Source organism: Ixodes scapularis, unplaced genomic scaffold, assembly GCF_016920785.2.
Source record: "Ixodes scapularis isolate PalLabHiFi unplaced genomic scaffold, ASM1692078v2 PGA_scaffold10__122_contigs__length_95168666, whole genome shotgun sequence".
NCBI lineage: Eukaryota > Metazoa > Arthropoda > Arachnida > Ixodida > Ixodidae > Ixodes > Ixodes scapularis.
This window is the reverse complement of record NW_024609836.1, coordinates 86,931,814-87,003,902: the sequence shown is the minus strand read 5'-3', so window position 1 is coordinate 87,003,902 and position 72,089 is coordinate 86,931,814. Positions and strand designations below refer to the sequence as shown.

The following is a 72,089-nucleotide window of genomic DNA, read 5'->3' as shown; positions in this document are numbered from 1 at the left end:
TTTGCTAAGAGACACGTCCAAGTCTGTTGGCGAAACACTAACTATCATTCAGAAGCTTCCAGAAGACTGATGGACATATTGAGGGTGATTAATGACCGACAAAAAATGTTAGCATGCATGAACGTTTTTCTTAGCCAACTGTTAGTGGATTAAGAAAAGTTGGAATCAAAGCGGAGGAGCAAGGAGAGTACAATGTCTTCGATAGAGGAACAATGTTTATTTTGATAATAGAATTAATTATAATAATGATGCTATAAATAGCATTCACGTACGCCGAAAACACTTATGGACGTGATGAAAGTTCAGAGCCTTACATGGTCTTTTGATATTGTTCATCGTCTTCCAGGCGCCAAATAAGTTGGAAGTATTAAACGTATATAGCGTATCAATTTTCATAATGTTTCTTGTACAGCTTGTCGAGCGTCGTGATAGTTTATTATTCAGACAGTAAATGTTCTGTTGATCGTAATACGTCCCAACCAATGCAGTCCTAAGGCTCCGCTGCCAGTGCGATAAAGGAATCGGGAGGATGTGCCACACCTATTTCGTTGACCGAGGCAGAAATGCCTTCTGTTGCCTTGAATGGCCTGACGGTAGTCGGAAAGTATAGTTGAAAATTCAGGTCGTGAAGTCGGGCGCGATGGTAGTGGCGTCTGACCAGCAGTGGCATGAAAGTGATCTTCAACAATCGTGAACCAGAACATTAGTACCTGTCATTAAGTGCAGTATGGCAATTACTTTCTTCAGTGGATTTCGCCGCAGTCCCAGAAGGAGGTTTCTTGGCAAATTTGTTCAACTAAGCGAAACAAAAACGCCTTTATTGAAAGCGCTACTTTAGACGTCGCTTACACTCCAGTGCACTCTAGAAAACGTCAAGTTTAAGGTCAAATAAAGAACCGACCACAGCAACCTGCTCAAAATGCTTGGCTCCCGGAGAAACCGAAAAGAAAACATTTGCACACAAAATTCTCATGCAAGCTCGAGCATGATGTCAACATACAAAATCTCCTACCAACGTTATAAGATCAACTCATTTGTCGAACTCCCCCTCAAGCCCGCCACCCGTCCTTTCAAAGGCCATCTATACTCGTGTTCACCTCAAGAGCCGTAGTTAAAAAAAAAAAGTCCGGCTTTTCGCGGTATTCCTGATTTACTACTTTAGGTATTGAATCAAGATATATGCGGGTAAATTTTAGCTTTGCTTACAGACTTTACACTTATTTTATCAAAGCGTACACGTTTCCTAAGTCAAAAACACTGTTTCTTCCTTCTACAACGAAATCTCGAAATAACTACTTAATGAATATCATGAATAATAAGCAAACCTTTTTCTTTTTTTCTTGATGTCACAACGAGTAGAGAGGCTGCATTTCAAAAACTCTACACTTCAGAGACTCTATAGAAAAAGCGCCATCTAGAGGCTATCCTTCAAAACATGTGTAACTCTAGTTACCACTGCAGCCGTCCTTCTCCGAAACGGTGGCACGTCGAACGAGGAGAGCAGAATCCCGAAGGAGTACAGGCGGTTACAGCTCGTGAAAGCGGCGTCTATGGCAGTTTCGTAACTTAACTGATCTAATAACGTTCTGTCCTAACTGTTTAATTGCTTATATAACACCCCGATTAATGTTTTTTTTTTGTTTTTTTTTTCGAGCTTCTTTCGTAAATTGCGATGATTGGTTTTTTTTTAATATTAGTAGTAGTAATCACCGCGTTTAACGAAGTACCCTCTAACTCAGCTAATTTTCACGCTTTCAGATTAGGTAAGCGATTACGCCTGCCGGATAAAATTAATGGCAATCAGTTCCGAGCAAACTACATCAGCGCAGGATGTATTGACCCACTTCGCGAGTAATCTGATTATTGGCGAAGCAGAAGCGCTGAAATCCTGCGCTATGTGCGAGGTTTAGGTCATTAGTGACGCGTTCGATGAACCGCGTTGGTTACATGTTCTGCTTTGTCGCGTCGACACGTCGAGTTTCTGGCAGAAGCAAACAACTAGCGACGTGGCGCCGCACGGGCGAAGCCAGCTGATGCCGTTCGCCGCGTTTACCTAATCAATACACAAAGTACGCAAGTATGCAGCACCTCTCAACCAGGGTCTGTAGAATGTAGCCCTTCGACCACGAAATCCCCGAATGGCGGAAGCTTCGTGAGGACCTGGGGGGCTATGTTGCACGTTTTGGACTCCCAGGAGACTAGGGAGAAGGAAGTGACGTCAACAACGCTCTTTGGATGTTGATTGGTGGAGTCGCTGATGACGCGTTGCGTGGTGCTGCTAAGATACGTTCGTTCACAGCTACGTCACTTCCTTCTTTTTTGTCTCCTGGGAGTCCAAAACGTGCAGCATAGCCTCCCTGGCCCGACCAAACGAACTCGGCTTCAAAGTAGTGCCTTCCACGAGGAAATTACTCAGAGCGACACAGGTGGAGGAAGTGCGACTGTTTTTCTTTTCTCTCTTCCAAATGCAAGCCGATCAATTAGGCTACTGCAGTCACAGACAGTTAAAGCATAGCAGGCCCTTCAAGGTAATCTATCCGTAGCCATGGAAACGTGATCCGATGAGAAAGTCCAATCGCGAAGCAAGAAGCGTGACCATCAAAAGCGTTCCTCGTGCTGTCGACGATCACTCCGTAAGAAACGCTCAGTTTTTGACTCTTCCAAGTCTGAGGGGATCATTTCCAGTCGTCTGGGACATCGAAAAATGTATTCTGGGCTGTCGGTGGCCCTTCATAGGCATAGGCTTCTCTCAAAGCATTCTCCCCACAGAAGTCAGACGCGTAAAAAACTCGCGCTATTTCGACATTACGTTAACCGGAGTAGTTGTCCGCTCACGATATAGGAGCACGTCAGCGGGTCCGCCCGTCCCAAATGAGCTTCGAATGCGCGCGCAGATTGCGCCGATAATTAAGTCCCGCTTCGCTTTCTTTGAATTCTCGTAGTTGTCGCTCTGTCAGCAGGAATTCAGTCGAAACAGCGAACAAAAAAAAAGGACGCGATGATGGACTTTCATGGGAGGCAGTACGTATCTTCGTGGCGGTACAGACCAGAAGAACAAAAAGCGAGCTCATAAGCTCTCCCCGCGGATGAGGAAACAGTGTCCTATGCGATTACGTGCGAGTAATTATTGCGCTCTAAAAAGTGTATTTATTTTTTATTTTGTTTTTCTTAACCGGGAAATATATAATTTATCTACCGCTACAAACGTTACCCACCTAGTGTAATCAAATATTCATTAAGGATGAGTCTGCGTCGTTAGTACAAATGTAGAAAGAATGTTTATCGTGGTCTACACTCGTTGCGTTATATTTTTTTTTTTTTTTGCAAGTACGAGGCGTTTAGTTTTGACGTTTTGAAATACACTGTATTGGTTAAATTTTTAGCACTATTCGTCTTGAAATTAAAGTTCTGACTGTCTCTTACCCTGAAATTGGAGTAAAAAGCAAATAAAATAATTTGAGGTTTCAATATTGTCCCTATTTTTGTTTGAGAAAGCTTAGATGTTTTTTTTTTTTTTTTTTTTGGTTAGGACAAGAATAACAATACTTAGAGTTCTTAGGGTTCTGTACATCGCCTATTATTGAACTTACGTTCGTCGACATACTGGGACAGACAATTGTGGTCACAAAGGTGCTTTTTAAAAAGAGGTAAGGAAACATTGGGAAATTGTAAACGCGTACCTATCGAATTTTCCTTTAATAAGACAACTGTTTATCTCGAGTGTTCCACGAAAGAGAGCAAGTAGTAGAGCACACCACTGTTGACATATATATATCGGCTTATATTATTCATTCTTTTCTTCTTCTTTTTCTTTTTTTTTTTACTTCAGAGAAACAAGAACTGCTTTGTATTCCTATTTTGTTTTTATCTCTTAATAGTGTGTTTCCAAGTTTTGGCTCTCTATCCAAACCGCTTTATTTTGACCGATTCAGAGCATTGTGCAATTCGTGGGTTATCTTGGGGTCGTAAAAACTCTGTTCTTTTCTTTTTTATTTTTTTTTATCCTTACTATTTTTTTTTATTTTTTTAAAGTAAGCAACAGATACACTGAAGGTAAGCGAACTACCGACCAAAACGAGGAACTGTACACATATTCTGATCTTGCACAACCGCTTCTTTTGAGCGCCTCGTGTCGGTGAAAGATCGGACGATACGTAAATTCCAGCTCGATTTGAATAAAAATAAAGTTGGATAACCTCGAAAGGTATAAATGTATCTAACTGAATATAAATGAATATAACTGAATATTATCATCCAAAAGTAATTCCCCTTGGTACAACACCAGACTTAAACGACTTTCAAATAAAAAGAAACGCCTCTTTCGTGTAGCCAAACTTTCAAAACAAGAGAGTCATTTTAACGCCTATCATTACGCCGAGCAGGAATATAAACGTGCAGTATTAGAAGTAAAACGCAATTTTTTTACTAATACGTTGCCCACAATTTTATCTACAAATGTTCGCCACTTTTGGAACTTAATCAAACCTAATGATAACCACGGTGACCTGAAGCTTACAAACACAGATGGGGAACCAGTAGGCCATGATGAGTGTGCATCATTGCTAAACGATATATTTATTCAATCTTTTTCTTGCACCGATGTTTCTGTGTACCCCAACTTTAATTGCCCTGACTTTTTTCCAATGAATCCAATATTAATATCATACGACGGTATAGCTGCAATAATTAATAACCTGAAGCTCTCCTCTTCATCCGGTATTGACAATATTAACTCTAAATTCTTAAAGAACACGAAATCGTATTCATCAGCTATACTATCAATGATCTTTAAGCAATCATTGGAGGAAGGCTGCCTTCCCGAAGACTGGAAAGTTGGAAAGGTGACTCCAATTCATAGAAGTGGCAACCACTCCTCACCGAATAACTTCCGGCCAATTTCTCTAACATCCATTCCTTGTAAGATACTCGAACATATCATATATTCTAACCTCGCATGTTTCCTAGAATCGAATTCTTTTTTTCACCCTACTCAACACGGCTTCCGCAAATCATTTTCCTGCGAAACACAGCTTCTACTTTTCACTAATAAGCTTCATTCTGTCCTTGACCGTGGCTCCCAGATAGACTGCGTTTTCCTTGATTTCTCTAAGGCCTTCGATAAAGTTTCTCACCGGCTACTCCTATTAAAACTTAGCAACCTCAATATTGATCCGAACGTGCTACGCTGGATAGAATCGTTTTTAACCAACCGTTCTCAATTTGTGCATGCCAATGGTACTAACTCTTCACTGACTCCCGTAGGATCTGGAGTTCCCCAGGGTTCTGTTTTAGGACCGCTACTTTTCCTCATCTACATTAATGATCTCTCTGAATGTGTCTCCTCTAATATTAGTTTATTTGCTGACGATTGTGTACTATATAGAGAAATAACAAATAACTCTGACACCTCTGTTCTCCAATCTGATCTTAACTCTGTATCTGACTGGTGCGACAAGTGGTTGATGCAACTCAATCTTAATAAATGTAAATCCATGAGAGTTTCCCGTCATACTAACATATGCTCGAATTACTACATTGACGACACTCCGCTGCAGTCTGTGTCCTCTTACAAATACTTAGGTGTTTACATAACTTCTGATCTTTCCTGGGTAACTCACACTAACTACGTAACTAACAACGCCAATCGCATGCTTGGATATCTCAAACGAAATTTTTCACAGTCACCAGTGTCACTAAAACTCCTTTTATATACTACTTTAGTACGTACTAAACTTGAATATGCATGTTCTATCTGGGACCCCGGTCATAATACTATCATTGAAACATTGGAATCGGTTCAAAATCGTGCAGCACGTTTCATACTCTGTAATTACCATCGTACATCCAGTGTTACTTCAATGAAAAATACCCTTGGTTTACCCACACTAATGAACCGTAGACGCATTTTTCGCCTCACTTTATTTCACAAGATTTACCATAATAACCCTTTCATGCGCCATGAACTTCTAACGCCACCTACTTATGTTTCATCCCGCGTAGATCACCAGTACAAAGTCGGTATCCCCAATTACAAAACTAACACTTATTATAACTCCTTCGTTCCTCGTACTAGCTCCGATTGGAATCGCCTTTCCACTGACATAGCCTCCATAACCAATATTATTGATTTTAAAAATGCCTTGTTTGTTAGTTTTCATTAACCATTTTCTAGTTGTTATTACTGTTATAACATTGTGTAAATATTTTTGAAGTGTCTAAGCAAGCGTGCATTAATTACTGTATCATATTTCATGTATCAACAACTGTACCCTGTCACCTAATCCCCCCCCCCCCCCCCACTCCCCTCTGTAATGCCCTTCGGGGCCTTGAGGGTAAATAAATAAATAAATTGTTCGCCGCGCCGAGTCTTTATTTATTATTTTCCTATTGAAGCGCGCAGCAAATATTCTCGGGGAGTCGCCGAGCGTTACATTTAAGCCGCTTATGTTGCGCTATAGCATTTATCTCGAAGCGTGAATCCATTTGGGACAGTATAGCCATTAGGAGGCGGCTGTGCTCGCTTCAGTCAGCTCGCAAGTCGGGCAGACCCGTCTATGTTTTTTTTTTTTTTTTTTTTTTGTTTTTTTTATGCTTGACAGCGGTTAGCCGCAAATTGGTAAAAAACGGAACCGTAATCAGAAGGGACTTCGGAGAAGCTTATATTGAAATCGGGGCATGCTCGCACTATTCTCTCACTCTGCTGAAATCCATGTACTGGGTGATATCCAAGGAGCGGCCAGGCTCTTCAAATCGACCGCGAAATTCGGTTTCTTAACCTCTCGCGTTGCGATTTTGTACAGCGTTGGCCACAGGTGGTGCATTTTTTCTATTAAATTCACAAAGAGCGAGCTTACCCGAAAAAAAAAGTAAAAAGAGAAAAAGGCTTAACTCCTATGGAAAACGCAGCGAAGCCACCGGTCTTCAAACCATTGGGCGCCATATAGTTTGAAGACCGCTGGCTTCGCTACGTTTCCATAGGAGTTAAGCTTTTTCTTTTTTTTTTTTTTTTTTTTTTTTTTTTTTTTATGCTTGACAGCGGTTAGCCGCAAATTGGTAAAAAACGGAACCGTAATCAGAAGGGACTTCGGAGAAGCTTATATTGAAATCGGGGCATGCTCGCACTATTCTCTCACTCTGCTGAAATCCATGTACTGGGTGATATCCAAGGAGCGGCCAGGCTCTTCAAATCGACCGCGAAATTCGGTTTCTTAACCTCTCGCGTTGCGATTTTGTACAGCGTTGGCCACAGGTGGTGCATTTTTTCTATTAAATTCACAAAGAGCGAGCTTACCCGAAAAAAAAAGTAAAAAGAGAAAAAGGCTTAACTCCTATGGAAAACGCAGCGAAGCCACCGGTCTTCAAACCATTGGGCGCCATATAGTTTGAAGACCGCTGGCTTCGCTACGTTTCCATAGGAGTTAAGCTTTTTCTTTTTTTTTTTTTTTTTTTTTTGTTTTTTTTATGCTTGACAGCGGTTAGCCGCAAATTGGTAAAAAACGGAACCGTAATCAGAAGGGACTTCGGAGAAGCTTATATTGAAATCGGGGCATGCTCGCACTATTCTCTCACTCTGCTGAAATCCATGTACTGGGTGATATCCAAGGAGCGGCCAGGCTCTTCAAATCGACCGCGAAATTCGGTTTCTTAACCTCTCGCGTTGCGATTTTGTACAGCGTTGGCCACAGGTGGTGCATTTTTTCTATTAAATTCACAAAGAGCGAGCTTACCCGAAAAAAAAAGTAAAAAGAGAAAAAGGCTTAACTCCTATGGAAAACGCAGCGAAGCCACCGGTCTTCAAACCATTGGGCGCCATATAGTTTGAAGACCGCTGGCTTCGCTACGTTTCCATAGGAGTTAAGCTTTTTCTTTTTTTTTTTTTTTTTTTTTTTGTTTTTTTTATGCTTGACAGCGGTTAGCCGCAAATTGGTAAAAAACGGAACCGTAATCAGAAGGGACTTCGGAGAAGCTTATATTGAAATCGGGGCATGCTCGCACTATTCTCTCACTCTGCTGAAATCCATGTACTGGGTGATATCCAAGGAGCGGCCAGGCTCTTCAAATCGACCGCGAAATTCGGTTTCTTAACCTCTCGCGTTGCGATTTTGTACAGCGTTGGCCACAGGTGGTGCATTTTTTCTATTAAATTCACAAAGAGCGAGCTTACCCGAAAAAAAAAGTAAAAAGAGAAAAAGGCTTAACTCCTATGGAAAACGCAGCGAAGCCACCGGTCTTCAAACCATTGGGCGCCATATAGTTTGAAGACCGCTGGCTTCGCTACGTTTCCATAGGAGTTAAGCTTTTTCTTTTCTTTTTTTTTTTTTTTTTTGTTTTTTTTATGCTTGACAGCGGTTAGCCGCAAATTGGTAAAAAACGGAACCGTAATCAGAAGGGACTTCGGAGAAGCTTATATTGAAATCGGGGCATGCTCGCACTATTCTCTCACTCTGCTGAAATCCATGTACTGGGTGATATCCAAGGAGCGGCCAGGCTCTTCAAATCGACCGCGAAATTCGGTTTCTTAACCTCTCGCGTTGCGATTTTGTACAGCGTTGGCCACAGGTGGTGCATTTTTTCTATTAAATTCACAAAGAGCGAGCTTACCCGAAAAAAAAAGTAAAAAGAGAAAAAGGCTTAACTCCTATGGAAAACGCAGCGAAGCCACCGGTCTTCAAACCATTGGGCGCCATATAGTTTGAAGACCGCTGGCTTCGCTACGTTTCCATAGGAGTTAAGCTTTTTCTTTTTTTTTTTTTTTTTTTTTTGTTTTTTTTATGCTTGACAGCGGTTAGCCGCAAATTGGTAAAAAACGGAACCGTAATCAGAAGGGACTTCGGAGAAGCTTATATTGAAATCGGGGCATGCTCGCACTATTCTCTCACTCTGCTGAAATCCATGTACTGGGTGATATCCAAGGAGCGGCCAGGCTCTTCAAATCGACCGCGAAATTCGGTTTCTTAACCTCTCGCGTTGCGATTTTGTACAGCGTTGGCCACAGGTGGTGCATTTTTTCTATTAAATTCACAAAGAGCGAGCTTACCCGAAAAAAAAAGTAAAAAGAGAAAAAGGCTTAACTCCTATGGAAAACGCAGCGAAGCCACCGGTCTTCAAACCATTGGGCGCCATATAGTTTGAAGACCGCTGGCTTCGCTACGTTTCCATAGGAGTTAAGCTTTTTCTTTTTTTTTTTTTTTTTTTTTTTTTTTTTTATGCTTGACAGCGGTTAGCCGCAAATTGGTAAAAAACGGAACCGTAATCAGAAGGGACTTCGGAGAAGCTTATATTGAAATCGGGGCATGCTCGCACTATTCTCTCACTCTGCTGAAATCCATGTACTGGGTGATATCCAAGGAGCGGCCAGGCTCTTCAAATCGACCGCGAAATTCGGTTTCTTAACCTCTCGCGTTGCGATTTTGTACAGCGTTGGCCACAGGTGGTGCATTTTTTCTATTAAATTCACAAAGAGCGAGCTTACCCGAAAAAAAAAGTAAAAAGAGAAAAAGGCTTAACTCCTATGGAAAACGCAGCGAAGCCACCGGTCTTCAAACCATTGGGCGCCATATAGTTTGAAGACCGCTGGCTTCGCTACGTTTCCATAGGAGTTAAGCTTTTTCTTTTTTTTTTTTTTTTTTTTTTTTTTTTTTTTATGCTTGACAGCGGTTAGCCGCAAATTGGTAAAAAACGGAACCGTAATCAGAAGGGACTTCGGAGAAGCTTATATTGAAATCGGGGCATGCTCGCACTATTCTCTCACTCTGCTGAAATCCATGTACTGGGTGATATCCAAGGAGCGGCCAGGCTCTTCAAATCGACCGCGAAATTCGGTTTCTTAACCTCTCGCGTTGCGATTTTGTACAGCGTTGGCCACAGGTGGTGCATTTTTTCTATTAAATTCACAAAGAGCGAGCTTACCCGAAAAAAAAAGTAAAAAGAGAAAAAGGCTTAACTCCTATGGAAAACGCAGCGAAGCCACCGGTCTTCAAACCATTGGGCGCCATATAGTTTGAAGACCGCTGGCTTCGCTACGTTTCCATAGGAGTTAAGCTTTTTCTTTTTTTTTTTTTTTTTTTTTTTTTTTTTATGCTTGACAGCGGTTAGCCGCAAATTGGTAAAAAACGGAACCGTAATCAGAAGGGACTTCGGAGAAGCTTATATTGAAATCGGGGCATGCTCGCACTATTCTCTCACTCTGCTGAAATCCATGTACTGGGTGATATCCAAGGAGCGGCCAGGCTCTTCAAATCGACCGCGAAATTCGGTTTCTTAACCTCTCGCGTTGCGATTTTGTACAGCGTTGGCCACAGGTGGTGCATTTTTTCTATTAAATTCACAAAGAGCGAGCTTACCCGAAAAAAAAAGTAAAAAGAGAAAAAGGCTTAACTCCTATGGAAAACGCAGCGAAGCCACCGGTCTTCAAACCATTGGGCGCCATATAGTTTGAAGACCGCTGGCTTCGCTACGTTTCCATAGGAGTTAAGCTTTTTCTTTTTTTTTTTTTTTTTTTTTTGTTTTTTTTATGCTTGACAGCGGTTAGCCGCAAATTGGTAAAAAACGGAACCGTAATCAGAAGGGACTTCGGAGAAGCTTATATTGAAATCGGGGCATGCTCGCACTATTCTCTCACTCTGCTGAAATCCATGTACTGGGTGATATCCAAGGAGCGGCCAGGCTCTTCAAATCGACCGCGAAATTCGGTTTCTTAACCTCTCGCGTTGCGATTTTGTACAGCGTTGGCCACAGGTGGTGCATTTTTTCTATTAAATTCACAAAGAGCGAGCTTACCCGAAAAAAAAAGTAAAAAGAGAAAAAGGCTTAACTCCTATGGAAAACGCAGCGAAGCCACCGGTCTTCAAACCATTGGGCGCCATATAGTTTGAAGACCGCTGGCTTCGCTACGTTTCCATAGGAGTTAAGCTTTTTCTTTTCTTTTTTTTTTTTTTTTACTTTTTCCTCAGGTAAGCTCGCTCTTAGCGAATTTTATAAAATAATTTAATAACAGCCAACGCTGTACAAAATCGCAACGCGATATGTTAAGAAACAGAATTTTGCGGTCGGTTTGAAGAGCCTGGCCGCTCCTTGGATCACCCGATATATTTCGCTAGGCCTTATACTCGTATCGTTACTCTCCGGCTGTCATGTTGTTTTATGAGGTACAGTCACGTTCGACTACCGGTTGCTTGACCACCTCCGGCCGAGAGGTGTTTACACGCGTGACGACGCTTGACCGGCCCAAAAGTTGTACCCCATACGACGACCTTTTTTCTTAGGCTGTACCTTCTAATCAAAACAGACTCTCAACAAACAGCTGTAGGGAGGCCACGACGAGACGCGGACGTTTAAGGGGGTGATTTGTGCGGGAGTAAATTGTTTTCTCTCTATCTCCATTATATCTGGACAAATATTGGTTCGACAAAAGCAAACAATTGGGGTCCAACGACGAGTGAGGTTGTTTACATAGGATACCCGACTACTTCTCAATAACATCGTCCTCCAGAAAGAAAGCGAATTCAGCGAAGGAAGGAGTTCCGTCCACAAACACGACCAATGTATTTCACATACGTATTTTTCCGGGAAAGACAACGAGGAGATGAACCACTTTGGACGCGGGATAAAACTTAGTGTCCAGTCGCGCCGCCCATCTGAATTTCAGGGAGACACTGTTTAAACCAGCGTCTACTTTTCTACGAGGCGAACCGGCTTCCCACTGCCTAAATATGTTTTAATCTTTTTTTATTTAAATGTTTTCGGGAGGACGAGCGGGACAGGCGAACTGGCTCCGCCTCTTCCGCCCGCCCGAAACATCAAAGGGGGCGTTCAACCACCATCTTTTACACAATGCAAATCATCATCACGATCATCGTTATCGCCTTCTCCTTCGTTATAGTCCACGCAGCCGTTCTTTGAGCTTGCGAGTGAAAAGACAGTGCACGGCATGGGCTCAGAATTAGCCTTTGTGGCAAGCGCCCCTCTTCTGTGGGCTTTAAACGAGCCTCGTTAGCGGAAATACCCCAATTTGGAGGTCTTTTATTCTGAAGTGGCTTTTGCAGCTTGACGTCGCCCAGTGGCTATTTAACCCGAAAAAGATATGAAAAGCTTCGCTTGTACGGAACAGTGTCGGGTTTCTTTGCAGGGTCGGTCACGGGTAACTCACGTCGTGAAACTTTTGAGCGAGTGAAGAGTATAACGATACTTAGTAACATTTTAGTAACCACTACATATCTGTGTACCGGAAGAAGCGTCATAGGTTTGGCGCACGGATCTTCTTAACGCTTAGAACAACTTTACATTTCTCCTACGTAAGTTTAATGATGCGTTTCTTAATACAAACCAGGATCTCATTTACGTCGATCTGAATGAAGAAATAATACAGCGTATTTAAAAATGAAAGTACGAACAGTGCACACAGAATCGACACTCATTTTTCAACCTTTTGGAGGTTGCAAAATGAAGGGGGGAACTTTGTCTCTCATAAACAAAGCTTCCGTCGCGTACGAAAGGCATTTTAACGAGGTATTCAGAAACAAAGTGACGTCGGGAAGCTTTTGAGCTTACTGCGTGGGTTTTTACAAATTTTTAAGGGAGTCTTTTGAATTTGTTGGCGTGGCACATAATTAGGAAAGCCAAACTTGGGTTTTCGAAGTGCCATTTTCCGCACCAAAACAATAAATTTTTTTTTGTTATTTTCATTACTTGTTTGGGCTTTAGTTTTTGTAAAGTTGGTAGTAAAGATTCGCTGGTTCTGCGATGTATACCTTTATTTAATGATGCAATACGCGGTAAAGTTTCAATGAGTAAAACTATTCTTAACAAAATACGGCGATATATAGTTTTTCATTGCCCGCCAGAACTCGCGATCGTTATTTTTCAATTACGACAAGTTTCTTTGCTCGTTGAAGCGCCAATGAAACGTGATTGCAAGTACAAGATATAAAACAAATTAACAGCTTAATGTTTGTTTTGGCGCGCTTTCTAAACTACAGAAATTCCGAAGGTCCCCTTGCAGAACAGTGCCATGGAATCCACGCACTGGGCATCTTGCATCGAGCTTTTTGTTTTAAATATTTCTTCATTTTCTGCCTCATTTTCCTTCCTCTATTTCGCTCTTCTCGCGTTTTATTTTTTATCGTTATGTGCCTGATCCGCTATAATGCACTCTCCTGTTTTTAAGGCGAGCTAATGCGATGGCGCTGGTACAACAAGCTCATATCTGCATATGCTCTTCCCGAAACAAATTGCAATGGAGGAAGAGGACGAGGAGAGGAGGGGAGCAGGAGAAGGGGAGGGGAGGAGAGAGTACGGAGGAGGGGCATACCCTCCCCTCCGTACCCTCGCCTCCTCCTCCTCAAGAGCTGCGCTCTAATTTCGCGTTAGAGATTTGTAAACGTCTTTCATTTTTAACGACTTTCATTCCACGCCTGAGGTCACGTTTCACGTGAGCGTTGTGGGTTGTTTGAAATTCCCGCGCGAGATCATGGGCCTGTGACGTCATGACCTATCGACCAATCAGGATTTTCCCGTCACGCCACCGACGCCGGCTTTTCTGCCACGCCACCGAAGCCGGCTTTTCTGCTACACGAGCTCCTTAACGCTATCCCGATAAAAATTAAAGTTTACAGTATCTTTGGCAAAATTACTAGTTTACAAACGTCAGAAAACTCGAGGCCGCTTCTCTAGGGAATCTCTGTTGTGCCACAGGGACACTCAACTTTTTTTTTACATAGCTGATTTCTAAACACCCCCCCCCCCCCCCCTTCACGACCTGACTCTATGATGGTCCCCGGCCTTTGCGGCGTGGGCTATCTGGCTCCAAAGTTGTAATGAGTTTGAGAACCTCGGTATACTGTATATGTGTGTGACCACGGCTTTAGTGCGAAGCAAACACAAGTTTGGGTGAGAACCAAGTTGGCATCCTGCACTTTTCTCCCAAAACAAAAGCTAAACTCTCTCACTCATTATTCGGCTCAAATATAACGAAAACACGTCACTTGCTGCCCTTAGTAAAGTGAGAACAATAGGGGGAGGGGGATCTATTTCCTTCCATTCTTAAAAGAGTTTGAGACCCCTGGTATACAGTGTGTTTTACCGCGGCTAGAGTGTAAAGCAAGCACGATCTCCTTTGAATCAGTACCGTTTTACGTGATTTATACACCCGAATTTATTATTCGATTATACGGAGCCCTTGAATGACAAATCTGTCCTGCTTTGCTTTTTTTTTATCTTTTCTTTAATAATAGTGTTTATTTTTGCCGACATAGGAGCGGGAGTGATGCATACAAACCAATATCCTGTGGCGTTCCTCCGGCTGTGGCGTGGTATAAAAATCTAAAAATACGGGGCCCTTCAGAACGTCAGGCGATAAGCTATTCGAAGCGGATATAGACTAGAAAAAAAAAATAAGGACGAGAATATATTGTGTTTGCGCTAAGATGAAAGCGGATCTTTTATAGAAATATCCGGCAGACTTGGGAGAGGAAAGACATGATACGATAATATTGTCTCTTACTTCTTTTTCTGGCATGTGACGTCGTCATACCTGCCTCAGTACAATAACGTGTGGCGTTCATATGTCAAAAAACACATGCCACAAATATTCGGGATTTATTTCAAGAATTTAAATATGCAACGTAAAGTGTATGTATCACAAAATGTGCTTCTATGTTTTAGCAGATGAGGGTCAAAGACTCCTTTCATTAATAAACTGATCCACAGTGGCCACGATTCATGGATGGATGAATGGTAATGGCCTTGTAACCCTTTGTAACGGGCGGCATCTTGCGCCACCTAGCCTAACATTTCGTCATCCCTTCTATTTTAGAATTTTTATAAAATATGTTCTAACACAAGCCTCCCCGCCCCCTTTTAAAGCGTTTCCATTCCTTATTTCTATGTGTATTTTTACCCCTCTCTAGAGCTTTTCCATCAATCTTCCAATCTCCTCTTCGTTGCCGCAATTCTTTCCCTATCCATTCGTCCATCCATGTCTGTAAATCCCAGTGCTCCCTCCAAATCCCTAGTCATTCCCCCAAGAAGGTGGGACGAAGCCCCCTGCACCTCAAAAATTACGTGTTCTATAGTTTCCCTTTCGAGTTTGCATATGTCGCATAGAGTGTCAATTTCCTGGAATTTAGCCCTCTATGTTTTCGTTCTGAGCACCCCCGTTCTAACTTACAACAGCCATGAGCTCCCCAATGAATTACCATGCAAGTGTTCCTTCTTTATTCTTTTTTGTGCCTTGTATATAGTTAAAGCTGATTTCTCCTGCATTCTCTTTTCCCACAATTTCCTCTCTGTTTCCTTTACTCCCTTTCCTACTGATATGCTCTGATCGGCCCCATCTCGTTGAATGTATTTAGATCTCAGCCTGCGGGTTCGGTTTGTCCACTTGCTGTTTAGACCTTTCATATATAAACACTTGTACACTTATCTAGATACGTGAACATATAGACCTCACGGACAGCGTTGCCAAGTTTCGTGGACATTCCACTCAGGGTCAGGTACTATGATGGCCCAGGTACTGACACAATGACAATTTCTAACCTCACGCGTAAGCTGCCATGTTCACGAAGAATGGACAATGTAGACAGGAAAGGGAGCGATCGATACAGGCATGGCGTGCCGCCACCGCATGCATTCAACGAATATATAACGGTCGCTCACACACCAGTCCGGACATTGCGTGCCCCGATCGACTCTGGCGAGTGTTCATTCCGGGGAAACGCATTTCAGGGGACCTAAACTTGTCAAATACAAAGTTGGAGCAGAAAGTTCGCGGAGCACGCCGACTGGACGTCGGCGAAAAAAGCGCGAAGTCGTGATAGGCCAATCGGTGCGCTTCGTCAACTTGGGCGCCAACTTTGTCTTTGACGAGTTTAGAGGCCCAGACCTCTTGATTTTGACGACGATTCCCTCGACGGGAAGCGTCTGGACATGCGCCGATGCCATGGCGCAACCGCCGAGGCGCGTCGTCAGAACCGCGCAGCCGTATATAGCTCGGACTCCGTCAGAAGGAAGCACTCTTTGGATGGGATGACGACAAAAGCTCCAAAACCTACCTGAGGGCGCGTCAGAGATCCTTGATGGTCCATGGGACATTTTCGATGATACATCCGGATGACTGTTCCAGGCTGACGGACCATGAAATTATTCCAATAGTTCTCTTCGGTGGAACACACTTACCCGAGTACAAAGTTATCGCCATGCATTGGCAGCCAGCTTAAGAACGAACGAGCATAGCGATTCCCGGACATCTCATTTCAGTTTATAATTAGGGCTGGGCGTCGATTAAAAGTTTTAACCCGATTAATCGCCACCCTTTAATCGATTAATTAATCGATTAATCGGTTGTGTTAATTTTTATAAATAATGTATTAAAAAGAATGGCAACAACTCGTCTTGCCTTTGAAGACTTAATTTACTCTCTGTTACAAGGCGCAAACGACATTTAGAATTGAGGATACATATAGTTCAACGATTCAAAGACATATTTTGCTCCAGCTCCGAAGACAAACAAGTTTGTCCACAGTCTCCGACAGCAAGACAAGAAGTCAGAGCTTGGGCGATGCTTTCTTTTTTTTTTTTTTCAGAGAAAGGAACCTCGATGGAGAAGGCGTTGATTCTTGTCTGCGTTTTGGCGGATGGTCCTTGCTGTAGTTACTGGATGCTTCGCTCGTAGGCGATACTGAAGCGAACTTAGGCTTCCACTGTACGAAAACGGCTTTTTGCAGATGATGCAGTAGACTTCCTTCGAGTTAAAAACTTCACCGCTGAAGTTTACTTTAAACCCAAACTTTCCAGCGAAATTGCCTTTCATACTCGTGAACTCGTCCATTTTTACGTGCCGAATACTGGAACAAGTAACCATAGCGTTGTTAGCTTCCCAGCTTGTTTTTCTGCTTGTTTGTCTAGCCTGGGCAGGATGTGTAATAGATCCTCAATAAGTGAAGTTTCGCGATCGCGCGGGGAGTAATTGCGGCCCCGGCTTGTTCGTCCGGCCTCGGCGGAACTGTAGTGTATATCCTCGAACACGCGACGCTTCGCGAGCGCGAGAATTGAACCTTGCTCATGGCACCTGGCTGGGAACGGACTTCTTTTGAGTACCAATTAAAAAACCGATTAACCGGTAAGAAAATTTGATCGCGATTAAAGCCTTAATCGATTAATCGGAAGGTTAATCGATCAATTGCCCAGTCCTATTTATAATGCAATTAAGGCAAGCTCGCTTGCGCCTTTGCATTAATTGTATTGTCACTATAACCTTAAAATGCTGGCCGTTCACCCTTGTAAATGTTAGTCAGGCTGCAGCTGAAGAAACCCGTCTGCTCTACGGAAGTCTAGCTCCTGGTTAGCTCAGTTGGTAGAGAGCTTTACTGGAAATAAAGAGGTCCCTGGTTCGACACCAGGACCTGGCGGATTTTCTCGGTCGCGCATCAGTCACCGAGCTGTGTTTGGAGATTTGTGTTTGTCCTTTGTCCTCCTTGTTCCCCCTTTACTGGGTTTATTATCTTCCTCTTAGTTACGCTGCGAATAAGATTGCAGTCAGAAGAAAAAGCGGCCAAAGGCGCCGCCAAGCAAGACGCACGCCTACATTAAACGCCACGACCTACGTTTCTTTACACGCCGGTGACAATAAACGGGCTTATTGGAGCAGCGAAAGGATTCCATTCGGCAGTAGAGGCAGACAGAGTGTGTCCGTTTTACGTTTCATCTTTTTAGTCGCTGTATCTGCGTTTGCAGAAACAGCAAGTAAAGGGAACATTGAAGGAACATGTCGGCGACATCAACATAACATGTTGATCAATAGTCGGGCAACATATCGGTTGTTGACGCTGTTCCCCAACATACGTGTAACGCTGCATAAACAGCAGCACAACGTAAACGACAGCTAAAATATTGCATCGGTGTTACAGCTTTCGGCAACAAAAACAGCATTAACTTGTGTTTGTCAACGCGCGTTGCCTGGTTCGGTGGATGAGCAAATTTTGGGCCGACAACACGACAATACAAACTGCTTCGAGCGTGAAGCGCCCAATCAGTAACCTGTTTGTTTGCGAGTAATGAACCCATATAAAGGGATGGTAAATACAACTTCTCAATATTCGAGCCTGGTGCGCAGCCGAGATAATCTGAAAAACCAATGGGTAATGACAGAAAATGATGGTCGAAAGGGTCACAGCTATTTTCTTGAGCATTCAAACAGTCAGTTGAGATTTTAACTGCCGGCAGAGATCAGCCCATATATCCTTCAATAATGAAAATAGCACGTTGAAAATATATTAAAAACAAGGACTGAAGTCGATCCTTATAACGGTTCTGTTACGGTGACGGTTACGGTTACATTATTTTCTTATAATCGGTTTCGTGTCGGCTTTTTAGGGGTTCGGTTTTTACCAATTTTGGTTACCACCCCTAAAAATAACTGGCCTAAAACCGTTTCCTTTTTGTTTGTTTTTCTCGGTTTGTTGTATTTTTTAATAATCAAACTTCTCTTTGTCATTTCAGTCTGGTCTCACGTCACCTTCACGAAGGCGCCTTGGAAGAGTTTAATGCTGGAGATCGGGGCTGAATTGTAGGCAGTGGAACCTGGTGCTCTGCCAGTTCAGCCCCTGAATGCTCATGTCCTTCCTAAACGACCAACTCAGTCAAGTTGTTTATTTTAGCACTTTTACCCCAACGTGTCTAAACGCTCGTCTTTCCACCGGGATTTCAATTAAAGGGGTCATGAAGCAATATTGGGTTGGAATGTTCATGGCTTGGCGGAGGCGTACTGGTCCTAGTCTGGCCCAAGTATACACCCGCACAGACCGCAACTGATTCAGATGCTTCCCTGTCGCAGTGAAGTTGCGAGGATAAAAAGGGACTACCTCTTTCAGTCTTGCCTTCGCAAAGCTTGGTGACGTAACTGTGGGATCGAAACCATGCGCCTGACTACAATCGAGCACGGCTCATGGAATGGACACGAGAACTGCGTGAGCACAGGACGGACTTCGGCTCTTAACAATGAATGCCTCGGCGGACACTCGGGTTGTGACTCGTGTGCAACCACTTCGGTAATGAAAATAGGCGAACTCTAACACTGCCTGTTTTCAGTGTTGGGTAAAGTACATCTAAAAGGTACTTCAAGTACAAAACAAATAAGACGTGATGTACTTCAAGTGAAGCAGTAAGTACACTGGGTGCAATGTACTTGAAGTAAAGTATTATACATACAATGTATACTTTCAAAGTAAAGTACAAGTATTTTAACACAATCTTTAATGATGCCCGTTCATTCCCCTAGAGTGATTTTTTAACTGGTATGCACTGTCTATTTTCAAAAACAGCGGCAAATACATGATGAACTGAAGTGGCCACAGAGTAGTTATTTTCAGTAATGGAGCAAAATTCATAAGTCCCCCTTCTGATTTTGGCGCGGCTTGCACTGGATTGTTGCACCCACTGGGGTTAAATGTACTAGGAGAGAGCATGACGTCAGCCCCTTAGCTTCCGCAAGCAATCCTCTCGTTAAAAAATGTCCTCTCCTTAATAAAAAAAAACAACAAAACAAGAAAACAGTGAGTGTGCAAGCGAGCTGGTGATAATTAATCATAATGTGACACCCGAGATTGGGCTGCGAAAAAAAATTAAGGAAGTTTCAAGTCGAAGGAAAAGACAACAGAGAATGTCTCAAAACATTAAAACGTTCTCCTCTGTTGTCCTTTTTTTTTTTTTTTCGACTTGAAAATTTAATTTTTTTACACCACAGTCTCGGGTGCAACAATTATGATTAATTTTGCCCTCCTAATATTTTAAACCTCCTCGCCTGCGCTGACCGATCGATAAGTAGCGAGAGTTTAAAAAGCTACGGGAAAGCCGCTCCCAGAACAAACTGAGCGATGCGTCGTCTGCTCACGTTTCTGGTAAGGAGAATATCCCTCCTAGTATTTCTTCAGGGTTGACAAGGCTTCATTTTGCGATAAAAGTTAAACAAAACCAAATTTGGGGAATGTACTTTGAAGTCGGGAGTTATTGTACTTTCTTCAGAAAGTACCAGAAAAAAATACTTTAAGTAAAGAGCAAGTTCACACTAAGAGAATGTACTTCAAGTACAGAAAAAAATACTTTAAGAGCAAGTACACACTCAGACAATGTACTTCAAGTAAAGTACAAGTTTCTCAAACCTACTTCAAGTAGTACTTTAAGTACAATGTACTTAAAGTGCTTCCCAACACTGTCTATTTTGTCAACCCCACCACGTGGCTATGATCAACGTTGGTAGCGTACGAACGGCACCATGCCACTTGGCCGATTGTTCTGGCTCCAAGTTAAAAACGATGCTCATATTACTGGATTCTTTTTTCTTTTTTTTTTGGGGGGGGGGGGGGGGAGGGGGGGGGGGCGACTGGCATTGGTTAGATAGAAAAACCGAGGCAATTTAACTCGGTTATTACCCTTAGGGAGTGATTTTAAGTAGTATTTAGCGAAAGTAGAAGAATCGTTTCATGGCCCTTTTAATCTATTCTATTCGCGAGCAGACTACGTAAGTCTCTCATGCCTAAAATAAATATTTTTCAACGTTGAAACATGTGGTAGTTTCATTAAATAAAGTTTATAAAAACGTTCATTCGCCACAGATCATACAACCAAAAATTTATTACATTTTAAGATATAGAATTAAGGCAACCGTTTAAACTGAGTTCATTGAAATGAACTATTGCTACCTGGCCGACCGGGCGGCCGCATTCGCACAAATGACCACCGTCTTTCAATAAAACATTGTGGACGAGATTTCGCTCGCTAAAGCGCCATTCACTGAAGTGAGTGCCTCCCCACCAAAATATCCGGACTTTCCAGATGATCGTGTATTCTCTCGCATTGAAATATTTCGGGTAAAGAAGGGGCACATATACCATCTAAGAGATGAATTTCACCCGCCAGATGAGCAGACGACAGAAACGAACTCTGGCGCCCATCGACATTCGGCAGGCATTATGTTAGCTCTCCGTTGTTGACATCCAAACGGTGTCATCAACATCGATTGGCCCCCAAAAGTCATGAGTGGGAAGCAGTTTCTCTTGTTGTGTTGAAATCATCGCGGTCAAAGAGGCCTCTTACAACATCCAGCTATCCTCATGCCTCCTCCACCATAAAAAAAAAAAGCAAACCCAAACATTACACTGGAACCACACCGAAAAACGTGCACCCTGACAAAAACTCCGAGAGGCGAAAGCCCTGCGGGAAAGCCTCAAGAAACGAATACAATAGCTGCAGGAGACGGAACACAATACGTAAGCTGCTTTACGGACGCCAGCCACCAAGTCACGCGCCTCAAAATCGCCCTCGTCAACAAACTCACCAAAAAGACACATCAGTTTGAAACCTCACAGAACCCCTGACGATTGATATTTTGGAGGGATACGCCATAGCCAAAGATATGGAGCATGCAACCCAACGCCCTGACCCACATCCCACGTTCATATGAACTGATTCGCAGCGTAACCTACAAAATGCTACCAACAATACCTTGAACCCTGTCACGCCTATAGTCCATCAAGTAAATGTCTGCAACCCACACAAGAAATTGAGCCTTGAAAAGACACCAGGCCACCAAGGCTCGAAGAGAAATGAAACAAACCTTTGTTTCACCAGCGAAAACTCCCAGCACCCTGCCATGTCATGGCCAGCCGTCTACTCGGCAGGGACGGCAAGAAACACTGCGGAAGTTGAGACTGAAATAATAGCCACAAGAGCGGACTATGTATACCCGCACCTCCTAAAGTCCATGTGAATAAAGGAAGCCTCCCTCGTCAGGCGGGCCCAGGCTATAGACAGCCTCAAGTAAGAATGTGTTCAAGTGCTCGCCCCGGGTTACCTGTTTATGGGCGCTATGAAACTGCAAAAATGTGCTGCGTGTCTATGGGGTGACGGGTGGTTTTTCTGCGTAACTCTGGTTATAAACCGCCCTGAAGATGATTGAATATTTTACGCGAAGAATAAAATAACACTTTTCTTCAGACACCATTTTTGTTTCGACAGGATAAGTATTTTTTAAACCCGAAAAGTGGTATAATTTGTCATCTTGGACGTTGCTACGTCTCTGGCAACACTGACTTCTGCTCGTTTGCAATTTTCAGAACTGAAACGGAGGCTGAGGGGGTGGCGAAAAAGGCGGAGAAGTGTGGCACAGAGGTCTCTTCTCCTTACCACGCGGCACGAAAGCCCCAACCCACGGGTATCCAAAATTCACAGGGAAGTATTTTATTTTTATTTATTATTTTGTATCCTCCTTCTCTAACGCCGCCATTAAATTGCAAACGCTCTCATAGGCTTGAGTTGAAAACACTGTTACTTGTAGCTCTCTAGCCCAGACCAATAAGTTTCCGTCACACCACAACTTCCACCACATTTAGAAGCGTCCCGATTTCCCTACCTGCCTCAAATGCGGAGATTACCCATCCATCCCTCACAGTCTCTCCTACTGGTCCTGCATCCCACCGAGCCTTCCCCCATTCCTCTTTCACGTCCTCTCCTGGGACGAATGACTGGCCCCACCTCCGGGCACCGGCGCACCCAGCGCACACCAGGCACTCGTCCACCACCCAGTCCCCTCGCGAAATCCATCCATGGGACCTGGACCGGACTTTCTTTCATGTCCTTCTAAAAGAAAAGTTTGTTCTCTCTTTTTGGCCATAGCAGAGCTCTCACCTTGTGTTCGGCAAACGTCTACATGTATGGTTCTCTGAAAGCCAGTGTAACATCAGAGAGAAATATGTGACGGCGCTCCCGTCTACATGTATGGTTCTCTGAAAGCCAATGTAACATCGAAAAGAAATATGTGACGGCGCTCCGCTCAAGTTTCTAATCCCGTGGCACGTTGTCACGTTCCTCGCTCAGGCTGTCTTATTGGCCCGCCAGCCCTGTGGGGTCTGGCGTTTTCCAGGTATAGCGGAAATAAAGTGTTGCAAAGAAAGCAAGCTGTCGGCGCCTCCGTCCACAGCGGCGACGTCCCTGCCGTGCCGCAGTCTGGAACATGGGCCCGCCGCCAGATCCGCGCGCCTACGCTTTCGTGTTCGCTTTCCCGCTCCTTTCCCTGGATGCCTTTGCGAAGAAGGTATGCAAAGTGCAGACAGTGCGCTGACAGTAAATGCCAGTGGAATTCCAAGATGATCATCGTTAATGTTTCGCTGTATTAATGTTTGCAAAAAAAAAAAAAAAAAAGTTGAACCCGAATATTAGGGACTCTTAGCAAACCGTTCCTGTGTTCCGCGTACCGTACTAGCGCAGCCTTTAAAGCGTGCTTTTAAGCGCGCACCCCGTGGTCGCGGCATTACTCGGGCGCGCGCTTAAAAAGCATGCTTCAAAGGCTGCGGCGGTACGCAGCACATGCACGGCAACGGTTTGCTAAAAGTCCCCAATATATTGCTTACCGTTTAAGACATTGCGCTTACGGTTAACATCGAATTAAAATATCGGTTTCGTTCTGGTTATTAGTGAGTTTTAGTAGATCGTTCCAATACCACCGATAACGATACCCAATACTCCGCCACGGCCTCCCTTGCGCTTGCATAGTATCGTTATCGGGACCATCGGAGGTATCAGAACGATCTACTAAAACTCTCTATTAGTGAGTTTTAGTAGATCGTTCCAATACCACCGATAACGATACCCGATACTCCGCCACGGCCTCCCTTGAGCATGCATAGTATCGTTATCGGGGCTATCGGAGGTATCGGAACGATCTACTAAAACACTCTATTGAAAAGATAGAGTTTTACGGAACCGTTTTTGCACACCCGATTCCGTAGATGGGACCACAGAAGGCTCACAGTTCGTAACGGAGGTCTCATCATACCGTATCGAACGTGCAAAGGACGTTCCCTAAAACTCTCTAATAATGGGGAGTTTTAGTAGACAGTTTCCGCAGCCCGCTAAGCACCCGCATAGCGCTCCGTAATCTGCAACAAGACCATCAACTATGCAGACTAGGCTGGCGGCGCGCATGCGCAGCTGCGGCGTTTCCTTTCCGGATACCGTAGCGGAGGAGAAAAACGATCTACTACAACTCCTTATCGATCCTAAACGGTTTCCGGTTCGGATTACGGTTGCGGTTTCAGTCCCTGGTTAAAACTCCTCCACGAGAACGAGCGATACAAAAATCGGAGCTGGGAACGACCTCTGCCGAAAGTGATCGTTGACAATAGAGAGTTTTAGTAAATCGTTCCGATACCTCCGATAGCCCCGATAACGATACTATGCATGCGCAACGGAGGCGGTGGCGCAGTATCGGATATCGTTATCGGAGTCATGGGAACGATCTACTAAAACTCTCTATTTTGAGCTTGAAAACGGCAGCTGAAGACACGTGACATTGTTTTAAATCCCCGGGCAACAAAAACATGTTTCCGAACTGCTGATGTTCTCTCAATGGGACAGGGTCGCCGGACACGTGTTTCTCTCTTGCTGACGGTCGAAGTTGTCCCACTCCTTCCTCAATGTGACAGCGCCTAAGAGACAGACGTCCAGCAGTGAAGCCGAACTAATCTCGTCCCTGTCTTGATTTCTGCGTTTATTTCATTCATGATTATTTTTCCCGTGAGAAAGCAGAAAGCGGACGCGTTCTGTCCGTTTCTGGCCACGCGCTTTTTACTAAGGTTGACTTCTCCAAAGTGACGTTAAGACATTTATCTCTTTTTAAGCCGCTCGAAAAGCGTGTTGAGGCGTGTTTTCCGTCTGCGAACAAAACTTGAAAGATTCTGTTTCAGCGATTCGGATCTCTAACAGAAATCAGTGACCTTTAGATTAAACGACAGATTGACAGAGTGACACAAAAACAAGACCCGAGTAGCAATAAAAACGAAATCCCGGTAAACAACACCATCCAACGTCGTACGAAGAGATGTCATACGACCGCAGTATACTGCAGACAAGAAAGCTCTAAACTGAAATTGAGCAGCTTAAAAAATGTAAATGAAAAGAAAAGACTCCTCGTTGAAACCAACGTAAGAAATACAGACCCCCCCGGGCGGAAGACTGAAGATCAAGGACGAAACGTACGTCTCCATTTCGGAAAACAAAAACATAGCGGAAAGTCCGAAAAAAAAAAAAAAGGATGACAGCGGAGTTGTAAGAAATAGAGAACATAAAGCTGAAGAAAGACACGTCGTGCGTCAAATAAAGGCGGGCAGCGAAGGTCGGTGTGGCCAGGAAGGCGTGAAATGACTCCAGGAAGCGATGGTACGGCACAGTGCATCATGTCCGCCACAAAAGCCACGGGTGACAGCTCCCCCTGTCTCCGAAGACGACTGGTCAGACTGTGGACAGTCCGTGGAGCCGTTTTTCGGGAGAAGATGAGAGGAAGCTCCATCCGTTCCTTGGGAGGAGACGCGAAGTATCACTAAATTGGAAACAGACACCGTTACGCGCCTTGTGAGTTTGACACGTTAAACATTTCCAGTTCCAGGAAGGTCTACTGCTTCCTTAGCCTGCACAATCGAATATTTGCAACTAAAACGGTGGAACGCACAATTAATGTGTAGAAGTGAAAGGAAGGAAATTAATCATTACCATATTTATTTATGTGTTTGATTTTGCACATCGTAAAAGCTAATACCTTTTAATACATTTTTTTTTGCTTCAAAACATTTCTGGCGATCGATACTGTTTCATATGATATGACCAGATCAAAACTGGACGTCATTAAATGTTTCGTGATTGTACTTTGACCCCCTTGTTCCCCTTCTCCAGGGATTATTTTCGTCATTCTTGTCCAGCTCGCTTGCACCTTTGCATTTAATTGCTTTATCCTTATAAGGTATTGAAATTGCGGGTCTGGAAGAGAAAGAAATACGTGAAAAGTGGTGCCATTCTGGTTTCATCACTGCGAAATGTAATCAGCGTTCTTTCGAGTCGCCGTGCTGGAACGTCTTTCCGACTACTTTCACCCGCCATATTGAAACCAGAAGCGGCCCGTATATGAGGTGGAAGCTATGACTACCCCGTATCAACGAGCGTCCCCGGATCGCAGAATTAAAATGGTGGAAGCAACGCTGTCACGTCGGGAAGCAGCGACGATTAATTTCCGACATCATAGACGTTTTCCAAAATTTAGTCTGCCAACTCTGCTCATTCTCCTCATCACAGTGTATGGCGTCTGCGCCGAAAACAATGGCGGCCGTCTTGAGGCTGATGAAGGAAGAAGTTGAAGATACTACTAAGCGGAGAATACATGAGGACTGTGCGTTCGAAACATGGCTACAACACGACGCGCGAATGAGTTGCAACGGCTGCGTGAGAGTTTATTTCGAAGTGTGGTTCATTCCATCTCTTGGCACAATTTTGGCTCTAAAGCTTTATGATGTCGGGAATTTAATCGAGGCGCATATGGTCTGCCAATTTGTTCTGGTAAGTTCTTACGTTCACACCATCGAAACTGAAACAAATCGGGAAATAATTATGATGTCTTCGAAGAAATAATTCTCATCTGCGATCGACGTGAAAAAGCAACCGTGCCCGAAGAAATACAGTTTCATGACCGCAATTAGTTTGTCAAACATGAATGCTTTTTGGGCCACGAGATGAAAATGAATTTTGAAAGGATTTATTCACTGGCAGCTCAAATTTTCCGTCAATATACATTTAGAAACGTTTTCTTTTCTTTTTTTTTCTCTTTTTTTCCTGCCGTCTTTAACAAGGTCAACATCAGCCAATCAAAAGACTCGAGTTTCTCGTTTTTAGAGTGCAAGCCGATGCAATGGAATAGTGCACACCAGTAGTACTCCGGGGCTTTAGAATTGCTGCAGCGACGATGTATTATGGCCTCGAAATCGAATTAGAATACGTCGCAATAATCTCTTAGGATAAAGTGCTGAATCATGACTGGATACTCCGACTTACCCAAGTACCGCCATCCTGACGCTGGTACTCCTATCATATGCCGTCGACACTTCGCAATTTTTGCTTCTGCATCGCAAGCGCGAATTCGCGCGTGCCCTTAACGGTCTGTCCCGGCTGCCGGCGACGCGGCGCCATTTTGTGAGAGCGCTCTTTTTGGTCACCGCAAATGCTACGCACCTGATTATCTGCAACGCTCCGCCATGTTTTGCTCGAGCCAATTCCATCATGCTCCACCTTGGCGGTATACTCAATGGTACACTCATCCAGCAATTTATTGGGAATTGTCGTCCTTAATCCTGGTAGCTTCAGAAAGTGCTCGAAGCAAAGACGAGCTGACGCTGGGCGTCGTTGTCGTCACGGCGTCCCATTTACTTGAAGAGTCCCCGCACATGTCAACCTATTGGTCAGCGCAAATTCTAGACCTTCCGTCGACTGGCTGCCTGCATCTGCTGCAGAGCGAGCTACAGTTGTATGGGCGGCTGTCGTATCCACCTTTGTTTGGAAACGCTGTGTTTCCGTTTTCTTTAATAAGTTCCCCATCTCGGGTTCTTCATTCCACCTACGGTGCTGTGTCATCGCCAGGATTGCAGTAAACAGCCGGTATAATACAGTTCTCAATTTCCAAATCTCAAAATCAAGGCGATCAAATGTGGGCGTCGTCAACACGTCACTGGGAGATAGAACAGCGTACCGAAGCGAGCGATTCGGTCAATGGGTGGATTATTCCAGTAGGAAGGAGGAGGGCGAAAGAAAGGAAGAAAGCGAGAAAAAAAAAAAGACAGAAAAACAAATAAAGTAAGTTTTATCCATGTAAAGACTAAGGTTGAGTGTTAGTTTTAAAAACGAAGAAAAGATAAATTCTCGCTTTCTGAAGACCTTTCAACAGTGCCAAAAACATTCAGGCATATCCCACTCTTCGCACTGAACAAATTAGGGTAAACAAATGCTCAAATACACTCTACTGTATTTACACAGCAGCTTTACAAACAGTGATTTGTACCGTAGCTCAACAACTGCATGGTTTCTAGTTTTCTACAGTTCATAATAAAAATGTGTTAATGATTGATTGTTTTCTTTTTTCCTGTTTTATCTCTTCTTTGTTTCCCTTTCTGCCGTCTGTTTAGCCATTGCAGGGAAGCGCGTCAAACTGTTCCTTTCAGCTTTTTTCTCCTGCCTCCTCTCAATCACTTTGATGAGAAACAAACTTCATTACAGTAAAAATAATAATAACGATCGAAGGTATTGACGTGCATTGCTGTTTAAACCGAAGCAGAGGCAGAAGGATTTCAGCTGGTGTTTCCTCGGCGATGAGCCCCGTGTGCATCTGACCTATAGGCTGAAAGTTCTCTCTCCGATCTCTTGTAGGTGCAATATGCTGGATTTCTCCGAACATGACTGTACCGCCACCGCGAAAACTCTTCTTCATAGGGACTTGAAGGAGTTGCGGAGAGCAAATCGTTTGCTTTTTGCGCAGAAGTTTTGGAGACGCTAGAGCGATGCCGAGCACTCATAAGAAACGGGAAAATGGCGGGACGCCTTACCGCGGCCGTCAGCCTTGTGCCTGCTCCACGAGTAACTTTAGTGTAACTTTAGTACTACTGTAACTAGGGTAACTTTAGTCCACGTGGTAACTTTAGTGCACTACTACGCTTCTCATACGCTGAAAGTCTTTGGGAAAACAACTGATAAAGGGATTTTTAATGACGCTCAGCAACTTTCTATTTGGCACCATACATCTATTTAGACCCACTAAATAGTCCTTTAGTCATTTTTAATTAACTATAAAACTAATACGTAAGTTTCGCGAATTTTCCGACGTCAGCCACCACGAGTAATGCCGTTCCGAGAATGTTATCATTTTACCTCGAATGCCCTAATTTTAGAAATGTTTGCCACTCCTACGTGAAACACTCTGTATACAAAACGTTTCGGTACAGTGCATCTACCTATCTTTCGTCAATCATTTGGTATCGCGCAGTGGGCAATCGTTGCAGGGGATACCACAGCTTCGCTGGCCAGCCACCTTCAATGCGTGGATTGCAGCCCCAAATTTTGTTTTCCTTATTTCCTATGCCTGGGACCTTTAATCGGGCACTTGTTCACTGGTATTTCCCTATTTTCATAGATTTTGAGCGTGCGAATGATATTTTGAGCGCAGAACTGGCGTTTAAGCAAATATTCGTGAGCAGAAAGAATAAAGTGGTACTTATTTATTGCGAATCGAACTTCAATGTATTTTTGTCGCTTACATGCACAGGGAGTTACTCATCCAGTGTATACGCGTAGTTTTTTCCATCTCTCATGGTTTCCCAGATGTCGTACGTTCGTTTGGCACGCATGTCACCCATGGTGAAAAGCGCCGACGCCGTGTTCGTGCTAACAGTGTCCGACAGTGCACATAAATACATGTATGAAGCGGTTTTAGGACTGTGTTTAGCCCCATGAATTCTAAAGAGAAACGCCGTAATTGACCAATGGTTTCATAAGTATGACTGAGAAATGTTCCAAGTTATCTAGTACGTACGAATTATTCGTAAGATTTGCTTTGCTTTTATAATCAAGTGCATTGAGAAAATGCACTCACTTTTTCCCAAATAAAGGCATTACCGGAAGTAAACTTTCGACTGATTTTTGTCCAGAGGCGGATCCAAAAGGGGGGGGGGGGAAGCGGCCGCCGCCCCCCCCCCCCTTCCCCATACAAAGTCCACCGCCCCCCCCCCCCCCCCCCCGTCCTTCTCGGAGGACCCCTCCCGAAATAAACCGACTACCGGCCTGCCAGGTGGTAGAAGGCTCGGTACTCAAGGACGAGGGTTAAAAATAGGGTAGGTCGTACCCTAGCAGGCACACTTGTACTCTGAACTTGAAGAACCACTCCGTCGCTTCAACCGAGACTGGAGTCCGCGGCGGCGGTTTCAAAGCACGGCTTGGAGCCAATAAGACGGCGCAGCGGCGCACATGTAGGGGCCGTCGGTGCAGCGTGGTTCTGCGGCGGCTAAAAAAAAAAAAAGGCGCAACCGGAGTCCTGTTTATGACACTTCAGATTTCCCCCCCCCCCCCCCCTAAAAAAAAGAAAAAAGAAAACAGAGTTCTGGATACGCCCCTTTTGCTGTCTGCTTCAATTTGCAACAGCACACTAGCGCCAGTTGAACCTCTAGCGTAGATTATAATACCTCGATAGAGACGCCTTTTTCGGAGGTCGATACGGGGCAGAGCAAAAAGGCACAGTAGTATTTTTGCGTCCGTGACGTCATGTTCGGTTTTCGTGACATCTTCACCCCTTTACCTTTTTTCCCTCACCCTTTACTTCGCGCACTCCTCCGGAGTACTATGCTCCCAGTCCCAGCTCGTTCCTCCGAAGTCAACCCAACTGTCATAGTTGGAAAAGACGGCCGTGCCAGTCGTTTGCAAAGCCAGCAAGGCGACGTAGATGGAAACAAATCGCCGCGGCGTTTTTCGCGGCCTCGGAGATGCAGGAGCGAGCCTACGTTAAAAAAGATACGTTTCAACTACGAGTGTCAGCAAGAGCCACGTAAATACCTGTGCACACTCGGAGCGGACGCGCGCGTTTGATCGAAGTGTTTCGGGACCGATCTTTTACGATTACGATCACCACTCGATTATGAGGTGACACTCGGCAAACAAAGGTGGGACCGGCATTGCGTAGCTCCCACGAACTGTTATAGCGCGACAGTGACGTACCGTCGTGTCAGAATAAAACTGGCATACTAATAACAAAGTGTAATAGTACATACCGTGTTGCGAAGGTAATCCATACGGCGTTTGTTTGAGCTCCATATCACACAAAACAAGAAGATATAATCGATGAGAGTCCCTTTTCGACGACAGCGTTCGTCACCGCTGCCTTGGAAAACAAGGAGATGACAAGGGGAAGAGATTGACCTCTTAATCTAAAATTGAGGTCAATGATCAAACTATAATACGGGAAGGGTCCACAAGGGTCGCGCGGGCGGGTATTCCATCCAGCAAGCCAGCCGCTCGTGGGCACACTGTCGTGGGCCCAGGACCGTCGGAGCAACGCTGCGCCGAGTCGGAGTGCCTGCTAGGCCCAAATTCTGCCGAGCTCGCTCGATCGGTGTCATGGTTGCCGTTGTCGCTTTTCCCGGGAGTTTGTGGATCCAGCGTTCGTGTTCGTCGTGGCCACTTTCGAGTACTTCCTTCTTGTTTCTTGCTGCTTAAAATCTGGACCCGCCAGAAGTGCACGTTGAAAAATAAATGTCCGTTGGTCGTCGCGACCAAGTAAGTGAGCGACGTCGTCGGTCATGTTGACTTGATCGTAGAAAGACTGCTCCCGGAGCTGTTGTCATACGTACATTTTTGGCGTAAGATCGTTTCGTGAATCTGGCATCGGTTCTTTAGCGCATGGTACTGCAACAATAGAGAGTTTTAGCTTACCGCGTACCGGGCGACCGCCGGGGTTACCGCGACCGCGACCATCGAGCCGGTACCGGACCGAGAGCGTAGCGGGTAAAGAACGTTTTAGCATACCGTAACCGCGCCTGACCGCGCCTATGGAAGTTTCTTCTTTCTCCAACGGCTGGAAAAAGTCATGATGATGATAGTGAATACCGGCGTGGTTCGTTTTTAAAGCGGTACATTTATTTGAACAAATGCCGCATAAAAAGCCACTTCTAAAAAATTTTTTCCTCATTACGAGTAGTTATAGTGGTACTTCCTTGGTATACGACCAAGTAACTTAATTTGTCAGCTAAGCTGTTGGATACTGGTCGCGCCTCAAGCCAAACGCATCGAAACAGATCGAACCGGGCAGGGACGGGGATTTGAACCCAGTGCTCTGAGTTCTGCAGCGCGAGCTTTCGCTACACGTGCTCCGAGCTGTGGTGCGTTATACTTCGTTTCAGCTTCGGTCCAGACGCAGCCGATGCTACAAGCGCGAGCATGTGGCCCAGAACAGTGCTTGCACTGCACGAGCGCGCGTGCTTGGCAGGGATGCTGAAAGCCCGGCGCTCGCGCTTGTAGCTTTGGCTGCGTCTGGACCGAAGCTGAAACGAAGTATAGCCCACTCGGCCACCGTTCTCCCACGAATGCAAGCAAACAGCATCATCCTGTACGCTGCTTGTTTGCATTCGCAGCTCCATTGCCATCAGCACCAGTCTCTAATGTCGGCTAGGTGGCTCAGGTTGCCGCCCGAAACAAGGGGCATAGCAGTTACCATCCATCTATTCAACCGGCCTGTCCGGCGGCCATGGAAGCCCGGATTTTTGCTATGGACCTCGGGTAGGCGAAAGCCTTTATAGGCCAACCGGAGCCGCTTCACTTGCCCTTTCTCATGTTATGTGGTGTGACGATTGTTTCTAGACGCCTCCCCCGCCATTCCAAAACAGTAAGTGATTAGTCTACGCCGGCCGTCGGAGCCGATGCCCGGCAGTCGCCATTAGAGAGTTTTAGCTTACCGCGTACCGGGCGACCGCCGGGGTTACCGCGACCGCGACCATCGAGCCGGTACCGGACCGAGAGCGTAGCGGGTAAAGAACGTTTTAGCATACCGTAACCGCGCCTGACCGCGCCTATGGAAGTTTCTTCTTTCTCCAACGGCTGGAAAAAGTCATGATGATGATAGTGAATACCGGCGTGGTTCGTTTTTAAAGCGGTACATTTATTTGAACAAATGCCGCATAAAAAGCCACTTCTAAAAAATTTTTTCCTCATTACGAGTAGTTATAGTGGTACTTCCTTGGTATACGACCAAGTAACTTAATTTGTCAGCTAAGCTGTTGGATACTGGTCGCGCCTCAAGCCAAACGCATCGAAACAGATCGAACCGGGCAGGGACGAGGATTTGAACCCAGTGCTCTGAGTTCTGCAGCGCGAGCTTTCGCTACACGTGCTCCGAGCTGTGGTGCGTTAGCCCACTCGGCCACCGTTCTCCCACGAATGCAAGCAAACAGCATCATCCTGTACGCTGCTTGTTTGCATTCGCAGCTCCATTGCCATCAGCACCAGTCTCTAATGTCGGCTAGGTGGCTCAGGTTGCCGCCCGAAACAAGGGGCATAGCAGTTACCATCCATCTATTCAACCGGCCTGTCCGGCGGCCATGGAAGCCCGGATTTTTGCTATGGACCTCGGGTAGGCGAAAGCCTTTATAGGCCAACCGGAGCCGCTTCACTTGCCCTTTCTCATGTTATGTGGTGTGACGATTGTTTCTAGACGCCTCCCCCGCCATTCCAAAACAGTAAGTGATTAGTCTACGCCGGCCGTCGGAGCCGATGCCCGGCAGTCGCCATTAGAGAGTTTTAGCTTACCGCGTACCGGGCGACCGCCGGGGTTACCGCGACCGCGACCATCGAGCCGGTACCGGACCGAGAGCGTAGCGGGTAAAGAACGTTTTAGCATACCGTAACCGCGCCTGACCGCGCCTATGGAAGTTTCTTCTTTCTCCAACGGCTGGAAAAAGTCATGATGATGATAGTGAATACCGGCGTGGTTCGTTTTTAAAGCGGTACATTTATTTGAACAAATGCCGCATAAAAAGCCACTTCTAAAAAATTTTTTCCTCATTACGAGTAGTTATAGTGGTACTTCCTTGGTATACGACCAAGTAACTTAATTTGTCAGCTAAGCTGTTGGATACTGGTCGCGCCTCAAGCCAAACGCATCGAAACAGATCGAACCGGGCAGGGACGAGGATTTGAACCCAGTGCTCTGAGTTCTGCAGCGCGAGCTTTCGCTACACGTGCTCCGAGCTGTGGTGCGTTAGCCCACTCGGCCACCGTTCTCCCACGAATGCAAGCAAACAGCATCATCCTGTACGCTGCTTGTTTGCATTCGCAGCTCCATTGCCATCAGCACCAGTCTCTAATGTCGGCTAGGTGGCTCAGGTTGCCGCCCGAAACAAGGGGCATAGCAGTTACCATCCATCTATTCAACCGGCCTGTCCGGCGGCCATGGAAGCCCGGATTTTTGCTATGGACCTCGGGTAGGCGAAAGCCTTTATAGGCCAACCGGAGCCGCTTCACTTGCCCTTTCTCATGTTATGTGGTGTGACGATTGTTTCTAGACGCCTCCCCCGCCATTCCAAAACAGTAAGTGATTAGTCTACGCCGGCCGTCGGAGCCGATGCCCGGCAGTCGCCATTAGAGAGTTTTAGCTTACCGCGTACCGGGCGACCGCCGGGGTTACCGCGACCGCGACCATCGAGCCGGTACCGGACCGAGAGCGTAGCGGGTAAAGAACGTTTTAGCATACCGTAACCGCGCCTGACCGCGCCTATGGAAGTTTCTTCTTTCTCCAACGGCTGGAAAAAGTCATGATGATGATAGTGAATACCGGCGTGGTTCGTTTTTAAAGCGGTACATTTATTTGAACAAATGCCGCATAAAAAGCCACTTCTAAAAAATTTTTTCCTCATTACGAGTAGTTATAGTGGTACTTCCTTGGTATACGACCAAGTAACTTAATTTGTCAGCTAAGCTGTTGGATACTGGTCGCGCCTCAAGCCAAACGCATCGAAACAGATCGAACCGGGCAGGGACGAGGATTTGAACCCAGTGCTCTGAGTTCTGCAGCGCGAGCTTTCGCTACACGTGCTCCGAGCTGTGGTGCGTTAGCCCACTCGGCCACCGTTCTCTTTTTTTTTTTTTTTGGAAATTGTTTATTTACATATTTATATACACGAAAACAGTATAATACACTATGTACAAATCATCGAAGCGAAAAAAATCATCACGTAAAATATGCCTTCACATTCTTCGCTCGCCGGACGTTTGTAGTAAACTTCTTTAGAGAGCAAATATTGCAGCTCAGTACGAATTGTGCAAGATTTTAGCAGAAACTACATCTATCTTTCTCGACGCGGTTCTGTCATTAAGTCCATGACAGCGTATACAACTCTTTGTATTTCCATAAAAAAATTATATGATGTTTGGTGAACGACTGATACTTGCTACAATTTCTTTCCATTCATCGTCCTCGGAGCGTGCCAACAAGCTCTGACCAACAAATATAGAGATATTCTTGAAGTTTACCCAGGAAGGTTTGGCGACACCCCCATCCGTGTCCACTTTCCGTGTTTTCCATAGGCTATATAAGGCAAGTACCACAAGTGTGTCAAGGACCGTATCTAGACGGTCTCCAAAATGCAGGTAACGTAAGTTACTCTCCTCAACTTCAAATTCCTTTTTGACTGTTCTTTTGAAAACGTCCCAAAAAAATACAGCATCAACACATAGTACGAATGCATGAGTGAATGATTCAGTGGTGTTACACAATCTGCATTTAGTGCTCCAAAATACATCGAATCCCCGGGATTCACGCCACTCTTTCACCGGTATCGTTCGGGAGTGAAAGCGGAAAAAGAACGACTTGCACTTTGGTGGTATAGGCATACGTTTCACTCTTTTTAAAACATCCGTAATACAATTTAAAGGAGCATTGAAAGGACTCAAGCGATATAGTGGATCAGGGAATAGAGACACAAGTAGACATTTCTGCAATTTCTTTTTGGAGCACGACTCCAAGAAAGCGCTTGTGAAACGTGCTCCCAAAAATTCAATGGTGTCTGCGACCTCTTTATAAAACCCACGTAAACGGATTGCGTCATTCGATGGAATTCCAGATATTTGTGCCTGCGTATACTTTGGTAAAAAATAATCTTTGCACGCTTCTAGGAACGGGTGTTGGGGAGTTTTAAAAAATTTCCATCTCGCGATTAGCTGTCTCACAAAGATGTGACCGAGGCCTAGACCACCATCTTCCGTTCGTCGAAAAAGGTTAGATCTGCGCATAGGCTCGTACGACGAATTCCAAATAAATGTCGCGAAAACTCTATTGAACTCATTAACTGTAATTCTAGAACAATGCATAACCTGTAAAAGGTATGTTAGCCTTGACAAAAGGAAGATATTGCATACGGCAACCTTCCCAAATGTAGAAAGGTATCGTTGGCTCCACATGCGTACAGCTGACTTCACCTTTGTGCCTACAGAATCCCACATAGACTTTGGATTGTCCATCGCACTGAGTGGCACCCCTAAAAGCTGCGGTTTGTTTCTAGACCATTCAATGTCAACGAACTTGGCTGGTGTTGATCCCCACTCCCCGCACCACGATCCACTACTTTTAGCCTTATTCACAGAAGCACCAGACACATGGCAGTAGTCTTCGACATGTGACATAGCTGTCTCTATGCTTGGTTTGTTGGAGCAAATGAGGGCCAGGTCGTCTGCGTACGCCAGGAGTTTTACTTCGCTGGCATGAAGTTGAAAACCTTGTATCTTTGTGTCGTTGATGATGACCCTGCAGAGTGGCTCTAAGTAGATATTAAAAAGTAGCGGGGACATTGGGCAGCCTTGGCGTACTGAGCGTAAAACGGGGATAGATTTTGAAAGAGACCCATTTATAATTAACTTAGTCGATATGCTATTGTAGCAAAGTGTGATGCCCTTTTCAAGAGTTTCGCCGACCCGTATGTGCTTCAACAGGGCAAAAAGAAATGAGTGGTCAACTCTGTCGAAAGCTTTTTCGAGATCAAGCTGTAAAATAGCAGCTGCTTCTTGTGTGCGTTGGCATATTTCTAGCATTGATCGAACAATGTGGAGGTTTGTCTGTATATTTCTTCCTCTTATTGAACATGTTTGGTGTTCTCCGATGACTTGGGTTATGACAGTTTGAAGTCTCCCTGCGATTAACCGAGCCAGGATTTTGTAGTCAGTATTGAGGAGGCTGATAGGTCTATAGCCTTCAATTTTTTTAAGCTTGTTAGGGTCTTTCGATTTAGGAATTAGTATTGTATGAGCCTTACGAAATGACAGCGGTAAGTAACCCGTGGTGTAAGATTCTTCAAAAACGTTGCAAAGTATGGGGGCTAATTTTTCTTTCCACTTCTTGAAGAAGCTAGCAGGCAATCCATCCGGACCAGGAGCTTTGTGACTTTTCATTTCAGAGATGTTTTGCATAATTTCTTGTACATCCAGGGGTGAGTTAAGTTTTTCCGTTGTGTCGTTTTCTAAGCAGGGTAGTGTTGATAATATCTCTCGCAAACGTGGATGAGGTGCCTTAGTGCCTGTTGCAAAAAGATTGGTGTAATGCGAGACAAAAGCCTGGTGAATATCACTTTCATTCTTCAGTTCCTGGCCGTTCAGTATTAGCAATGACACCGACTTTTTCTTCACATACTCTCGTTCGGCATGTAGGTACCTCTTCGTAGGCTGCTCTCCTTCAATTAATTGTAGAGTGCGTGTCCTCACAGCTGCACCTTCATAGCGCTTCTTGTCGTGTTCTTCTATTTGCTTCTTTATATTTTTTATTTCGTTCTTGTACATCCCTGGCTCTTGACATTCGAGATTATATAGGTACAAGAGATCGTTATTTAGTCGTCTTTCTTCAGTTTTTTCGCTGTACCTTTTTATCGAAGATATCTCGATAGCTATTGCTCGAATTTTAAACTTAAACAGTTCCCACTTTTGGCACCACCCAGTTTTGATGTGTCCAAGGTCATTTATGAGGCTTTCTGCGGCTGTTTGGAAAGCATCATTTTCTAACAGGCTTTCGTTCATCTTCCAGCATTCCCATGATTGCGGCTTTTCCTTTATTCGTTTTCGGTTCAAACCTACACTGACCATGACCATACAATGATCTGAGAAATATGCAGGAATTACTTTATAATTACTAATCGAACTGCTAGCCGAACCAGACACATAGATACGGTCCAAACGCGCATGCGATGATCCCTGGAAGTGCGTATAATGAAGAACATTTTTTGCGGTGAAAGTGTCCAACAGGTCGCAATCCCGAACGAGAGCTTGAAGAATGTCAACACTTGGATCAACGATTTTCTTGATAGGAATTCTATCTTTGGCATACAATACGCAGTTAAAATCTCCAAGGAGAATAACATCGAATCTTGTGTCGGCGTGAATCCTCACTTGATTGAATAAGTTCTCCCTTTGCGCGGAGTCATTGTACGCGTAAACGACAACTATGCGCCAGGGGTGACCATGTATGAGGACATTTGCAACTAAAAGCCTACCTGCATCTGCACCTTCAACTAAACTGCACATACGGTATTCCAAACTTTTTTTAAACAAAATGGCGCATCCAGCAGAGTAATCGGTTGCTGGGCAGTGGTATATATCGTATAAGCTTGACCATACGCTGTTAGCCGAGAACAAAACGTTATTCTGAGAAACCTTAGTCTCTTGCAATGCGACTATGTCACAATTGTGTGGTTCTAGAAAACGATATAGTTGGTATTGCTTTTTGCGTGAATTAATACCGCGCACGTTAAGGGAGCATATGGTAAAAGAACTTATCTGGGTGGTGCCAAAGCTGACTGTAACCATTTACACATTTGATTCAGATCGGGGAAGGTTTGGTTTCTTCCGCTCCTTGAACTTCGCCTTTCCACGTTGTTCTTGGGGATGGACGTCTTCCCTGCTCTGGGGGACATCTTTGGAGCAGCAGGGATCTGCTGTTAAGGCGGTGAAGGCGGTGTCGATGGCGTCGACTTTCGCCTTTTTGCACGACCTTTCATTTTCTGTCTCCGTCACAGCAGGCGGAGTAATCTGTGTGGGAAGCTTTCTTGTCTCCTTTGATTTAGTGAGTGGATCTTCAGATGTGGGAACATTTGGTGATTCTTGGATTAGGGCATCGATGGTGCAAGGTTTAGGTGCCTCCTCTTGCTGCCCCGAGGAGACCTCGCATGAGTTGTCGAGGTTTTCTTGAGGTTCCTGAGAATCTTCCAGAGGTTCCAGGTCCTTAGTGAACATTTCATCGACGTCCATGAGGTGTTCACTTACATCAGCTGATGGCGAAGCATTACCCTGGAGCTCGGAGGCATAGGTTACAACGCACTCCTCGGTGGAATGGCCATACCGCCAGCACTGTGTACAGCGTGGTGTAGAGCACTGTCGACGGATGTGGCCAATCGCTTTGCAGCGCAGGCAGAGCGGAGGTCGTCCGGGAATGACCACTAGAGTATTCACTCCGTAGATGGTGAGCATGTGTGGGACCTTATCAACTGAGAGGTGATCCTTGAGTACTAGTGTTACAAATCGGGTCAAGGTGTCCGTCTCCTGGAGATCTGAAAATCTCCACCTCTCCCTGGTTATCTCTTTTACCGTTCCAAACGGTTCAAGCACCTTCTTGACCTCGCTGTCCGGTAGTTGAGGCGGTAGCCAAAGCAGTTTCATTTTGATTTCATCCTTTGTAGGATCGATCACGAGGCACTTTTTCTTTTTGATTTCGAGTTCTTCTTGTGCTTTTACCTTGTATTTTGCAGCGCCATTGGCGAAGACGGCCATCCAAACATGGCTCATTTGGAAAGGGCCTAAGGCGACGAGATCTTTCCGGTCAATAATTGAAAAAAGAACTTCTTTGAAATCTGTTGCCTTGTACGGTCGTCCGGACATATCCGCATGCAAGAAAAGGGAGTTTGTGACGAGCATACCTGTAGGTAGACGTGGTAGAATGATTCGATATTCCTTGGTCTGCTTGGAGCATTCCGTTGCCTCTTCATTAACCCGGTCCTCAAGGACCGTCATGCTGCTCTCCTTGGAGCTCATCTTACTTGTTGAAGGATCGCTGCCTTCTTCGTCGCGGGATCCAGGGCCACAAGAGCCCCAGTGAATCGCTTTGGTTCAAGAGGACGAAAATTAAGCGTCCACTTATGATCACTTCTTCTTCCTCCCACGGCCACCGTTCTCCCACGAATGCAAGCAAACAGCATCATCCTGTACGCTGCTTGTTTGCATTCGCAGCTCCATTGCCATCAGCACCAGTCTCTAATGTTGGCTAGGTGGCTCAGGTTGCCGCCCGAAACAAGGGGCATAGCAGTTACCATCCATCTATTCAACCGGCCTGTCCGGCGGCCATGGAAGCCCGGATTTTTGCTATGGACCTCGGGTAGGCGAAAGCCTTTATAGGCCAACCAGAGCCGCTTCACTTGCCCTTTCTCATGTTATGTGGTGTGACGATTGTTTCTAGACGCCTCCCCCGCCATTCCAAAACAGTAAGTGATTAGTCTACGCCGGCCGTCGGAGCCGATGCCCGGCAGTCGCCATTAGAGAGTTTTAGCTTACCGCGTACCGGGCGACCGCCGGGGTTACCGCGACCGCGACCATCGAGCCGGTACCGGACCGAGAGCGTAGCGGGTAAAGAACGTTTTAGCATACCGTAACCGCGCCTGACCGCGCCTATGGAAGTTTCTTCTTTCTCCAACGGCTGGAAAAAGTCATGATGATGATAGTGAATACCGGCGTGGTTCGTTTTTAAAGCGGTACATTTATTTGGACAAATGCCGCATAAAAAGCCACTTTTAAAAAATATTTTCCTCATTACGAGTAGTTATAGTGCTACTTCCTTGGTATACGACCAAGTAACTTAATTTTGTCTTGGCTAGCTTGCTAATAAATTGCAATGTAATGTTGGATCCTCTACTTTTCTTTCATATATTTGTTTGTTCCCTGTGATAAAAAAAACAAAACAAAAAACATGCGGTTACTTGAAGAGATTTGTGGCAACTGGTAATTTATTGGAGCGCGCAAATGAATAGGAAGCTTATTGGAACGAATGCAAGCCAAAAGAAAAAGTGAAATTGGTCGTTGTGTGAATATTTACACAGCGCGAGGTTAGTCTGCCTGAATTTGGCGATACTGTTTCTTCGCTGTAGATGGGCAGTGTGGCCAGTGCGGTACGACCGAAAACCTGGAGTCTTTAACGTGCACCACCAGTCATGGTTATACGAACGCAGCCGGTACGATGCTCGTCCAGATCGAACCGGGCAGGGACGGGGATTTGAACCCAGTGCTCTGAGTTCTGCAGCGCGAGCTTTCGCTACACGTGCTCCGAGCTGTGGTGCGTTAGCCCACTCGGCCACCGTTCTTTTTTTTTTTTTTTTATTTATTACATGGAAATATTTGACAACAGCAAGACAAACACATGGTAAGGTATCACATCCCAATTTCCATTACATATAATTCTCTATCTTATACTCTCATAGGCTGATTGTCGTGAATAGACAGAAGGAACAGAAAGGAATATTAAATAAATACAAATTTCACGTGCTAAAAGTCAGGTAGATTAATGCATCGATCAAAAAGAACATACCAATCTGGCCGCTCGTCAAGGTAGTTAAATACATTTCGTACATGCGTTACGGTTTCAATGAAATTTGATTTGGTAGATCGGGGAGGGTCCGCATTCCTGTCAATCATTCTTGTTTTCCAGAGGCTATGCAACCCCATTAATGTAAACAGATCGTAAGGAAAACTATCATTCAATTTTAAGGGCAAAAAACGGATTGTGTAAGCATTGATATTCAAGTCTTTTTTCAGTGTCCTTTGTAGGACATCCCAGAAAAGGTAAGCATCAGTGCAGAAAATAAAACAATGCTCTATAGTTTCCGGTTGGTTACAAAGGCGGCAATTGATTGACCACGGCACAAAAATTCCACGTTCGCGAAGCCAGGGTTTTACAGGTAACGTAGAAGTATGGAGCTTAAAGAAGAATGACTTTGCTGTAGGCGAGACATGTAGTTTTCGGACACGTCTGAGGACATCTTTTCCAGGGCCTTCACTATATATGCTTCGGTACAAAGGTTCAGGGAACGTTATGTCAATCAGATCAGCATATAAGACTTTGCGTGAAACCGTAAATAAATGCTCCAAAGAAAAACGAGCTGTTAGAAACTCAATCGCGCTCACTACTTCTTTGAGGTACCCCACAGGACGTGATGTGCTTGCGGGTATCGTCGTAACCACCAAATAAGGTAATGCACTCGCGAGTTCCGTCTGTAAGTAAGTGCGAAGGAAATGATGAGATGCAGTTTTGAAGAATAAAAATCGAGATATTACTTGCTTTAGGAAGATGTGTATGAGTCCGAGACCGCCGACATCGATGGGGCGAAAGAGGTTATCACGTCTTGTAGGTTCCCAATTGGAACTCCATATAAAAGTAGCAAACACTCTGTGGAATTTTTGAATATGGCTTCTGGTACAGCAAATCACCTGAAGTATATACCAAAGTTTGGCGGCGAGAAGCATATTACAGGCCTTAGCTCGCCCGAAAACTGACCACTGGTTGGATTTCATCTTGTCAGCTTGACATTTGATTTTTGACACCCGTTCAGTCCAGTAATGACCATTGTTACGGATACTGTTAAGAGGAACTCCTAAGTACTGAGGGGCAATGCAGCTCCACGATATTTCAGCATACTCTGAAGGTGTTGTGGCCCATTGCCCGCACCAGAAACCTACGCTTTTCTCCTTATTAACGAGTGCGCCGGTTGCGTCACAGAAGTTTTGTGTTATTGTAAGGACATTGTCGACGCTGCGTTTATCGGCACAAAAGAAAGCTATATCGTCTGCATATGCCAATACTTTAACTTCAGAAGAGTAGAGACGGAAACCTTCCACGATAGGGCTGTTAAGTACACTTAAACAGAGTGGTTCTAAATAAAGCGAGAATAAAAGCGGTGACAGCGGACATCCTTGTTTGACGGACGATTCCAGACGAATTCGATTTGAAAGTGAACCGTTAACTATAAGCCTGGTGGCACAGTTACGGTAACATAACTTAACACCCTTTAAAAGTGTTGGTCCTGGGTTTACATGACGTAAAATAGCAAACAGGAAAGCATGGGACACGCGATCAAATGCCTTAGCCAAGTCTACTTGAACCATGGCGACCTGACCGGCATGAAGAACGCAGCTTTCTATCACTGAACGCGCAACGTGGATGTTAGTTTGTATACGTCTCCCCCTAATCCCACAGGTTTGGTGGTCTCCAACAACAGATGACGTGACACACTGTAATCGTTTTGTCAAAATTTTAGCAAAAATTTTGTAATCTACGTTGCATAAACTAATTGGTCGATAGCCTTCAATGCGCTGTAATTTGTCTGGGTCTTGACTTTTAGGGATCAACACGGTATGGCTCTCATAAAATGACGGCGGTAAAGTTCCCATCTCATACGCCTCCAAAAACACCTCAAGTAGGAAAGGACATAGCAAGTCCTTGTATGTCTTGTAAAACTCTGCAGGGAGCCCATCAGGTCCTGGTGTTTTAGAATTTGGCAACTCGTCTACCGCGCATCGAACTTCTTCCAATGTTACTGGTCCACTGAGGAGATCTCGCTGAAGCTGCTTTACTTGGGGCATTAAAGAAACTAAGTTTTTTGCCAACTGGATGTCTAAATGTTGAGTTTTTCCAAATAGACTTTTGTAATGCAACTCAAATGCCTTCATGATGACTTCTTCGTTGTCTGAGAGTGTCCCATTACATTCTAAAACTCTAATTTTCTTTGAAAGGCCGTTACGCCTCTCATCATCGAGTGCACGACGCGTGGGTGTCTCTGAGGACAAGAAACGCCTACACCGGGACCGTACTAGTGCACCGTGTAAACGAATGTGCTCGTATTGCTGTAGCTGACATTTTACGCGAAGAATGTCTTCTTGGAACATACCAGGGTAGCTAAACTCGTGGAGCAAAACATTCTTTGCTTTTTGACGTAGCGGGGGGAGTGACCAAAAGAACGCCGCAAAGTTTCCTCCTCCCTGCGCGCGCTCAACTTCGCAACTTTTGACGAAAAATCCCCCGCGATCCCTAGGCGGTGCACGAGAGCACGAGACAGCGCGGGGAGGCGAGCGTTCACGCCGCTCGCTGTACGTCGTCTTTGGGCTCTCTAGCGCCGACAATCCCGTCATGCCTCGCCCAGGCGAGGAGCGAGAGCAGACGACGAGAGTTCGTCTGCTACGATGAGGCATTCGCTCGCACAGGGGAACTGAAAGAAAAAGTTGGTTTTCTGCTCGAAATCGCGTCCCGCGGGCCACAAACTCAAACGCGAGCTTGAATTGTAAGCGTCTGATATTTCACGAAGGGAGGAATTGACGGCCCGTCTTTTATTTGCGAAATTTGAGTCGTTTTGTAGCCGTACAGACGCTGAAACCTACCAGTGTGTAATGAAAGGCCCAGGACAATCACAGAGGCCGCGAAATCTAGCATCATTTGTGTATGGGTGACAAGTAGAACATTTTTCGACAAAAGCTCTACAGCAGAAACCTGTGACGTATTCACTCAGCGTCCAGGAAGGCTAAACATGGAGACGTTGCTCGAGACTCAAGCAAAGTCATATTTGAACGGCAGCTATTTTGCCCCGTCATATTTTGTTTTGAGAAAGCTCTCGTTCTGAATGCCCTCACCAGAGAAATAAAAAGCCTTGAAACGTATTGCTAGATGTTCCAAAGAACTAGGTTTAAGCCGTATCCTTTCAGTGGTTCACTCATAATACTATGCTTAAAACGAAGCAAGCTCGTGCGCGTACAGTGCCATCAATTTCCTCAAGCGTATGCTGTTTTGTAGTCAACTGGTTTCGGAAACTTACGCCGTCTGTAGATATCTCTGACAGCCAAGTTGCTTAAGTGGAAGTCATCGCAAATCTAAGTTCCACGTTGCAGCAACCAACGTTTAAACGATGGCAGCGACTGCGCTCTCGCATTCCCACTCATCACGTCGAACAAAAAGGCGCTAGTTTCGGTTTGAGGTCGGTACTTTTCTACAACATCTATGGCGACAGCATCAGTCTGCACTGGGTGCATTCGGCAAGTTCGTTCGGGGCCTGTTCTCCGTGCAGCACTCGGCGGGTGTAATGCGTTAGAACTCTCCTAGTGCAAGTCTGTATCGCGAATTGGGAGCCCTTCACTGGCCTCACCGGCGGCCATCGCTTGACGACAGGGAATATGCCGCGTCCTGTCTAGTTCTCCCTTCGTTTTCGTCCTTGTTGCTTTGGCCTTTTACACCATGAGGCAATACACGCAAGTCTAAGGAAGAAACATGCAAAAATTGGAAGCTTGTACGCGGTGCTCGAGGGCGAGCATTTTATGACGTGCTGTGATGTTTATGTCGGGTTCTTGGAGATCAAATAGACATTCGTCAAGCGTTTGAACATCGATTAAAAAAAAATTGGCCGGAGCACGATTGACTTTACCGACGTCGCTTGCTTCGGTTGCTAAATAAATGGCACGTCGAGCGACTGAACGGCACGCTCCGAGTTTTAGTTTGTCACGGAAGCCCTCACAGGAGTTCAAAGAAAAAGCTTTCACCATGAAGCACTATGTACAAGCGGTCAAAACGATGCGAAAATCCCCAGTAAAGGCATTCTAACTTATCGTTTGCTGAGCTTTGATGACTCCGAAATCACGGATGACTCCACAATAACTCTCGGTAGCCCTTGTCTCATTAAACACATAACAGTTAACGCCCAACAAAGTAGCCCTGGACCCTCAACCACACAACATTTAGTTAAACAAGATTGGTATTCTAACGCGTTTAATATTCTTGCCCACAATAGTAACTGTTATTTGCGGAAACATGATAGAAGTTTCATGGTAGAGAACTAACGTAATAAAATTGAGTTTTCCAGTTTCTCCTATAGCATGCATAAGATCGTGTCAAGCGATGACTGCCGGTGGTGCCGCTCGACCCCAGCAATACAGGCCTCTATCCACGTTCTAGCCTCCTAAGAAATCAGTGGTGCCAGTGCTATTAGACATAAATCGTTTATTTGCATCGGTACTCCCATACCTGCCGGATGTAGGGACGAGGCGCAAAACCGTACATCCGGCCAATATTGAAGCCGGTTTTCGGACGATATTGCCTCGACACTCGCCAAGAAGCAACGTGCTGTTTCGGCGACTCGTTTGTGTAATTTATTTGTTCAGTCATATTAATGGGTCCCGTGCCACTGTGTACACCCCAAAAAAGAAATGTACTGTGGTAATTACACCTTGAGGAGAAGCAGGCACGTAGCCAGATTTTTGTTTAAGGGGGGGGGGGGGGGGGGGCGCCGATGACAAAGTGCTCTATGAGGGGGAGGGAGGCCCCAGCAAAATGGAAAATTTCGGGGGGGGGGGGGGGGGCGGGAAGGCCAGGCGTTATGCCCCCCTTCCCCTCCCCTTGGCTACGTGCCTGACGAGAAGGGGTATTGTAGTTTTACATCTTTATAAAAAGGTGTAGGCATTATCATACGTTTTAAGAAACGTGTTTAAAAAATCACACATTTTTAAAGGTGTGAAGTTTACATTTCTTTTATAAGGTCCATCGCTACACTTATTAAGGTGTTAGTTATGGGACACCCCACTTACATGTTTAAAGGTGGGAAAATGCTTAAAGGGGCGATGCAACGATTTTTGTATTTTGCGCGAATACCGCTTAGAACGGACCCTGACGTTAATGACCTGTGAAATACCCGTTGGTTGTTGTTGAATCTCACCACACGCAATCGAAGTCGCAGAAAAAAATAAAGAAAAACGAGCAGAGTTCACCCCCTCAACTCGCAGCCAGAACAAGCGGCCACATGATCTGGAGCCGATTATATGCCGCCAATGTTGATCATAGCCACGCGCTGGGGTTGGCAAGGCACAGGACACGCGCTGAGTTCCAGACATTGTTACGGTTCGGCTGTTGTCGGCATTGCAGCGATTGGACACAGGACACTACCCGAATGCTTCTCGAGCTATTTATTATCACGAGCCCAAATCGAGTTTCCACGCCATGCTCGGGTCGAATCTATGAGCCGCATTCAAATATCGTCACTGGGCGGTACTGCTACCGCCCAGCTACGTCATCAGGTTTTGCGAAGGAGAGATTGAATGAAAACACTCGGTTTTGTCCTCGGAATTACAGCACAACAAAGGAGTTTCTTGGCCAGTGGCGTTGCGTGCGAGTATCCTTGATTCCCACTAGTGCCAGTAAGCTCGTGTAAAGTGAAAAACATTCCAATTGAATATCGTTGCACCGCCCCTTTAATGTGTATATACCTCTAACGGAAGACAATCTCTTTCATGTGATTACATCGCGTGCCGATTAAACGATCTGTCGATGACACGTCGTTCGATGAACTGACTTGACCGCCAATGAGTGACGACTGCCAGTAGAATTTCGGGGAAATAATTCTGCCGGCTGCCGGGAGACTCGACCCTACCCAAGAATTACCCCGGTTCTTGTTTGTTTTCCAACATTCTGAATTGTATACCAGCTTATTAGTACCTCTTCGAATATTACAGAAAAAAAAAAGCGATGGCAGCCGCAAAAGCTCTGACAGCCCGGTTCACTGTCATGTGGGAGACTGACAGGTGCTTGTCAGTCGCCACCATGCCTTGAAAGCTACCGGCTCCGAAGAACCGGAGCGCGCAGAGTCAACGCACAACGGCTTTCGATAGCCGGTACTGTCGCCGAAAGTCGTCGTCGGGGAGTTGAAAGGCGTCCCCGGTGGTCTCAGTAGCGACGCCGACGGTGGCGGAAGATAAGCTCGGCCGCTGCGTACGGCACCGCCATGTTGACAAAGTTTAACTTCGCCTCGATTCGAAGCGAAGATCTCGAGCTGAAACCACGGCTCTCGCAAAGTTCGGAAACGTCACTTTGACGTCAGCGACAACTTCGACAAACGAGGTTTCTTTTTTACACAAACTTCGGAGGGATTTTGAGCGTCAGCAGGTCGCCTAGGGACAATCTGCAAAGCATTAATTTTAGCTTGGCGTAGGGATGTCGGGACAAATGGGCGCTACGTCATCGGCGAAGCCGTTCAATCAGCGGGCTCCTCGCGCCCCTCACGCGCCGCACGCGCGCCTCGATGAACTTCGCTTCGAATGATTGACACCTCGCTCGGCGCGACGTCAGCGTCGTGAGAGTCCAATTAGCGCGTTCCGCAACTTTCGGACACAAAGTTGTGCTTGACGAGTTTAGCGACCCAGGTGTTTCGCACTCCAACTCGTGAAGCATACATAGATTTTTCAAAAGTGTAGCTTCTTCCTTCTTTGCATGAAAGGATGCAATGCACGCGCATTCGATTGCTTCATTCTTAACTTCCTGTTTGAAGGAGTCCCACTGAGCAAATATGCCAAATTTCTGATTCGTTGACACGTGATTAAAACATTCGCGGACACGTTTCTGAAAGTCTTGGTTGTCTAACAGTCTTGTATTTAGTTTCCATAAAGCCCAATTTGGTTGTGCCTTTCGCGGTGCGTCTGTTCCAAAACGGGTCTTTACAAGGCAGTGGTCCGAAAAGGAAATTGGTTTTAAGTCATAAGCAGTCACGTGTGAAATAAGCGAGCTTGAGACGTAAATACGATCGAGTCTCGCATTACTTGAAGCATGAAGGTGAGTGAATCGGAGAGTAGTATTTTGGGAAGCTCCGACGTCAAAAAGGTGATAGTCGAATGCAAGAGTCGGCCACCGTTCTCCCACGAATGCAAGCAAACAGCATCATCCTGTACGCTGCTTGTTTGCATTCGCAGCTCCATTGCCATCAGCACCAGTCTCTAATGTCGGCTAGGTGGCTCAGGTTGCCGCCCGAAACAAGGGGCATAGCAGTTACCATCCATCTATTCAACCGGCCTGTCCGGCGGCCATGGAAGCCCGGATTTTTGCTATGGACCTCGGGTAGGCGAAAGCCTTTATAGGCCAACCAGAGCCGCTTCACTTGCCCTTTCCCATGTTATGTGGTGCGACGATTGTTTCTAGACGCCTCCCCCGCCATTCCTAAACAGTAAGTGATTAGTCTACGCCGGCCGTCGGAGCCGATGCCCGGCAGTCGCCATTGACGGTAAACGCGGTAAACCGAGTAGCGTGGCATAATTGGCGCATGCGCAGTTCTGCAGTGACGGTCGCGGTAACCCCCCGGTCGCCCGGTAGGCGGTAAGCTAATACTCTCTATTGACGGTAAACGCGGTAAACCGAGTAGCGTGGCATAATTGGCGCATGCGCAGTGTTGTAATTGAGTTTATGAATCGCCACCAGGGTGCCCCTTTTCCTTTAATCGTCCTTGTGCGCGTGAATAAAGAAGAAGTGTAGCAGCGTTCGTCGGGGCTGGACGTGTCCTTTTTCCTACGGCGTGTCCGCTTGGCCGCGGGCCGCCGCTGCCCTCCACGCCATCGTCGTCGTACCGTAAGCCTTCCTGCGCATATATCCTAATGCAGTATAGCCCCTCAAACACTACATTCTGGCGACGAGGATAACTGGAATAACTGAGATCGAGCTACCTCGACAGATTTCAAGATGTCGGCGTTCGCGAGCACAGCTCCTCCGCCATTCATGTCAATACCGGGTGCCCCCGCGCTACCCTGGGCGATGTGGAAATTAATTTTTTTAAACCACTTAGATGCTATCGATGCCGACGCATTCACCCCGAGACGGAAACGGGCCCTGCTAATTGGAATGCTTGGCCAGGAGGGTCAACGGATCGTGTCCACCTTCAACCTAGCAGGAGCTGCCGTTAGCGCCGAGCTTACTGAATTCGACGTACTGCTCCAGTCATTAGATCGACACTTCGGCTTTACTACCAACGTAGTTCTCGAACGCAAGAAATTCTTAACTCGGGTTCAGGCCCCAGGAGAAAGCGTATTGGAATTCCTTGGTGCTTTGCGTCACCTGGGCTCCTTTTTCAATTTCGGAGCGACTTTAGAAGATCGCATCGCCGAGATTTTTCTGGCTGGACTACGATCATCAGAGGTACAAGATCGCTTAATCCGAGAGGCTGCGGGGGCTCAGCCACCAAGCCTCGAACGTGCTGTACTCCTTGCTCAGCAGTTCGAGCAGTCCTCTCGCGATTGCGATCAGTACCGCCAGCTATCAACAAATTTAAACTCGCAAGTACAGTCTTGTGTTGAGCGGGTCTTCGCGCCGCGGACGCAAGACAACGCCGCTCGACCGTCACCGTTATCAGGCCGTGTCCAAGACGGCGAGCGCCAGCAATTCGTTGCCTCCTCATCCCGAGCTGAAGGTTTCAATTTATCTCCGCGCCACCAACCGCGCCCAGCGGCTTGTGTTTGCGAGCGACGACCAGCACGTGACGCTTCTCCGGGAGCGCGTGCTTTCCGTTACGGTGCACCATTATGCGACTTTTGTGGTCGTCAACCCCACCCTCGGGACCGATGCCCCGCGTCGGGGGCTACGTGTTTTTCATGTGACAAAGCCGGACACTTCGCCAACGTGTGTCGGAGTCGTCCACCTCCATCCGCCTGCGATCGGCGCCAGCTGGCCTTTCCCGCTGGGCGCGGCCGAGGATCCGGTCGCCGACTTCCGCCAAACGGAGGCAACCGAGCGCGGGCCCCCATCCATGGCATCGTGACCTTCCCCGAGGAGGACGAGGACGAGGAGATCCTGTCCACTGTCTACACCGTCAGACCGGCCAGAAGTCCTTCGCAGCATGACCGTCACCGTAGCCTCAACTTCGTAGTCGACGTGGAGGTGAACAATTTTCCCATGTCCCTTCTGATTGACACTGGGTCCGAAGTCTCAATTCTCTCTGAAGCGACGTTTTCACGGCTCACGACTTCTAAAGAACTACAGTTAAGAAAACCGCCACGGACCCTCGTCCATTATCTGCGAGGGCAGATCCCCGTTCTGGGTTGTTTTTACGGACTTGTCAAATTTCAGGATCGGTCGGCGACTATTCTTTTTTATGTTGTTCGTGACGGCCGATCGCTCCTTGGCACCGATGCCGTGCGCGATCTGAAACTTATCCTTTCGGGCGCGTCTCTGACGTGTCGTATCGTTCATACAGGTGGCTCCCGTTCAACCATCCCGGGACATGTGACACCGGCTGGTGTTTCACAGCCAACGAGTCCCAGTCCATCAGGTTCTTCAGACGAGTCTCAGAGACCTTCGAAAGTATCTTCAGATCCATTGAACATGCCCAGTCCTCTAAATCGTTTTTCAAGTATCCCACATGAGCCATCTGTGCCAGGTGTATCTCCACCGAGGACACCAAGCACAGCTACGTCGAGGGACGTTTCCAAGCTTCCTGCTGGCTTCGAACATTTCGAAGATCTCTTTTCACCTGGTCTAGGTCTGGTAAAAAACCAAACCCATACGATCACCGTCCGTCGAAATGTGCCGCCAGTTCAAGCCAAGCTCCGTCGACTGCCGATCACCCTGCGTGACGTAGTAACGGCGGAGATCCTGAAGCTCGAGCAGCAGGGAGTTATCGAGCGCGTGAGTGCTTCGGAGTGGGTTTCGCCCATCGTGGTTGTTAAGAAGAAAGAGGGCGGCATCCGTATGTGTGTGGATCTCCGAGCGCCGAATAAGGCCATCGTTGTCGACTCTTTTCCGCTCCCACACATTGACGAGCTGTTGAACTCCTTAAGTGGAGCATCCCATTTTTCCAAGTTGGATCTCGCATCAGCATACTATCAGGTCCGGCTTGATCCTAAAAGCCGTGACCTTACAGCGTTCATCACTCATGAAGGCCTTTTTCGTTTCACACGAGTTTGTTTTGGCCTGGCTTCCGCGCCTGCAGCGTTCCAGAAGATCATGTCTAATATCCTTAAAGACTGCAAGGGCGTACAGTTTTACTTGGACGACGTCATTGTGTACGGTTCGTCTCAGCAAGAACACGATGAAAATCTGCATACTGTGCTCCAGAAAATTTCCCAAGCTGGGATGAAACTCAATAAGAAGGCCGTTTTTAGTGTCCAAGAGCTTACTTTTCTCGGACATCGTCTGTCGGCGGGAGGCTTAGCGCCCCTTCCGTCAAAGATAGACGTCGTTCTGAATTTTCCGGCGCCATGTGACCCTTCTCAGTTGAAGGCATTCTTGGGCCTTGTCGAATATTACAGTAAGTTTATCCAGCACTGTGCCACCATTGTGGAGCCCCTTCGTCGTCTTCTACGCAAGGGTGTGACTTTCGTCTGGTCGTCCGAAGCCGACACCAGTTTCCAGCAGATCAAGGCCTGCATTCAGCAGGCACCCATTTTGACTATGTTCGACCCTTGCCTCCCAGTTGTTGTGTCCACGGACGCCTCAAACTACGGGCTGGGAGCTGTTCTACAGCAACAGCATGGATCCCAGCTGAAGACTGTTGCTTTCGCCTCCCGTTCTCTCACGGAAGCAGAGCGAAAATACTCAACTGGGGAGAAAGAGGCTCTCGCAATCCTCTGGGCCTGCGAGAAATGGCACATCTACCTCTGGGGTCGACAGTTTACCATCCGGACCGACCACCAAGCATTGGTCACCCTGATGTCTACGCAAGGAGCTGGCGTTCGCCCATTGCGCATCAGCCGCTGGGTTGCCAGGCTCTTCAATTACAACTTTGTAATGGAGTACCGCAAAGGAACCGACAATGTCGTTGCTGATGCCCTTTCTCGCCTTCCAGTTCACGATACTGAAGATGGTACGACTTTTAGAGAAGAAATTGTTTCCATCGTCTGCGCTTCCCTCACAGAGAAGGATTTCCAGGAGGCAACTTCACGAGACCCTGCGTTGCGTGAAGTCATGAAATATACTTCATCATCATGGCCAGACGAAGGCAAGCTATCTCCAGAACTCAGGTCATATTTCGTTCTTAGAGATCAGCTTTCCGTGGTCGACGGACTCCTTTTCCAAGGGGAGAAGATCATCGTGCCGCCGAGTCTGCGCCAGAAGGTTATCGAGATCGGCCATGAGACCCATCAAGGAATATCGAGGACGACGAGTTTTATAAAGGAACTTTATTGGTGGCCACATATCGCAGAAAACATCAAGAACGTAATCCAGCATTGCACTGTTTGTCACTCCACCGACAAGCCCGCTAAGGCTTCCCCGGCGCCCCTACAGCCGGTAGCATTTCCTTCCCGTTCGTGGACCAAGCTTGCCATCGACATCGTTGGGCCGTTTGAGCAAGCCCCACCAAAAGAACGTTACTTCATTACTTTGGTAGACTACCACAGCAAGTGGCCGGAAGTGGCTTCGTCCCACAACGTCACGACAGCGTCAGTCGTTGACTTTTTGAAATCGATTTTTTCTCGAGAGGGCCTGCCTCTCGAGATAACAACAGATAACGGTCCACAATTCACATCCCATGAGTTCAACCAGTTCCTAGAGACAAATGGCATAAAACACGTAAAATCTTCCCTTTATCACCCTCAAGGTAATGGGCAAGTTGAAAGATTCAATAGAGTCCTAAAGTCCGTCATCCAGTTGGCAATGGTGCAACGCCGTCCGCTTCGAGAGGCCATCACTGAATACCTTGGAGTTTATCGAAGCACTCGGCATGCGGCCACAGGTGAAACCCCGGCGTTTCTGCTGCATGCAAGAAATCATCGGACTCGCCTACACATCCAAGGACGAGCAACTCCGGATCCACCTCTGCCTCGGCACATTGTCCAGCGCGACCTGCCGGAAAGGGTACAGGCGTACCAAGCAAAGATGAAAAAGTACTCGGACTCAAGGCGAGCAGTGAAAGTGCCATCTTTTAAAACAGGACAGTATGTAAAGGTCCATAAGCCAAGACACCATGGTAAATTTCAGCACAAGTATTCTGAACCACAGATGATTTCTGCGAAAATTGGTCCTTCGACATATACACTTGATGATGGTACAACATGGAATGCCGACAAATTTACTCGTACACCTCTCAAACCTACGTACTCACACAGATCACACAGATCATCCTGGGCGGCTGATGAAGCTTTGTTTCCTTGTGCACCTCTTCAGCCCATCCCTGCCGTTCCTCCCGTCAGCTTTTCACGAATTTCTCCACCTCCTGGTGTCTTCGGCACTGAACCACCCTCCGTGATTGGTCGTGAAGCGTCCGCCAGTGCTCCTCCTCCGCCTGGTCTACACTCTGTAGAATCAGAGCGAAGTTCCCCTAGACCAAGCCATCTGGACCTGTCCTCCCCCGCAAAGTCGTCACCGGAAGTGAGGGGAACTACCGAGTACAGCGAAGCATCAACTTCTGCCAGATCTGCTTCACCAACTCCGGATCATGACAATATCGAACAGGAGCAACCTTCTTTCATTCCTCTTGGTGGGCTGATGAATGACTATCCAGCTTCACGTCCCCCAGCCCGACCGCAGCGACCCAAGCAACGACCAGCTTGGCTCGACGACTATGTTTGCGATTATGTGTGTGCTGAATGAATTTTTGTGCCCTGTGTGCTCATGATGAAACGTTGCGGGATAGGATGTGTTGTAAATAGTTTTGGTTCCCAGATTTATTTCGTTCTTCATGTTCTCTCTTTTTTTTTATTTTACGGAAGGAAGAAAATGATATGTTGTAAATACCTTTCGTAGCCTGATAGATTTCGTTTCTTTTTGCTCTCCTTTTGCTTTATTTTATGAAGGGAGAAATGTTGTAATTGAGTTTATGAATCGCCACCAGGGTGCCCCTTTTCCTTTAATCGTCCTTGTGCGCGTGAATAAAGAAGAAGTGTAGCAGCGTTCGTCGGGGCTGGACGTGTCCTTTTTCCTACGGCGTGTCCGCTTGGCCGCGGGCCGCCGCTGCCCTCCACGCCATCGTCGTCGTACCGTAAGCCTTCCTGCGCATATATCCTAATGCAGTATAGCCCCTCAAACACTACACGCAGTTCTGCAGTGACGGTCGCGGTAACCCCCCGGTCGCCCGGTAGGCGGTAAGCTAATACTCTCTAATAACACGCCGCAACCGCCGCCAACCCCCGCCCCAACACTGGACACAACAGCCCACAACAAGCTCTCCGCAAAACGTTAAAAAAAAAATATATGTATATATATATAGTTTTGCTTGTCTTTACTTTTCCGACAGTGACGTCACGGAAGTCGCTGCCCCGTATCGACCTTCGAAAAAGGCGTCCCACCTCGATCAAGCGGCCATTGTGGTGCCGGTGCAGATAAGACTTTCGTTGTGTCGCTATTGCCTGAATTTGTGATAAGTTCTAATTATCACCTCTCTACTCTAAAATAAGAAAGAAGTTCATTGTATTTGTGTTAAACGTTTATTATTAACGAAAAGTGTACATATAATTCATTTGCATAACTAATTTTAAAAAGGTCATTTAACACCGGTTTTAGTTTCGTTTCGGTTTCAACTGGGATTGTTGGACTCATGTACCGTGTAACCCTGAAGAACCTAGTTGAGCTCAATGGTTGAGCTCAATGACAGTTGGGAGATGCCAATGAAATCCTGCCTTGCTGACTTTGTAGCAAGTACCGACTCAAATAAAGACACATGTCGAAGCTTTAACGAGATGCAAACACCCCACTTAAGTTGAGCTCCCGTTCGATTCGTCAAGACCATGGACCTACCGTCATTCGTCGACGATGAATGCACTATTAAGCAGGCCCCATTCATCTCGGCAAACCTGTTCAATTCCTCTGTCGGCAACTGCGTTGCCCGTACACAGCTCAGGAGCAGGGTCCCTGGACCTGACATCTGTCTTTGTTATTAATGGCTGCCGGTCCAGTCGCTTGTCGCCAAGCCATCACTCGGACGTGGACCTGACTGCACGGGCCCCCGGGATGATTGGATTGTCGTCTGCGAGGCGAAGTTCTGAGGAGGAGGGCAGAGATAAACCTCCCATTGTCTAACTCTGGATGAAAAAGAAGAGAAAAGGAAGGGAAAGCAGGGAAGGTGAAGGAAAAGGCGACTCACGTTGATGACCTCAGGATGGGGTTTCCAGCTCACGTTCTCCCCTTCTCCCTCTCCCGCAATCCCGAGGCCGCATTTCTTTTCTTTTTGTCTCGGTCTCCGCCACGAGATGGAGAGCGGTGATTGGCGGGTAGTCGGCGAAAATCTGACGAATGGGCTAGAAGAGTAATTGCAGGTCAGAAACGTTGTATCGGGTGAAAGAAAAACCGCGCTGTTATCGCCGGATGGGTTCTGTTTCATTCTTACAGGGAGGCAAGCTGAAGAGGTCCTCGAAAAAATACGAGTTACAGGTGAATTCTACCGTATTTTTGTTTTTTTTTGTGAATTTGAGTGTCACGGGCCATTCCACCCAAACCTATACCAATAGGCGCGAGAAAAATTTTAAAAACCGACCGATGGGTGTGACGTCCTATCGAGAGGTTTGAGGTGCCTCACACGTGCCTCTTGTACGAAGACACGTGCAGCGCTTCTGACTGCTCCGGTGAAGTCTGCGGAAAGCGCGGAAATGGTGAGATCTCCGGATAATACGTCAGGGTTTCCTCCTCGCACCGAACGCTACGGGAAGGAGGGCCTTCAGCGTTATTTTGAAAGCGCCGTTGTGGCATCTTCGGGCATCATTCTGAAATATAATAGACCAATCTCACCAGCAATTTTGACTACGCCACCGCGTCCGCAATGCATCGAGGGAACTTTAGTCTTTCTGCACGTGCGACAACCTCGCAGGAGCTCTGCGAGTGTAGAGCATGAGAAGGCCCAAGCCCTCGCAAGTAACTCGCATGCACGGCTGTCTGCCTCCTGTGAACTAATGTTATGGCGGCGACAAGCATGCGCCGAACACTTAGTGAGATCGGCCTATTATATTCCTAATCCTTGAAGCCAAATCTTGGCGCATCATTCTGAAATATAATTGTTATATTCGTAATTTAAAAAAAATAAAAGCGATTTAAGTGTTGTTGTTTTTTCGCCAAACACAGATCCGCTTTAGTTTCTCTTTAAGCCGTGCTGCCACTGCTAATACATCTTACTAAAGAGAGCTTGCAGACATTGTCTGAGGCCTGTTTGTACATTCGTTCCTATCGGTGATACAAAAACTGTCTGCAGACGCAGCATACATGAAGCTGCTCGGAACATGCTTGAGCGCGGATATTGCGGTGAACAGCGTGTCTTCTGCATGATCTATGAGCAGCCTGGCTCAACCCGCTACATCTGTCATTCGCAGAAGGAGAACGGCGGGACGTGTCTTTCGGATGCCAGACACTCTCTTGTTGTGCTTTGGCCGCGCGTACCATCTCGAAGCTTACGAAACGCTCACGTGTTATCAAAAACCTTCGATCACATTTCGGAGTCCACATGTAGAACCTCGCGCAGAAGCTGGGACAATCGAAAAACCTCCCCTCCCTGACGACCGCATCGTGTCACTATTCTGTCTCCATTTGGTGATTCATTGGCACGGGCCGCACCGTGCAAACTTTGGATTCGGTTCGCCATACCGATCGAGGAGCGTCAAATATTCGTCGTCGTTTGTTTCCACTCAGAAATATGATTGACAGGTTGGAGATGGAGAGCCTTAATTCGTTGAGCGAGGGTGCCCCCTACAGGTCAGTTACAGCTTTCACGTAGCGTGCTTCCGTCACAAAGTCTCGCGGGATGTTATGTGCTATGTGTTTCCGGAGCGGCGGAAGTGTTTCACCGCTTGCTCAACGTCTTTCGCGTTGTGATCGACTGAGCCTGCCGAAGTTGTCGGCGAAATAAGGGAACATCGGCTTGTACTCGATTGTTATGCATGGTCTTTATTCGCGGTTAATACGAGCTAAAGTCACTGAGATCTACTCGATGGTGGCCCACATAGCCTCGACAGATGCCGTCGGGCCGACTCTGAAAGTGGAAAAAACCGAGGGAGCCTGGGCTCACGCTAACAGCGCAGGGTACGACGAGATATCGGACGCGTGCTTCTTTCCTGCTCGGGATATTCGCAACTTTCAACGATGATACCACGGTGTGAGAATCGAACACTTGGATCGGCTCTCAAATGAAGGTGCCATGCTTACCTCTTCTTTACGCGAGATCATCACGCATGACTCTTGTATCGCTCGTATTTCACAAAAGTAAAATTACGAACGCTTCGCCAACCGAACCTCGGTCAGCTGTTCTACGACGATCATCCAGAGGACAGCCATTTTGACAGGAACTAGCGCGCCCCTACCCAGACAACACCCGACATCCTCAGGACGTCCTCGAAAGGTACAAACGTCCTCAAGGTTTTCAAGACGTCCTCAGGACATCCTGAGAACGTCAGTCGCTGGATCATCCTAGAAACGTCCTTCCGAGGACTTATTGAGGACGAAGGATACAAAGTTAGAGGTAATATATACGTCCTCAATTTGATTGCGTTTTTAAACAAATAAATGAATGAAATAGAGGTAGTATACAGAGTTCACGTTCACTGCTCAACTAAATTTCACATACAAATATTTTACACGTAGTTGCGTAAGTTTAGGACATCTTTTAACTATAGTTTTGATCAAACAATTCTTTAATAAAACCAGGACGCACTACAATTATTATTAGTTTTGTATTTGCGCAGTATTTCGAAATCCAGTTCCGCTGGCAACATTCAATCTAGGTGGCGCAAGCTACCGCCTACTACAAGGTGTACCGTTATGGCAATTATCCACTCATCCGAAAGACTCAAGCAAGCTAAGCCAAGCCAGGACAGAAACATAAATAGCGCCGAGGTTGATGATGGCTTGATAATGTGGATGCTTGGGCTAGATGGTAATTCATGTTTGGATGGAGCAGCGCGGATACAGTCACACGCACACAAGAAGGAAACAAACTCGCATCGCTGATTAACAACTCAGTCATATATTTCTTCTTCCTCATATCGTCATCGTCTCATCCTTCGCCGTTAATGAGAACATTTAAAATGTTTAAACACCTGAAACCAAATAGCCAATAAACATTAATAAATAAATAATAAATAAATAAATAAATGACAACTAAAAAGAAATAAAACTTAAAAAATTAGAATAAATAGTTTTTTAAGTTTAATTTTTTAATTGTAATCTATTTTCTAAAAAAAATATTTTTTAACTTTATTTTTTTTTTAATTTTAGTTTTATTTACTTTTAGCTGTCATTTATTTATTTAATATTTACTTATTAATATTTATTGGCTATTTGGTTTCTTGTGTCTAAAAGTTTAAAATGTTCTCATTAACGGCGAAGGAGAAGATGATGACGATTTGAGGAAGAAGAAATTATATGTCACTGAGTTGTTAGTCAGCGCTGCAAGTCTGTGTATCCGCGCTGTTCCATCCAAATTGATGATGGCAGCAATGCAAGGCAGGAGACAAAGGTTAGTGTGTTTTTAAATTAATTCTTTTAAATGGCGGAAAGCAATGAACCGCAATTCGACGGGAAAGATGCCGGCGCGTAAACGAATGCTTCGAGCTTTTCAACTGTGCGAAAATAGACTCGGTAGCTCGCACGAACATTAATTGTGATTTTTTTCTAGACCATCTTAGCTTTCTGCTGTGACTGTCATCACAAATCAATGTTTTAGGAGCACTGAAATCAAATGTTGAGTGCGCAAACAAAGCTGACGTGGAGACCATCATCAAAGTATGGCTGCGCCACGCTGGAGAGAAACTGAAAAAGCCGCAATCAAAGGTCGCAGATGTTCGACATGATGGTAAGTTTCTCATATTACCTGTTTTTATTTTTAATGCTTATGGAATTGATTTTTTTCTGCAGATCCCGCTCACTATTTGGACTAGTGCTGGCCAAGATGCGAAGCCAGACTGCACGTCTGGCGCAGACATTGAAGAAATCATGTATAACATTTGCTCTGCAATAAAGTATTTCTTGAACAGTTACCTTTGTTTGCAATAATGAAGGGCACGATCATGCTCATAGTTACAGGCTATGAACATAGCGCAAAGAAATACGCAGAGGAGAAAGCCGACAGGATGCTGGATGGGAGAGGTTTTTTTCTCTCCTCTTCAGCATTCCGCCAGCTTTCTTCCTCCTTTCCCTTGCCCTATGTTCTTAGCCTCTCACTGACTAGTGATCTAGAATTAGTGTGTGAATTTCACTTTAAAATAGTGCACAACAAAGAATTTTTTTTCCTGCAGGCACCTCTTGCAGGCATCTTCAGGTTCAAAATCCAGTTGGAGAAAACCTAGAAACAATAAAGAGGAAAGCATCCTAACAGCTCAGTGAACAGCTGCACCTGTAGTGCATTGTCCTAAAAATGTACTAGAAAAATCCTTGGCTGCCCTCCTGAGGACGTTCTGAGGATGTCCTGAGGCCGGACAATAGGACGTTTTTAGGATGTTTCCAGGATCATTTGAGGACATCCTCAGGACATCATAATGTCCTCAAAAGGCTGTCCTGAGGACATCCTGGGGATGTCCAAGTGTTGTCTGGGTATAGTCTGTGAAAGTTACGAATGCTGTCGAGCAGAAGGGCCTCGATCTTCGATGTGCCGTTGGCGGTTTTCTCTACACGACCGTCGGAGATGTTCCACGCCCCCGCTGCACCACGCGCATCTACGAAAAGGGCCTTCGAAGTAGTACCGAGGTTTCTACGGAAGACGGGACTGGGAGACTGTCTGTGAAGAAACATCCCGAAAAAGAAGCCGAATCAATGGCCCTTTTCCGTTCACTGATTTGGCTTTTTACATAGCCTATATTTTGGTAACACTACCGTTGTCAACTCTAAATATATTTTAGCACCCCACTACGTTCTTGCCGAGTAATGAATAAAAAGATTCGCGAATTTCCCGCGCAAACTGATGTCTTAATAAACTATTATTTTCCTCAATCTGCTCATGACTAGGGCATGCTGGAAAACTTGTTAGTTGAGCTGCCCTTGTTTTAATCTTTTTTTTTTTTTTTAAATTGAATAATACTGTCGCGACACCGCAGTTTATCTTTTGAATAGCTTAGTATTCCTGTTTTCTATGCTTCCTGCGATGTTGCTGCATTATGTATTCTTCAACGCCAACCCTACTGTAATGCCCCCTCCCTTCCCCCGGGGGACGATGTAAGTTTAAAATGAATAAAAAAATTAACGAGGTTATTTCCGGCTTTCTAAGATATTTTAACCCGCAATTACAACTATTGCAAAATCGGGAGAATATTTGACGGCATGTGGCGTGCTGCAGTCTGAAAGCAGGGCTGCTCCCGGCTTCACACATGCATTGACTGCCGGTAGCATCTGCTTCCAATACGCATGCGGAGAGGCAACCCCGGACAAGACCCTTATAAACATCTGAGGTCTATTGCTCTCAACTTTCTGGCGTGGCAATGACTGGAACTCCTAATAGGTTTTCTCACTACATCTTTTTCTCAAGAAGAGTGACTGCTCGGGCAAGTTGGTTGGTCATTTCATAAAACTTGCGCGTGCGCAGCAAAAACTAGGACGAAGGGAGGACAGGACACGAACAGGCAAGGTGTCTTCTCCTCCCTTCGCCCTCGTCTTTACTGCGCACGCACGAGTTTTATGAAATGACCAACCAACTTGCCCGAACAGCCACGCTTCTTTTTCTCAGTTTTTCCGTTCTCGCAGCCACGTATACCGACTTGCCCCGAAGCGGAAGCCCGGAGCTTTCGTGGCTCTTCCTCCTCCGCCCTTTACTTTTTCTTTTTCCCGGACAACAAGAAAGCGAATAAACAAAGAATCAATTTATTCTACCCAGATACGTTCCCGGTCATGCTTCTTGAGCTGCGTCGTCAGCGAAGTCACTCGCCATACTTCTGTGCTTTACCAACGCCGCTCAAGATGTAACAAAGGATTGCTTAAGTGCAAGCGAACAGAGAAAATGGCGGGAAGCGTTCCCCGCATGGTCGCAGGAGAGTGCCTATCCTCGAGTCAAATGACGAGAAGTTTCGGTGGCGCCCTCTTGTGCGTCCTCTCCCTGACGTCACGGCCGAGATGATTAGTAGCGACTAGCGACAAGTTCGACGGTAGAAGCCCAAGCATCGCGTTCCTAAATCAACACCGTCAGACTTCCGAGTCTGCTCTTATTGCCGTCGATGAGAGCAGAAAGGATTCTACTCAAGACGTTTGGCCAATCGTGGAAGGCCGATGACAGCGACGTTTTTGTTCGCGCACGTCGCCAATAGACAATCTTCGAGAAGCCATCTCTAGCGGCAGTCACAAAAGCTTTAATATTTCTGCACTAACGGCAGTAATAGAAGGACAAGGTGGCCGAATATGAAGCACCCTCGACGTCGTGAATACAAGGCGGCGTTCGAGGGAATTAGAATCTTGTTTTTGTTCTTTATACCTTCGAAGACGTTTCCTTTTCCCGAAATGGAGAGGCTGCGAACTGCAGCTAGCAGAGCGCCTAGAAGACTGGGCCTGCTCATGACGTCATCATTGGTGGATCTTCGCTCCGCTCCAAGTGGCGTGCATGCTGACGCTCGACGAGAACACCGCAAAGCGGCACAAACGTCCATCATTATAACGTCGCCGCGGGCTAGTGTCGCGCTCCTTGTGGAAGTCTTGACGACACGCTGTCTGAGGTACTGCCGCAAGCCAGACGGCGCTGCGCAGATACAACATCGTTTGCGAGGCGCAGGCCTTGTGTTTTCGGTGGTACTCGCTTGGCTACGGACAAAGTAGAAAGGCAGACTTCGGGAAAGGGTCCATTGTGGTGAAAAGTGCTTTCCGGCAACGTGAAAAGAAGCCACTGGAGCTGTGCGCCTGTCTCCATCAGACTCCAAAACGCAGAACAGAGAAAGAAAACCGTAAGAGAGCGAAAGCGAAGAAATCATATGCCTCGCGCACCCCGCACAAGAAAGAAAAAAAGAAGGCGAAAAAGAGTAGTGGGAGGATCATGCGTAGGTTGTACACAAGGGTCGGACGTCGACGTTTACACTGTCACTCCCACGCGACGCGAGCGAGATTTATCGAGGCGGACGCGTTCTCCAGGCGTCTCCAACTTCCAACGGCGCTAAGGGATTTACAACGACAGCCCACCGAACATGCCGTGGATGTTTCGACGACACACTACTGAAAGATACGAAAAACCGAAGCGCAATAAAAGGCCGTGCATACAATCTATTCTCGAGAAGCGCACGGACAGAAAGCGGGCAAGAACGCCCTGCATATATCGCACGAAGGGGTTTGGACGTCTAGAAGCGAAGAACCAGTAAGCCGGGGGGTTAGCGGGACAAAAGTTGTCATCGCAGCTGCGTCGTTTGTCAGCGGTCTTGTTTTGTTTTGGGGTTTCGGTGCCATCTTAGAGCCGCGTGTACGGGAGACGCGCTTTGAGAAAGAGAACAAAATTTATACTAACCCATCGGCTATTTATTTTTATCTTAATCCTTTAGACTTCTTTATATACATATATAGTCATTTTCGTCGTTGCGTCCGGATCTCCGAGCCATCGAATTGGGTGCGCGCTGAGCTTGAAAGCTTTTTAGAGCGGCGTTATGGCCGTTCAGCTGTTGGAACAATCAGCGCTAATCTTCACGAGCTGTGCGCAGTCTTTCGCGGATTTGGTCATTGACGGTGCAGTTCATTATAAACCCTTTTCAAGTTTCAGTGACATCAGGTATTTCCGAAAGGAGCTCAACCTTCAATAAACTATACTTCGACTCATCATACGATGGACTAAAGGCCAAAGCCACGGGCCGCCGGGTCCAATCACGTTCCACGCTATACTATGAGATGCTTAACATTGATTAGGGGTGGACGAATAATGCTCGAATCTAAGAGTGCCGCATCATTTCTATAGCTTCGACGCTGCAAGGCGCCTATAAGCTTGGCTTTATTTGCGATGTAAAATTGTTGAGTCACTCAGTGCTCTTCGATTCGAACCACTGTCCACCCGTCCCCTCATCAGTGATCCGAGACGCGGGACACGATACGTGCATCAAGCGAAATACCGCGAAATTTCTAAGTGGCTCGCGATTGGATCTGTCGGTGCGTAGCTTTTGCCTTTAGTCCATCGTACGGTGAGACGAAGTATAGTGGCCAGTTTCCCACAAGGAGCAGATGTGCAGTGAACTTTGACGCCGATACAATATACGCTTGCCCACGGCATCTTGATCACTGCCATCCCTAGAGCCTGCCGCTTTATCACGAGATGCAAGGGTGAGACTGCAGCGCCTCAAATCCAAAGACCAATCGCTCGCCTCCAATCTTCCCCTCTCTTCTACTCAATCATGACCGTCACACTAGGATTCCATGCGCCACGGTCGGATCTATAGCCGCAGCTACAAGGATGCAACCGTAGCGCATCAAATTGAAATATGACGACTGGGATTGGGTAGAGGACGAGGAAGGGAAACTGGCACGTGTGATTGGTTCATTCTCGATTCGATGCGCTACTGTCGCATTTATGAAAACGGAACCTATCTACGAAAGAAATGAGAACAGCGGAACCCTCGACATATACTGCGCCACCTGGAAGCAACCCTAACGTGCTTCACCCTCGCTCTCCGCAAACCCAGCTTCGGCGCTTAGTTTTAACGCGATAGCGTTAGGGACCTCGTGTAGCAGAAAAGCTGACGTTGGCGTCCGTGGCATCGTGACGGAAAAATCTTGATTGGTCGATAGGGTAATGACGTCACAGCCACATGACCTCCCGCCAGAATCTCAAGCAACCGACAACGCTCACGTGAAACGTGATGTCACGCGTGGAATGAAAGTGATTAATGACAGTGATTGGGAATTAAAGGTCGCCCTATGTCTCCAAATGATTCCACTTTATAAAATAATTCATTTGCCTTAAAGAAAAAAAGAAAAAATTTTAGGCGGGATTCGTACCCATGACCTTTCGGTTGCGAACCATACACTCTACTGACCAGGCCACGAACATAGTTTGATTTTTATTGCTTGGAAAGATGAGACAAGGACGACGAAGCACATACACAATAGAGCAAAGGAGGCGTTTCCCACGTCATTGCGTTAAAGTTCTTTCATTACCATCAGGTTATTGAATAATGGGAACCAGCCGGGAACAATTTCGCGACCGGCGTAGAAACTCTTAACTTGTGTTACTAAAGGAATAAAATGTTGACGTACAGTTCTTTGCTCAGGCACGGCGTTCCTCACATCCTTTAGAGATTTCCATATTCTTAGAAACCTAACAACACAATAAGGTCATGTGGAGCAGTGCCCTTCGCCTCAGTATCTAGAAACCGTATTGAATACACTGTTAGCAAGTCCCGTGTACTTGGTGAATATTTGGGGTGAAAAACAAGTTATTTACAAAAATTACCATAAATTTACACGTTCGGTAACGGATAATTCGTTCGAAAATCATGCGAGATTGTAAAAAAACGTGTTTTGCTTCGGTTATACACGCATATTCGTGTAGCCGACCTCGAAGACACGCATCACCACCGGCGACGACCGCGGCATTGTCGGCTACTGAAGCACAGGAATGCTAGGGGACACACCTAGAAAGGACCGTGGAAACAAATTCCGCGGAAAGAAACATGTCTCGGAGACAGATATGCATCAAGAGCAATTACGCCATGTCACGGGACGGGGCGAGCCCCGCGCTTACCGTGCTTGTTGCCATTTGTTGTGGTCGATGGCAATGCGGCTTCCCTTATGTCGCCCTTGTTTGTATTTATTTTAGGGATCTTGGTGATTGTTTCTTACACACCACAAATAAAGTTAGGGGTCTAATTACTCGTTCTAAACAGTTACAATCGATAAAGAGAGCGCGCCCTCGATCTGAACACGTGATATTGTAGTTGGTTTCGTTTTGGCTTCAACCCTTCAACTGCAAGCAACGTTGAACCACTCAGTTGGGAAACTGCCATAGAGACTGCTCTGAAAAAGTGGCCCCGATCTTTCCTCCAGAACCAAGCTAATGGCAAACACAACACCGCCATTTTTCCGACAGCGAACACTCGAGGAACTGCACGTTACTTCTATTTTGGCTTTAATCGGCCATTTTGGCGGCGAAACAGATATAGCGGAAGAGGTTACAGGGGCGCCACCTCCGTCTCTCAACGGACGCACCGCGAATAACTACCGAAGTTAAAATGCACCTAGGTCGGGACGCGCTATCTGAAAGGACCACTGAGGCATGGTCGTATAAAAACAATATTAATTGTTCCGCAAAACCTTGCAAACTAAGGATTATGAAAATATCACGCGCTCTCCATTTTATACTAAACTTCAATAAAAGTAACTACAAAAAGAGATTTTTCCGTTTGTTTTTACGCAAAAACATGCTTTCTAAAAGCTCAATGTGACCGCAGTGCAGACAAATGATAAAGAGTGGCGCTGTTGTCGTACTTAGCTCGGTCTCGGTGGACGCCAGCGGCCCAGGTTTCGACGGCGAGTTTCCCAACTGAGTGTTTTAGTAACGTTGGCTGCAAGCGAAGGTGCCGCCGCTTTTCATGCACCCTCCTCAGAATTTACGGCGCTCCGTGGTCGCCAGTGTTGCTGCATTTGTAGGTAATTTTAAGTTAGAGCTGACGGAGAAAATTTGGCCACCGCGCCACGCCGATGTACGCTGGAAGCTAGAGCCGGTTTGCTTTCGTTGTTTTTATTTGGTCGGAGAAAATCTAGTAACAACGCACGTTTAACACGGCACCGGTATTGTTTTGGTTGGACCGGAAGGGGGGAAGCAGCTCGGTTTGCGAGCACATGTAGCGAAGACGTGACCGGAGAAGTTCCGCTGTGATGTTCTCGGACGACGGAAAGTATCATTCGTAATCGTCGTGTGTGCTTGGAAAGCGAAGGGAGTCACAGGGTTAATAGCCCTAATAAAGGCTTCACCAGAATATTTACGAATCTTATCCTCATTTAAAGAGTTTAATGATATATATTTCCCTACCACTTGAATATCAACAACCGAAGCTTTACCATATTTTCTGAAACTAAATCTGGATATCTTCCTTCATCTCCAACAACCACCCTCGGCTCCTCCGTGACAATCCATCGCTCAACCCTAGCCTTTTCCGCCACCCAATTCGCAACACAGTTATGTCGCTCCAGTCTCGGCGCATAGGTTCTTGGGCATACCTGGACAACATGCGAATGTGTCTCGGGGGAGAGACAACCAGCCCTGCAGCGTGTATCCTTTGCCCGGCCCCTCGCACATCTCGTCTTGGTCGGGAGCGCGTGGGCTCTAAGTTTGATTATATCCACGTACTCCCTCCCAGTCAGAAACAGCGGAGGGTTTTGGACAAAGGACGCTACCACGCACGAACGTGCTTCCGCCAAGTCCTTAGTATCCACCATTTTCAACACCTGGCCTCGCCAAAAGTTGCGTTCCTGATTCCTTGTCTCTATGGATATATTTTTAAACTTTACATATTTCTCCGCCCTTTCCACCTCCTCACTCCAAGCGTGCGTGGACACAAGGCTCCTCAGCATTGCATCGTCCTTCTCAGCCACAGCCAGCACCCTGGCACACCGAATCCTAGGAATCATTGTCACAAGACAAATGACCCCGAGGCCGCCGTCCCCAACTGCAGCATAAAAAAATGCCAGCGGTGTGTCCCGAGCAGGGTGTAAGATAGGCAGGTGGGGAAACGGCCCATAGAAGCCTACCGCAGCGCCGTGACCTGATTGTGTACTCGTCTGCTTGCGGGTACCCCCGATTTGCAACAGATGGCGCTGCGGCGAGAGGAAAAAAATTGGAATCGAATTTGCATGGAATTTTATGGGAGAGTGCGCAAAATAAACCTAGAGCACGACATTCCTTCATTGAAAATGCACGAGAAATCATCTCCGTCAGTTTAGCCGGTCGCCACCGGTCACCCACCCGGAGTGAGAGTTCGCGGTGCTCCACATAGATGGCGCCACAGAAGAAAAGAAACCTGAGGGGGACACAATTCGGTCGCTCATTTGGGTCTCGTTTCCCCACCTGTCTATCTTACACCCTGGTCCCGAGGTAGATGGAGGAAGAGCCTCACTGCGGCTCGAATTGTACGGTCCAGTTGAGCCAAAAAGGCCTTAGATTTCACTCCCATAAGTAAGCCGTAAATAAGACGTGCAACCAGCTAAAAAACCAAAAGATCAATCTTTTGTTGGGGCTTCAGCGGTGCCTTTTTCCAGTCTCGAAATAAATTCCTCAAAATGTATTTCCTTAAAACCTCAACCCCACAACAAGGCAAGGTTCACGACAGCGCTGCGTTGACTTCGGCTATCTGGTTCTGTTTGGTGCAACGCGGCGATGCGGCAAAGAGCTGAAACGTTCGTGGTCTGTGGTGCGGTGCTTGGAGGTAGAAAGCCACACTAACACGGAGCGCGAACTGGTTGTTGTGGGGTTAAGGTTCTACGGGTTCAGTCCCGTCGTCATCAGCTGGTCCGGGAGGACGCAGCGAGCGTCTTTAAAAGTAAATCTTCCTTCGTTCCGTTTCAAAATGTGGAAGTATCCCGACGCATACCGTGATTGAAAAGCTGCGGGCGTTTTCAACAAAATTACGTCGTTTAAAATGAGCAATGGACTCCGGATTGTTGTCCTAGATCTTCCGGTTTTATGCTTCGTGCTGTTGGACTGCGTTTGCACAGCGACGTGTTTGCACAGCGACGCACACAGCTCGAGTAGATGATTCGGTCCTGCAAACGACCGGTTAACAGAATTTCAGAGAAACTTAAGTCACCACCTATATTTTCCTTTAAATCTCGTGCGAGTTTGTTACGCTCATCGTGCGGTGTGAATAAATTGGGGCAAGATTTCCTACCTGCCCACAGATGCATGAACTGAGATCATTCTTTACGTAGTGAACGTAGTGCTTTTTCTTTATTTTCGAAAGAGGCGTTGGTGCATTTATTACTGTAGAATCACTTGAGAGTTGAGAAATTGGGGAGAGCAAGCAAGCTTTCCCAACTTTGTCCCTTTTCTCTCTGGCACTGCCCCTACTTTCAGTTTCGTGGTTGTTCCTACTAGCAGGTACAAACGCTCTAAATCAGGTAAAAAACAGGGGAAGTCAGGACGGTGGGGACACCGTGTTTGCGCTTTTCGCAAGGCGACTGGGTAAATGCTTTTGCGAGGTATGTGGAATATGCAAACGATTTTGTTATGCCCGTCGGTTGTGTCTCTCCAGCAAGACGAACAAGATAATCTACAAAGGCGCAATCACAAGCCAAGATTTACGATAACTGCGTTTGCTTCGGTGGTCCGTGTAATTGTATTTTACGCTGCTCTCTGCAACACCGTGTCATGACGAAGAGCTGGAACGTTCACGATTTGTGCTGGCCATATACCGGTTGACAGAAACCCGCATCGCCCCCATCGGCACCGAGTGCACTTGGGCTGTGGATACTCAAGTCTTTTATCCGCGGCTTGTCGCCAGCTGATCCTGCTGGTCAACGGTGAGGAAGCGGCGAGAGTGACCTCTGAGGTAAATGTAAATCCTCGTTCATCCAGTTATCCGGTGTCAAAGTGCAGAATATGTCCAACGTGTACTGAAGGGGGGATCTACGATCGTTTTGCCTTGCTTTTATAACTGAAACCAGAGCAGCGAGATAACTGCCTTGCGTACTCCAAAATGACGGAAGCCATAAGTTTCAACAGGTCTAGTACGTCACCGCGGATGTAGGCGAGACGGTGCACGCTGTTCAAACGCTTCTGGTTGAAGCTGCTTCTCGCAGATAATTCTACACATGCTCGGCTCCTCTGTCTCTGCTTCATCTTAAAAAAGCTTTCTTGTTTTCGCTTTATGTTGTGCCATGTTTGCGTAGTGACGTGGACACTTTCGAGCGTTTTCTACTCTAAGCATTGAAAAAAAAAAATGTTTACTTAGATGTTTTTGCTAAAACCTAACTGCACTCGTAAACTTTGAGTACGATACATGCATCACCTAAAAACACCTTCGTGAAAAGTTTCATTGCACTTAGTCTATTGTTTTATTTACACGATGGTTTACGCGCTCGGAAACACTCTTTATAGTGGCCGCCGTGGCCACCATCATAGCCCGGGGGCTACAAAAATCTAAACGCCAGTCTCCATTTTTGGTTTAATCGTTGTCCGATTAAAAACAAAAAAGCGTACATTCCGAACGAAATTTGGGTAGGTCGGAAGAACGCCGTGTTGATTAGAAAAGCCAGCATATCTTGCGTGACCATATTAGAAAAAATGAAGCGAAAAAATAGAAATACAAGATTAAGGCTCTGTTATGGAAGCGCTCACGCTCAGCGGCGGAAAATAAAGATCGAGGTTAATTAATTCTGTCAACAAAAAAACAAGGGATGGGACTTTTGGATCGGAAAGCAAGCGACAACGTCTTAGAACAGCGGTATACTATTGGAAGCAACCATCCGGAGTGCACCAAGTAAACAAAGAGCGATGCCGCTCAGTCCCCTGAGGTGCATCGTAAACAAGCGCTTCCAGTAGCAGAGGCAGTCAAGAACACCCGTCAAACGACAGCCCGTCATTCGAAACAAAAGACAACGTGTCTAATTAAAGGCCCGCTCCTCAAATCGGGGCCTCGTTTAATTAGCAACGGGTCCCCTAGCTGCTCTTTCAATCGGGTCGTTGGTTTTTTGTTTTTTGTTTTCCCACGTGCAAAAAAAAAAAAAAAAGCATTTGGGGCGTCAGAAAATAATTGATGTCATACAGTAGTCGTCAAACAAGATGAGAAGAAGGAAGCAACTGCATGCACCGTGTAGGAGGTGTGACACTGCTGTCAAAGAACTAGACAACGGTCATGTGACAGGCACGAAGTCCGGCCAATGAAAACCACAGTTCTTTCCCGATTGACATTTCTTTCTTTCGAAGCACTACCTAACTTTGCAGGGGTGGGAGCGAGCTGTACGAACGCAAAGTATATACATCAAATTTCAGAATTCTCTGTCCCATCATGCGCTTGAAAACGTGAGCAAACGGTACGTTCGACCAGACCGATATGGAATAGACAGAAGAAATGGGCAGAAGACCCCCTCGGTGAACGTGAGCTAATTCCCCTTCGCAACACCACGATGGCTGACGCTAGCGGATGCCATTGGAGAGAGCGACCTCGAGGTGCCGTATTCAAGGGCGCATAAAACCCGCTGATCTTACTCCATTTTCTTCCGAATGAACCATCACCCACACGAATGAGAACAAAACGTGTTGTCTTCTCGTTCATTGTATAACATACGCCACCCATTTCATCTCCGTGCGGACGCCGTCCCGTCGCAGCAGCCTGCGTCCCAAGAAATGTCAGCGTCCTACGCAGTCAGCGCAGCGACCTCAAGGAATCAATCAGACAGCGCCAAAAGTGCATTGTCACTGTGTCTTTTGCTATTTGCTCTTCTTTTGCCGACTAAATGAATCAGACATGCGAGGCAACCTTTCTTCTGCGCCCGATTTGTTCAACCGAGGGGATGCAAGGAGCGCCGTGACGAAGCACTTTTTACGCTGCCCGGTTGACTCGCCGGGACCGTCGGCTGCGCCCGGCCCTGAAAGTGAAACGGAGTACTTACATGTACCTGCGCTTATCACCGAGGCGAACAATAGAGATTTTTATACTTCGTTTCAGCTTCGGTCCGAGCGCGGCCGATGTTATCAGCAGAAGGGCCAATCAAAAAGCGCAAAAAGCGAAACGTCATGGCCTGCTCTCTGCAGTTGATAGGACCAGCCGGTATTCGCCGTCTCTCTCTGTGCGTGCTCCCCCGCAGGCTGGTCCTATCAAGAGCAGAGAGCACGTCATGACGCTGCGTTTTTTTGCGCTGTTTGATTGGCCCTTCGGCTCATAACATCGCCCGCGCTGGGACTGAAGCTGAAACGAAGTATAGTAGATCGTGTTTTCAGACCACGCTATTTGTGGCGGGAGCTCGCGCTACCGCTTCGACGCATGCTCTGGAGCGCGCGCCCGTAGCGGCAGCGGGCCTTTGAAAACGGTCTACTAAAACTCCCTAATGCGAGTCACCGGGCTGCGGGTCTGCTACTCCGCACAAGAGAGCTACTGCGCATGCTCGGAACGCACAGAGGGCGATGACAGGGATGGCCGACAGACCGATCTCACCGAGAGTTCGGAATATTTATTTATTTATTCGTTTTAACCCTAAAGGCCCTTTCGGGCATTATATAAGGGGGACGGAATACAAAGATTGCTACAACTAAACCAAGCGGCTACAAAAATTAAAAATAGAGTTACAAAGCATAAATTGAAGCTGCAAAGCATTTGGCGCAATTTTGGCCTTCAAACATAAGATATAAAAAATATGGCGCACAACAAATCATGTACATCAAAAACAAGACACTGACAACAACAAATATCCCTGGTGAAAAAGCCATTTGTATGAGAAATTTGGTGTGTCCAATAAACTCATAAGAATCATACAAGATATATAGTAACATATAAGAACTATGTAAGAATTATATAACAACTATATAAGATATACAAGAACATAAAAAAAAAACTTATAAGAAACTTCCCACAAGTTTCTTACATGGTTCTTATATATCTTATTTTGTTCTTATATGGTTCTTATATTGTTCTTATATGCTATTATACATCCTGTACGATTCATATGTGTTTATTGGACACAAAAATTTCTCATGCAAACGAAATTTTTCGATAGGGATTGCAGGGATACGAGACACCTCAATGTTTAACGTGTTTAGAGCGGAGACAAAGGACTGATGGTCACTGGTGGAGGCAGTTTTTCTGGGGAGGCTGTTCCAATCCGATATGACGAGGAGTTTTTAAGCATGTTGGTTCGTGCAAATGTGGGGTTAATTTTGAAAAGGGGACTTAAGCGGGACGATACCTGGTGAGCCGGTAGTATGGAAGTTTCCCTAAAAGGTGAGGGACTGTAATAAATTTCATGAATAAATGATAAGCGTGCGAGGTGCCTTTTTGTATGAATGGGGGACAAGTTAAGCCGATATTTCAAACTCACTTGTAAATCGGGAGGTGTTGCAAGCTATAAATTTACCAGCTTTGTTTTAAAGATA

The 72,089-nt window shown here is 46.2% G+C and overlaps 2 protein-coding genes across 2 annotated transcripts; one reads left to right on the top strand and one right to left on the bottom strand.

The window, feature by feature from the left end:
- Positions 1 to 40,905: 40,905 nt before the first annotated feature.
- Positions 40,906 to 50,522, bottom strand: LOC121834812. Its single transcript, XM_042288621.1, has 2 exons — positions 50,380 to 50,522; positions 40,906 to 41,836 (listed from the first exon to the last, which is right to left on the bottom strand). Exons 1-2 carry the CDS (start codon positions 50,520 to 50,522, stop codon positions 40,906 to 40,908), a joined length of 1,074 nt encoding a protein of 357 aa, XP_042144555.1.
- Positions 49,588 to 54,175, top strand: LOC121834836 (uncharacterized protein K02A2.6-like). Its single transcript, XM_042288722.1, has 2 exons — positions 49,588 to 50,083; positions 50,400 to 54,175. Exon 2 carries the CDS (start codon positions 50,528 to 50,530, stop codon positions 53,732 to 53,734), a length of 3,207 nt encoding a protein of 1,068 aa, XP_042144656.1. The 5' UTR covers positions 49,588 to 50,083; positions 50,400 to 50,527; the 3' UTR covers positions 53,735 to 54,175.
- The last annotated feature ends 17,914 nt before the right edge of the window (positions 54,176 to 72,089 follow it).

Coding starts and splice junctions, on each gene's coding strand:
- LOC121834812 (XM_042288621.1), bottom strand. CDS start 50,522: ATGGATCTGAAGATACTTTCGAAGGTCTCTGAGACTCGTCTGAAGAAC. Junction 41,837..50,379: donor CTGTATGAACGATACGACAC/GTCAGAGACGCG, acceptor GGTGATTTGCTG/TACCAGAAGCCATATTCAAA.
- LOC121834836 (XM_042288722.1), top strand. CDS start 50,528: ATGCCCAGTCCTCTAAATCGTTTTTCAAGTATCCCACATGAGCCATCT.